Genomic DNA, 60,948 nt, shown 5'->3' with positions numbered 1-60,948 from the left:
TCGAACCCTTCTTCAAAACTGAAAAGAAAATAGATCGAAGGCAGGGCTGCGATCGGACAAAAGTAGTAGAAGAGACAATAAAAGGTATTCGAAGCCAGACGAGATGGTAATAGGCTGAGATTAAGTGTGAAGTGTACTGGCAGGGCAAGAGATAGCTGCCAGGTGGGAGAGCTATCCTGAATAAGGTTGCCAATCAGGAACAGTTTTCTGCTGTGGGCCCCTAGATTGAAACCATCAAACCTATTCCTTATAGGATGTTTCCAGGCAACAGACACTGCAGATTGTTGCTGTTCACACACACACTCTAAATAAGGTGCTGTACAAAGCATTTGTCTAGTGTTTCCATCACTAAGGAGCATATGCCAGAAAAACAGCTATCCACACTGCTCCTCTGTATAGGCAAAGAAACTCCCTTAAGAAGTTGCACGAACATGACCGCTACTCTTTGGACCTGCTGACTAGGTTTACCTGCAGCCATTACAGTAGGAGTTGAGACAAAAGATAGGATCTGTCAAAAATATTAAGGACAACTTGCAGTTATGTAGTGCCTTTAATATAGAAAACATCCCAAGGTGTTTATTCATTATTGGTTGTAAATGTCACAAACACATCTGGCAGCATTATCCATATATACTCTACGAGTAAAGCTTGGAGGCCGAAAGGTGAGTGAGTAGATAGATGGATTCCAATGTTGTCTATTTTTATCAACTCTAGTATTGTAAGTTGTTGGGGGCTGTTGTGAGCATTCCACTCTTATTCTATCCAAGCTGGAGCTCTGTAGTCTAATACACTTTGTTCTCCTTGTCTTAATGTTGAAATCAAGATTTATCACACTGTCTCCAGCTCAAATGCAGTCTTTCTCAGGACCTCAAAGCTGCAACTCCTTACCTACCTGCCTTCTTGCCCTTCTACAAGCTGCAGACTTTTGAAACCCAGGTTTTTTTTGTTGTTTGACTGTGGCTTCCTGATTTACCCTTGGTATCCTGTAGTGTGAGAAAATTATGAATAATATAAAATGTACACCTGTATTTATGTAGTACCTTAGGTTGAAATATCTCAAAAGCCTGCCATACACTGAATTACTTTTTCCAAATGCACTGACATACGTAGGCAAACATAGAACCCATTCTGGGAGGGTAATATCCTACACATACTAGACTCGATGAGCCGAATGGCCTCTTTTTGTGCTGTAATGACTATGACTCTGAGATGAATGACCGATCATTCTGTTCACAATGGTATTGGTTGAGCAAGGAATATTGGCCAGGACAGCGGGAAAACACACTGCTCTTTTTAAATACTGCTCTGGGAATGTGATTGAAGCTTTATAGGAGAAATATGGAGTGATTGGTCAAATAATGCTTGGAATATAATCGTTCTGTAGTGGTGGGACAATGAAAATGTCAACTTCAAAAAGACCGTCACCAGAAATGTCCCAATCTTCCACCATAACTTCAGCAGAATTTGCAGTTTACACCATTTCTTGGGTTTCTGCCAAAGTACAGTGAGAGATTGGAGAATCCCCTTGGTAATGTGGTGACCAGAACTGCACGCAGTACTCCAGCTGAGGCCTAACTAGTGTTTTATACAGTTGAAGCATAACCCCCACTGCTCTTGTACTCTATGCCACGGCTAATAAAGGCAAGCATTCCGTATGCCTTCTTAACCACCTTATCTACCTGGCCTGCTACCTTCAGGGATCTGTGGACATGCACTCCAAGGTCCCTTTGTTCCTCTACACTACTCAGTGTCCTACCATTTAATGTGTATTCCCTTTCCTTGTTAGCCCTCTCCAACCCGTATTCTGTTCTGAGTAATGGTGAGGGCGATGGTTCCTCTGGGGAGTGCAGCAAGAGTCAAGTCCACGGCACCACGAGTGGCTCAGCTGCACTGAGTGGGGGGGGGGGGGGGGGCCAGTGGAGGTAAAAGAGTGGAAGAGCAATAGTGGTAGGGGATTCGATAGGGGTGCAGACAGGCGTTTCTGTGGCTGTAGACGTGACTCCAGGATGGTATGTTGCCTCCCTGGTGCCAGGGTCAAGGATGTCAGAGTGGCTGCAGGACACTCTTGAGGTGGGAGGATGAAGAGCCAGGGGTCATTGTCCATATCGGTACCAATGACATAGGCAGAAAGAGGGATGAGGTCCTGCAGGCAGAATTTAGGGAGCTAGGAGAGAGATTAAAAAGCAGGACCTCAAAGGTAGTAACCTCCGGATTACTCCCGGTGCCACGTGCTCGTGAATACAGGAATAGGAGGATAGAACAGATGAATGCGTGGCTGGAAAGATGGTGCAGGAGGGAGGGATTTAGATTCTTGAGGCATTGGGACCATTTCTGGGGAAGGTGGGACCTGTACAAGCCGGGTCACACCTCAACAGAGCCAGGACCAATATTCTCGCGGGGAGGTTTGTTAGTGCTGTTGGGGCAGGTTTAAACTAACTTGGCAGGGGGATAGGCACCAGCATATAGGAGTAGAAAAGAGGAATAAGGTGCAGAAAAGAGTGAGTGTGTTGGATAGTACTAGAGAAGATAGTACTAGAGGCGGTATTAGTACCATATTAGATAGGAGCAGATGAAGAAAAATTCAAAAATGGGTTTAGAATGCATGTACATAAACGCACAAAGTGTGGTTAATAAGGTTGGTGAGCTACAAGCACAACTAGCTGTGTGGCAATATGATGTGGCAATAATGGAAACGTGGCTTAAAAACAGTAAGGACTGGGCACTTAATATTCAAGGGTACAAGGTGTTCAGAAAAAAGGGAGGTGGGTGGCAGTGCTGATTAAGGAAGTTGTAGTATTAGAAAGGGAGGATGTTCTTGAGGGGACAAGGACAGAATCCATTTGGTTAGAGTTGAGGAGCAAAAAGGGTCTGATCACACTATTGGGGTATTCTACAGGCCTCCAAATAGTGAGAGGGAGGTAGAGGAGCAAATCTGCAGGGAAATCGCAGAGAGATGCAAGAGCTATAGAGTGGTGATATTGGGGGACTTTAATTACCCAAATATCGATTGGGATAATGCTAAGGTAAAGGGAAAGGAGGGGGAGGAATTTCTGAAATGTGTTCAGGAGAATTTCCTTGACCAGTATGTTCTTGGCCCAACTAGGAAGGAGGCATTGCTGGATCTGGCGCTGGGGAATGAGGTGGGCCAGGTCGACCAAGTGTCTGGGAGAACACTTGGGTACGAGTGATCATCATATCATAAGATTTAGATTAGCAATGGAGAGGAGCAAGGAACAATCTAAAGTGGAACTTCTAAACTGGAATAGGGCTAACTTCAATGGGATGCGAAAGGATCTAACCAGGGTAAAATGGAACCAAAGACTGACAGGAAAAACTGTAACAGAACAATGGGTGATCTTTAAGGAGGAGATGTTCCAAGTACGGGCTAGGTACATTCCAACAAGAGGGAAGGGTAAGGGAACCAAAGCAAGGGCTCCTTGGACGACGAGGGAGATAGAGAAGATGATGAAACAAAAAAGAGGGTGTATGATGCATGTCAGGTGAATTCTTCAAGGGAGAACCAGACCAGATACAATAAGTTGAGAGGGGATGTGAAGATGAAAATAAGACTGGCAAAGAGAGAATATGAGAGTAGAATGGCAGTTAACATAAACGGGAACCCAAAAATCATCTTCTGGCATGTAAACAGTAAGCGGGTAGTAAGAGGCGGGGTGGGGCCTATTAGCGACAAAAGGTGATATATGCTTAGAGTTGCAGGGCAAGGCTAGAATACTCAATAAGTACTTTGTATCGGTGTTTACTAAGGAGGTGGATGCTGACAAAATATTGGTAGAAGTGGAAAAGGTAGAAGCAATGGAAGGGATGAAAATTGATAGACAGGATGTACTAGAAATGCTGGGTAGGCTTAGAGTGGACAAGTCGCCTGGTCCAGATGGCTTGCATTCCAGGTTGCTAAGGGAATAGGGGGCGGAGATAGTGAAAGTGCTTGCCATAATTTTCCAATCTTCCCTAGATGCGGGGGAGGTGCCTGAGGATTGGAAAGTGGCAAATGTGACACCATTGTTCAAGAAAGGGTGCAAGGACAATCCTAGTAACTACAGGCCGGTCAGTTTAACATCAGTGGTGGGTAAAGTTTTAGAAACAATAATCAAGGAAAAAATTAACGGGCATTTGGAGAGGTTTAAGCTAATTAAGGAGAGCCAACACTGGTTTGTAAAAGGAAGATCGTGTTTGACTAATCTAATTAAATTTTTTGATGAAGTAACAGAGGATTGATGAAGGGAATGCAATGGATGTTGTCTACATGGATTTTAGGAAGGTGTTTGACAAAGTACCATATAGAAGGCTGGTTAACAAAATTGAGGCTCATGGAATAGGTGGGTCAGTGGCAGCTTGGATAAGGAATTGGCTTAAGGACAGAAAACAGCGAGTTGTGGTAAATGGTGGTTTTTCAGACTGGAGGATGGTAGACAGTGGTGTTCCCCAAGGGTCAGTGCTGGGGCCACTGCTTTTTCTGAAATGACCTGGATATTGGAATACAGAGTAGAATTTCTAAATTTGCCAATGACACCAAACTTGGGGGTGTGGCAAACAGTGATGATATCAATCGACTGCAACAGGACATAGAAAGGCTGGCAGAATGGGCAGACAAGTGGCAGATGGAATTTAATACAGAGAAGTGTGAGGTGATGCATTTTGGCAGAAGGAACAGGGAGAGGCAATATACACTTAATGGCACAGTTTTAAAGAATGTGCATAGGTCCCTGAAGGTGGCAGGACATATTGAGAGAGTGGTTAACAAAGCATATGGGATCTTGGGCTTCATAAATAGAGATATTGAGTACAAAAGTAGAGAAGTTATGCTGAACCTTTATAAAGTGCTGGTTAGGCCACAACTGGAGTATTGCGTCCAGTTCTGGTCACCACACTTTAGGAAGGATGTGAAGGCCCTTGAAAGGGTGCAGAGGAGATTTACCAGAATGGTTCCGGGGATGGGGGATCTTAGCTACAAGGACAGGTTGGAGAAGCTGGATTTGTTTTCATTAGAGCAAAGGAGATTGAGGGGTGATTTGATAGAGGTGTACAAGATTATGACGGGTGTGGATAGGCTAGATGGGGAGAGGCTGTTCCCACTAGTTGATGGTACAAGGACTAGGGGACACAGATTTAAGGTTTTTGACAAGAGATAGAGGGGGGATGTGAGGAAAAACTTTTTTACACAGCGAATGGTGAGGACCTGGAACTCGCTGCCGACGGAAGTGGTGGAAGCGGAGACACCAATGTTTTCAAGGGGAGACTGGATCGGCACTAGAGGGAAATAAACTTGCAGGGCTCCGGGGATAGAGCGGGGGAATGGGACTGACTGGATTACTCAACAGAGAGCCGGCACGGACTCGATGGGCCGAATGGTCTCCTTCTGTGCTGTTATGACGCTATGACTCGTTTTCCCTCCATGTAGTGCCTAAAGCACAATTTCTGACTTGTTCTACTCTTCTCTTGTTTGTTTTTGAACTATTTTACTACAATTTCCACCTTCCCCCCTCCCCCCCTCATTTACTAGTTTAAAGTCCATGTGACTGCCCTATTTATCCTTTCTGCTCGGACCCTGGTCCCAGACCAGTTCAGGCGTATCCCGTACCAACGGTGGTTCCTTCCTGTCCCAATACTGGTGCCAGTGCCCCATGAAATGGAACCCCTCTTTTCCACATTACTCCTTTAGCTTAGTTCACTCCCCTAATCAGCTTATCTCTACGCCAATTTGCACGTGGCTTAGGTAATAACCCAGATTATAACCCTCGAGGTCCTGTTCCTTAATTTAGCTCTTAGTTCCTGGTACTCCCCAAACAGGACCTCTTGCCTAATCTTCCCTATGTTGTTGGTCCCAACATGGACCGCAATGACTGGATCCGCCCCCCTCCCTCTCCAGTATCCTTTCAAGCCAGTTCGAGATGTCCCTTACCCTGACACCAGGTAGGCAATAGACTCTTGATCCTGCTTACAAAGGATGCTATCTGCCCCCCAATTATAGAATCCCCTACAACTACTACATTCCACTTCCTCTCCTCGTCCTCCTCCCCCCCTTTGGAGAAGGAGGCTGTCCAAAGTGCCATGGTCCGCATTCTGGCTGTCCTTCCGACAGTCTTTATCCTTATCCTCACAGATAGCAAGTACATTGCACCCATTGGATAGGATCAGTTTCTGCAGATCCTCATTCCCTTTCTTACCTAGGTTCCCCCTACTCTGCACACTATCGGGCACACCAACCTCGTTCTGATCCTGCACCTCTCTACAAGGTGTGACTGAGGTCTGGAGCAAACTGTCAAGGTACTCTTCACCCTCCCTTATGTGTTGGAGTGTCTCCAACTCACACTCCAGCTCAATGACGTTGAGCCGGAGAGATTAGAGATGGAGACTTCTACTGCAGATGTGTTTGCTCAGGACAGTCTTGCTGTCCACAAACCCCCACATACTGCAGTCCAGACACACAACCTGCTCTGCCATATCTTAGTCTAACCTTTTATTTATTTAAAGTTTATAATTTAATAACGTACATTATAGTTTCCCGCTCCTAGTTTAAACCACTGTCCTAGCTTAGAGAGAAAAAAAAATATTCACCCACCAATCACCTACCTGCTCTCCTGTGACACCACTCCTTGTTGTTATAGAATTCGCCGGATTTGTACTGCCGCCTCCGCTGCTCAGATCCGCCGCGCCTCTCCTCCCGCTCTGTTTATGGTCTGCCGCCTCCTCCGCTGCTGCCGCCGCCGCTCAGGTCCGCACTGCATCTCCTCCTGCTCTGTTCATACTCTGCTGATGTAGAGAGGCGGCCCCTTTAAGGTCCGTACACAATACTCCAGCCGAGGCCTAACCAGAAATTTGTAAAGGTTAAGCATGACTTCCTTGTTTTTTGTATTCAATGCCCCTTTTTACAAAGACAAGTATTACATACGGTTTCATAACCACCTTATCACCGTGCCCTATATTAAAACAATGATTATACTTCAGAAGTAATTCATTGTGAAGCACTTTCAGATGTTCTGAAGTTGTGCCAAGTTCAATCTTTCTTTACTCATTGTTTAGTGGCTCCTTCATAATGCTAGACTCTTTCAGTACTCTGGTCCATCTATCCCTGGGATTTTATCTATTGTGTGCTTATAGAATCATAGAATGATGCAGCGCAAAAGGAGGCCATTTGACCCACTATGCCTGTCGACTGTTCATAGATTTGTGAATATGCACCCCTCTGCTCTTGCACCCCCCTCAAAATACCATTTACATCATACTGCCTCTCCATGTTGTTTCTGCTAAAGTGCACCACTTCACACTGATTTGCATCTGTCATGTGTCCAACCATTTCACCAGTCTGTCTTCCTGAAGTCTGCTCACTATTTACTATGTTACTAAGTTTTATATCATCCACAGACTTTGAAATTGTGCTCCCTATACCCAAGTCCAGGTTATTTATATATATATAACAAGAAAAGCAATGGTTCTAATACCGACCCCTGGGGGACCTTACTGCATACTTCTCTCCAGTCAGAAAAACATCTGTTCGCCACTACTCTCTGCCTCCTATCCCTTAGCCAATTATGTACCCAAGTTACCACCGCCCATATCCAAGAAGGATTGAAAGATTGTGGTCAGAGCTTCTGCAATCTCCACCCTAGCTTCCCTCAGCAACCTAGGATGCATCCTATCTGGACTGGGTGACTCGTTAACTTTGAGTGATGCCAACCTATTTAACACCTCCTTTCTATCTATTTTTATCCTATCCAATATATCTCTACTCCCCCCTCCTCTAATACGACATTAACTTTCTCCTCTTTTGTGAAGACTGATGCAAAGTACTCATTCAGTACCTCAGTCATGCCCTCTGCCTCCACAGGAACATTTCCTTTTTGGTCCCTAATCGTCCCCACCCTTCTTTTGACTACCCTTTTACTATTTATGTGTTTATAAAAGACTTTTGGGTTCCCTTTTATGTTAGCCGCTAATCTATTCTCATACTCTCCTTGCCCCTCTTATTCCTGTTTTTAGATTCCCTTCTGTACTTTCTATATTCAGCTTGGTTCTCTACAGTATTATGAACCTTACAATTGTCATAAGCCTCCTTTTTCTGTCTCATTTTAACCTCTATACATGTAATCATCCAGGGAGCTTTGCTTTGGACGCCCTAACTTTCCCCCTCATGGGAATGTTTCTGCTCTGTACCCGAATCATCTCCTCTTTGAAGGCCTCCCATTGTTCAATTACTGTTTAGCCGACCAAATTTTGATTCCAATCCACCTGGGCCAGATCCCTTTTCAACTCACTGAATTTAGCCCTCCTCCAGTTAAGTTTTTTTATGCTTGATTATACCATGTACATCATTACATAAATTTAAAACAGAAATAGAGAGTTTCCTAGAAGTAAAAGGAATTAAGGGTTACGGGGAGCGGGCAGGAATTTGGACATGAGTCTAGGTTCGGATCGGTCATGGCCCTGTGAGTAGCGGAGCGGGCCCAGGGGCCGTGTAGCCTGATCCTGCTCCTATTTCGTGCGTCTAATTCTGTTAGATTCAGGAGATGGTTCTGTGATAGTGGATTGGTGGTTAGGATCAGATCAGCCATGATCTTATTGAATGGCGGAGCAGGCTCGAGGGGCCGATTGGCCTACTCCTGCTCCTATTTCTTATGTTCTTATGTTTCCAAAACTATTCTAAACCTAAATGATATTATAATTACTGTTCCTAAATGCTCTCCCACTGAAACATGCTCCACTTGCCCCACTTCATTCCCCAGAACTAGATCCAGCACTGCTTCCTTCCTCATTGGGTTGGAAACACACTGATCAAAAAGTTCTCTTGTACACATTTCAGGAATTCCTTCCCCTCTTTGCCCTTTACACTGATACTATCCCAGTCTATATTTGATTAAGTGAAGTCCTCCATTATCACTACTCTAGTTCTTGCATCTTTCTGTAATTTGCCTGCAAATTTGCTCTTCTACCCCCTTCCCACTATTTCTTGGCCTACAGTAATAGCTCCTCTATTGTTCCTTAATTCCAACCAAATAGACTCTGTCATTGGCCCTTCAACTACATCATCCCTTTCCAATGCTATAATAGTTTCTTTGATCAATACTGTCACCCTACCTTGTTTTCCTTCCCTATCTTTCCTGAATATTTTGTAGCCAGGAATATAAGAAATAGGAGCAGGAAACATAAACATAGAAGATAGGAGCAGGAGTAGGCCATTCAGCCCCTCGAGCCTGCTCCGCCATTTAATGAGATCATGGCTGATCATCCAAATTCAGTACCCTGTCCCTGCTTTCTCCCCATATCCCTTGATCCCTTTAGCCTTAAGAAATATATCTAACTCGTTCTTGAATATATTTAATGAATTGGCCTCAACTGCCTTTTGTGGTAGAGAATTCCACAGGTTCACCACTCTCTGGGTGAAGAAATTCCTCCTCTGTCCTAAATGGCTTACCCCTTATCTTTAGACTGGTTCTGGACTCCCCCGCCATCGGGAACATCCTTCCTGCATCTAGTCTGTCTAGTCCTGTTAGAATTTTATAAGTTTCAATGAGATCCCCTCTCATTCTTCTAAACTCTAGCGAGTATAAGCCTAATCGACCCAATCTCTCTTCATAAGTCATTTGATTGTACCATGTCCTTTTCCAAAACTATTCTAAACCTAAATGATATTACTACCTTTGAGGTTCTGTTCTTTAATTTTTTTTTTCTAGCTCCTGAAACTCTGCCTGTAGGACCTCAAGCCTATGTCATTGGTTCCAACGTGGACCACAGACTCTGGCTGATCCCCTTCCCCTCGCAGAATGCCCTGCACCCATTCAGTGATATCCTTTACCCTGGCACCAGGGAGACAACACACCTTTCGGGACTCGCGTCTGCGGTTGCAGAAACGACCGTCTATACCCCTGACTATCGAAGCCCCTACAACAACTTCATTTCTGCACTTTATTGTGCCCCATTGTGCAGTGGAGTCTTCAGCAGTGGTGTGGATTTGCTTCTGACTGCAATCCTCCAAGGTGTCATCACCCTCACCAATATTCAGCTGGTGCCATACTCCCAGGGGATACCTGCACTGCCTGTCTGTTCTCCCTAGTCTGCCTGGTGGTCACCCACTCCCTCTCCTCCTGAACTCACTGTAGCTGTGGGGTGACTAGCTCCTGAAACGTGCTGTCCACGAATCTCTCAGCTTCCCGTATACACTGTTGTGATACCAGTCGCCCCTCAAGCTCAGAAACTCTCAGCTTGAGCAGTTGGTGGCACCTCCTGCAAAAGCGGTTTTCCAGGACACATGAAGTGTTCAGAATTCCCATATGGCACAGGATGTGCATGTGACAGGCCCCAGCTGTCGTGTCATGTTAGCTAACCGTTACTTCAAATTGTTTGTTTAGTTTCAAGGCTATTTAACTGTTTAGCTAATACTAAAACACTAACCAATAAACCAAATACTTAAACTAATGTAACACTTACCACCAAAAAGACTCAACAATAAACTAAATACTTATCTGTAACTTACCCACTCCGCTCCTCCTTGTGCTGCGATGCCACTTTTTAATTTTTTTTTGTCTGTTTGAGACTCCCCTCTCTTGGTCCTTCATACGGGGCCAGGTCTCCTCTCCCTCGCTCCTTTATACTGGGCCTTGGACCCCAGCTATTCACAATATATATTAATGATCTGGACGAGGGAACTAGATGTAATATCTCCAAGTTTGCAGATGACACAAAGCTGGGTGGGAGTGTGTGCTGTGAGGAGGATGCTGAGAAACTCCAGTATGATTGGGTGATTGGGCAGAAGCATGGCAGGTGCAATATAATGTGGATAAAAGCGAGGTTATCCACTTTGGTGTCAAAAACAGGAAGGCAGATTATGGCAATAGATTGGGAGAAGGGGAAGTGCAACGAGACCTGGGTGTCCTTGTGCACCAGTCGCTGAAGGTAAGCATGCAGGTGCAGCAGGCGGTTAAGAAGGCAAATGGTATGTTGGCCTTCGTAGCGAGAGGGTTTGAGTACAGGAACAAGGATGTCTTGCTGCAGTTGTACAGGGCCTTGGTGAGACCACATCTGGAGTATTGTGTGCAGTTTTGGTTGCCTTATCTGAGGAAGGATGTTCTTGCCATGGAAGGCACAAATAATGACATATGGGTATGATCTTGTGGCCATTACAGAAACATGGCTGCAGGGTGACCATGACTGGGAATTAAACATACCAGGTTATTTAACAATCAGGAAGGACAGGCAGGAAGGGAGAGGAGGTGGGGTGGCTATGTTAATAAAGGAAGGAATCACTATAATAGAGAAATGATATTGGGTCAAAGGAGCAGGATAGTGAAACAGTTTGGGTGGAGGTAAGGAATAATAAGGGGAAAAAAACACTAGTGGGTGTAGTTTATAGGCCTCCGAACAGTTGCAACTCTGTTGGACGGAGTATTAATCAGGAAATAGTTGAGGCTTGTAATAAGGGAACAGCTATAATTATGGGGGATTTTAATTATCATATTAACTGGACAAATCAAATTGGGCAGAGCAGCCTTGAGGATGAGTTCATTGAGTGTATTAGGGATGGGTTTCTTGAGCAGTATGTAACTGAACCGACCAGGGGGCAAGCAACCTTAGATTTGGTCCTGTGTAATGAGACAGGATTAATTAAAAATGTCCTAGTAAAGGATCCCCTTGGAATGAGTGACCATAACATGGTTGAATTCCATATTCAATTAGAGGGTGAGAAGGTTGGATCTCAAACAAGCGTGCTGAGCTTGAATAAAGGAGACTATGAAGGTATGAGAGCGGAATTAATTAGAGTGGACTGGGAAAATAGATTAAAGGGTAAGACGGTACATGACCAGTGGTGTACATTTAAGGAGTTATTTTACAACTTCCAAAAAAAATATATTCCACTGAGGAAAAAAGGGTGTAAAAGAAAAGATAGCCATCCGTGGCTAAGTAAAGTAATTAAGGATAGTATCCGACTAAAAACAAGGGCATATAAGGTAGCCAAATCTAGTGGGAGGATGGAAGATTGGGAAGTCTTTAAAAGACAGCAAAAAATAACAAAAAGATTGATTAAGAAAGGGAAGATAGATTATGAAAGTAAATTAGCAAAAAATATAAAAACAGACAGTAAAAGTTTCTATAGTTATATAAAAAGAAAAAGGGTGGCTAAAGTAAATGTTGGTCCCTTAGAGGATGAGACCGGGAAATTAATGGTGGGAAACATGGAGATGGCAAAAACACTGAACAATTATTTTGTATCAGTCTTTACAGTAGAGGACACTAAGAATATCCCAACACTGGACAAACAGGGGGCTCTAGGGGGGAAGGAACTAAATACAATTAAAATCACTAAGGAAGTGGTACTTGGTAAAATAATGGGACTCAAGGCGGATAAATCCCCTGGACCTGATGGCTTGCATCCCAGGGTCTTGAGGGAAGTAGCGGTAGGGATTGTGGATGCATTGGTAATAATTTTCCAAAACTCACTGGACTCAGCAAAGGTCCCGGCAGATTGGAAAACTGCTAATGTAACACCCTTATTTAAAAAGGGTAGTAGGCAGAAGGCTGGAAACTATAGACCTGTTAGCCTAACATCTGTGGTTGGTAAAATGTTAGAGTCCATTATTAAGGAGACAGTAACGGGACATTTGGATAAACATAATTTAATAGGGCAAACTCAGCATGGTTTCATGAAGGGGAAGTCATGTTTAACAAATTTGCTTGAGTTTTTTTGAGGAAGTAACATACAGGGTGGATAAAGGGGAACCAGTGGACATAGTGTATTTAGACTTCCAAAAGGCATTTGACAAGGTGCCACACAAAAGATTATTGCTCAAGATAAAAAATCACGGGATTGGGGGTAATATTCTGGCGTGGGTGGAGGATTGGCTCTCTAACAGAAAGCAGAGAGTTGGGATAAATGGTTCGTTCTCAGATTGGCAACCAGTAACTAGTGGTGTTCCGCAGGGGTCAGTGCTGGGTCCCCAACTCTTTACAATCTATATTAACGATTTGGAGGAGGGGACCGAGTGTAACATATCAAAGTTTGCAGATGATACAAAGATGGGACGGAAAGTAGTGAGTGAGGAGGACATAAAAAACCTGCAAAGGGACATAGACAGGCTAAGTAAGTGGGCAGAGATTTGGCAGATGGAATACAATACTGGAAAGTGTGAGGTTATGCACTTTGGCAGGAAAAATCATAGAGCAAGTTATTATCTTAATGGCAAGAAACTGGAAAGTACTGTAGTACAAAGGGATCTGGGGGTCCTGGTGCACGAAACTCAAAAAAGTTAGTATGCAGGTGCAGCAAGTGATTAAGAAGGCCAATGGAATGTTGGCTTTTATTGCTAGGGGGTTGGAATATAAAAACAGGGAGGTATTGCTGCAGTTGTACAAGGTATTGGTGAGGCCGCACCTGGAATACTGCATACAGTTTTGGTGTCCATACTTAAGAAAAGACATACTTGCTCTCGAGTCAGTACAAAGAAGGTTCACTCGGTTAATCCCGGGGATGAGGGGGTGGTCATATGAGGAGAGGTTGAGTAGATTGGGACTCTACTCATTGGAGTTCAGAAGAATGAGAGGCGATCTTATTGAAACATATAAGATTGTGAAGGGGCTTGATCGGGTGGATGCGGTGAGGATGTTCCCAATGATGGGTGAAACTAGAACTAGGGGGCATAATCTTAAAATAAGGGGCTGCTCATTCAAAACTGAGATGAGGAGAAACTTCTTCACTCAGAGGGTGGTAGGTTTGTGGAATTTGCTGCACCAGAAAGCTGTGGAAGCTACATCATTAAATAAATTTAAAACAGAAATAGATAGTTTCCTAGAAGTAAAGGGAATTAAGGGTTACGGGGAGCGGGCAGGAAATTGGACATGAGTCTGGGTTCGGAATGGTCATGGCCCTGTGGGTAGTGGAGTGGGCCCAGGGGCCGTGTAGCCTTGTTCTGCTCCTACTGTGTTCTAATTCTGTTAGATTTCAGGAGATGGTTTTATTTCTGTTCCTGGCTGGGGTGGAGATCGCCTTTACAGAAGGTAAGTACTGTAGAAAATATAGGGACAGAGTGATCTCCTGGAAGAATTTCGATCGCCTAGATGGGTCGGAGAGGAATTTCCCAGATTTTTTTCTCCCAAATTGGCCATTGGGTCTTTATCTGGTTTTTCGCCTCTCCCGGGAGATCACATGGGTTCGGGTGGATGCAGAGTGATAGAAGATTTGAGGTTAGGATCAGATCAGCCATGATCTTATTGAATGGTGGAGCAGGCTCGAGGGGCCGATTGGCCTACTCCTGCTCCTATTTCTTATGTTCTTATGAGTGCAGCGAAGATTCACCAGGCTGATACCTGGGATGGCAGGAATGACGTATGAGGAGCGATTGGGTCGATTAGGCTTATACTCGCTGAAATTTAGAAGAATGAGAGGGGATCTTATTGAAACTTATAAAATTCTAACAGGACTAGACAAACTAGATGCAGGAAGGATGTTCCCGATGGTCGGGGAGTCCAGAACCAGGGGTCACAGTCTAAGGTTAAGGGGTAGACCATTTAGGACAGAGATGAGGAGGAATTTCTTCACCCAGAGAGTGGTGAACCTGTGGAATTCTCTACCAAAGAAGGCAGTAGAGGCCAATTCATTAAATATATTCAAGAAGGAGTTAGATATATTTCTTAAGGCTAAAGGGATCAAGGGATATGGAGAGAAGGCAGAGACAGGGTACTGAATTTGGATGATCAGCCATGATCTCATTGAATGGCAGAGCAGGCTCGAGGGGCCGAATGGCCTACTCCCGCTCCTATCTTCTATGTTTATATGTTTCTACTCCCTCGCTCCTTTATACTGGGCCGGGTCTCCTCTCTCTCGCTCCTTTATACTGGGCCGGGTCTCCTCTCTCTCGCTCCTTTATACTGGGCCGGGTCTCCTCTGTCGCTCCTTTATACTGGGTCGGGTCTCCTCTTTCCTTGTGAATACTTGGTGCCAGCCATCATTCAGAATATCCATTATTGTGTGTTCAGCCTCTGTTTCAAGCCTGGTTACATGTTTTAATCTTTTCATCTTTTACAAATATAACAGGAGGGTAGTCAAAGAGTTTCAACTTGTGCTTTTTTGTTCTAGGTTCATCTTTGTCCTTTTCACCAACTTTTTAGCATGTTTCTGCATTTTCTTGTATTCCTAGTAAGCCCCTTCCTTTTCTCCCTGCAGGATTTGTAGAGTTGGGTTTTTACTGTTTTTTTCTCTTTAATGCGTGTGTTAATCCATTTAGAGTCACATTTGTTTCGACTGAACTTGTTGGTGTTAGAAATATATTTATCCTGCCTGTTCAGTATTATTCCTTTAAAGCTATTCCTCCTCCTCTCTGCAGAATTGTTGCTGAGCAACCTGTCCCAATCCAGTTGTTTTGTTACTCCCTAATTTCTTTGAATTTAAGAGGTATATTTTGCTGACTCATGGTCTTGGGTATTTCTAACTACCAGATCATTTTGAATTTGATCATTCGGATTGCTGTTCCCTAAGGGTGCTACAATTTCCATTTCCTGTACGTACCCAGGTCATTAACAGGTCCCACGTCAATTGGGATTTACCAGTTTTATGGCTGAAAGGATTGGAAGCTCGCCTTCCCACGGTATCAGTATTCAAGGTCTTGGTTCAAATCCAGCCAAGGTACAGATGGCTGGGGCGCTGGACCTGGATGTGAGAGAGTGTGTACAGTGGTAGCTTAGAGGGTGGCAGATTGGTGTATGGACCTCCTACGTAGCTCACTCAATAGGAGGATTTGGTCATCTGTCCTGATGGCTGCTTTTTATTAACGCTCTTGTTAAGCGCCTTTGGATGTTTTGTTACATTAAAGGCGCTCTATAAATGCAAGTTGTTGATTTTCTGCCTCCTATTGTAGCTCAAAGTACAACGGGGGATGCATGTGCTGGGGGAATGTTGTATGTCGTATGTAGTGTTATGTTCATACAGAACATTATATAAGAACTCAAACACTTTATAGAAACACTTGATAGGAAAGAGTAACTCAGCTTACATTTATATAAGCAATTGACCAAGTTCCTCTAGATGTCCCAAGGTATTTGAAAGGGCAGTCACTACTAACCATTTAATGCACAGCAAGATTCCACAAACAGCCATTGGTATCCAAGTTAGGAGAGTAAGACTGCATTAGCTATATGGAGTTACATCAAGTCTACATCACAGAAACAGGCCATTTGGGCCAAGTGGTCTTTGCCAGCATTTATGCTTCACACGCGCCTCTTCTAACCCTATAACGCTGCATACATCTCCCTAGGTATGTCCTGTCTCAATGACAGTGGTTTACAATTGGGTGAGAGTGGCCCTGAGAGTCCTCAACATTGGATCTGGCCCCCATGAGGTCTCATGGCATCAGGTTAAATAAGAAAATCTCCTGATCACTACCATGTACTCTGATATCAAAGTCCACCACCAGCTCAGTGATACTGAGCTGGCCGAGTCCTGAAAGACATAGCTGCCAGACTGAGATTGCATCAGCTGCAGAGGGAACCAACACGTGGGATTAACCTACTTGACTTTGTCCTCACTAACCTACCTGTCACAGGCACGTCTGTCCAGGATAGCATTTCTAGCAGTCCTCGTGAAGACCGTCTTGTTTCCACAGTGAGGGCATCCTCCATTGTGTAGTGCAGTACAGGAAACTTTGGTTTATCCAGAGGTTGTATGTCCGGAATACTCGATCTAACGGCAAAAATCAGGAGCTGTTTTCTATAAGTTTTTTTTAGTTCTCGTTCTTTTTTTTCCCCCCAGTCAGGCACTGCAAGGTCTGTAGCTATAGCAACAGCTTCAGCTAGAGACGCTTGCAGCTGCAGCCGACTCTTTAGAAGCTGTTGCTAAGCAACAGTGTTTGTTGTCAGATACGGAGATGAAAACCTCCGTATACTTCAACATTAACTTTGTATGTCCGGCAGTTTTGATAGATCGGCAACACGCCGGTCCCGTATATCACAAAGTTTCCTGTACTACCATCATGCTAAGTGGGACAGACTAAGGAAAGATCTAGCAGCCCAAAACTAGGCAATCATGAGGCACTGTGGACCAACAGCAGAATTGTATACCACCACAATCTGTAACCTCAGGGCCCAGTCTATCCCTCACTCCTTAATCTACATCAAGCTGGAGACCAACTTTGATTGAATAGTGTGTAGAAGGGTGTGCCAGAAGCAGCAACAGGCCATCCTGACTTAGAAATATATCGCCGATCCTTCATCGTCGCTGGGTCAAAATCCTGGAACTCCCTCCCTAACAGCACTGTGGGAGTACCTTCACCACACTGACTGCAGCGGTTCAGGAAGGCGGCTCACCACCACCTTCTCAAGGGCAATTAGGGATGGGCAATAAATGCTGGCCTTGCCAGTGACGCCCACATCCCATAAAAACAAATTTAAAAAAAAGGCATACCTTAAGCTGCACACTGAACACCAAAGGCACCAAAGCTTTGCAACACCCACCCCCACTCCTACCCCCTACTTGGTCCAGTTCATAATGGTGGTGGATAATCAGGCAACAGAAGGAGATTCCAACATAGTGATCCGGATTAAATGCACAGGATCCCCACTGACTAAATGAGACTCTCCAACAACTTGCATTTATATAGCGCATTAACATTACTACAACCCAAGGCGCTTCACACAAGCGTTATCAAACAAAATTTGGCATTGAGCCACATAAGATATTAGAACAAGTAGGTAGATTTTAAGGAGCATCTTAAAGGAGGAGAGGTGTGGAAAGGCTTCAGGAGGGAATTCCAGAGCTTAGGGCCCAGGCAGCTGAAGCCACGGCCGCCAATGGTGGAGCAATACAAATTGGGGATGTGCAAGAGGCCAGAATTGGAGGAGAGCAGAGATCTCAGAAACATAGAAAATAGGAGCAGGAGTAGGCCATTCGGCCCCTCGAGCCTGTTCCGTCATTCAATGCGATCATGGCTGATCATCCAAATTCAGTACCCGGTCCCTGCTTTCTCCCCCTATCCCTTGATCCCTTTAGCCTTAAGAAATATATCCACTCCTTCTTGAATATATTTAATGTATTGGCCTCTACTGCCTTCTGTGGTAGAGAATTCCACAGGTTCACCACTTTCTGGGTGAAGAAATTCCTCCTCATTTCTGTCCTAAATGGCCTACCCCTTATCCTTAGACTGTGACCCCTGGTTCTGGACTCCCCGACCATCGGGAACATCCTTCCTGCATCTAGTCTGTCCAGTCCTGTCAGAATTTTATAAGTTTCAATGAGATCCCCTCTCAATCTTCTAAACTCCAGCGAGTACAAGCCCAATCGACCCAATCTCTCCTCATACGTCATTCCTGTCATCCCAGGTTTCAGCCTGGTGAATCTTCACTGAACTCCTTCCATGGCAAGAACATCCTTCCTCAGATAAGGCGACCAAAACTCGGTGGGTTGTGGGGCTTGAGGAAGTTACAGAGCTAGGGAGGGGCGAGGCCATGGAGGGATTTCATAGCAAGGATGAGAATTTTAAAATTGAGGCGTTGCCGGACCAGTGACCCACATCAAATGTAGAAGGTAACAAGTTCCTTTGTACATTTTGTCTGGTTAAGTGGTAAATATTAAATGGTTCAAAAATATATTGTGATGTCATAAATAACCCTATTTGTCACTGCTCATTGTGTTTGTGACATCCAGAGTTTGAATCAACTTGGTCTCTCTCAAGTTACATTTTCTTTACTAACTTTATCCTGTGCATATGATAACCCTCATACCCATCGCAACTTTCTTCCTTAATGCAGTGTGTTGTCCACTCAAGCAGAATCAAACAGCAAGTGCCACTTTGAGCAACTTCTAAGCAAGAAATTCAATCTGGAAACTGAAGAGAGTCACTGAGCTTTGGCCCTTGCAAACCTGACCTCATTAACCTCAGCTTCATAGAGCAGAATGTTGGGCTGGGAAGAATACGTGAGAAGTTTACTCGCAGATGGGTTGTGCCAAGATGCAGCTGTATTTGCATGCTCCTGTCCCAGGCTGCTGGCTGCCAAAGAGGAAGGGCTGTTTGAGCGAATGAGCCCAAAGGAAATCAGAACCATCATGAGCAGTGACCGGAAGACCTTTCTAGTCAAGGGCCTCACCGTTGGTGGCAAGAAGTGCTTTGTCATCCGGGATAACTTCTATGTGAATGGGGATTACACCATGGACATCAGGACAAAAAGAAGGGATGGCAACAATCCATGCCACAGCATAGCCATTGCTAGGTCAAAGAAAGTCTTTATCATGATCATGGGTAAGAGAGGTGTCCATGGAGGAACACTCAATAAAAAGGCATTTCAGATGGCGAACTACATTAGAAAGTCTGGCTGTTAGAGGAGGAAAGGCATTAAACTTACTGTCGCTCCTTCTGGACAATTATGTGGACGCAACTGGATTTCCTCAAGTTGTCTCAGAATTCTTTGAAATTCCACTTCTCGCAAGCGTCCCAAACTACTCATTACGTGACCATTACCAGAGTAGGGATCGCATGCAACCCTCAAATAAAAATTCACAGAAAAGTAATTTTTTTAAATCTATAACATTTTGTTCCCTTAAACTGTAGAAATTATGAGTTTACAATACTGAATGGAACAGAAATGTTAACCGCGTTTCTCCAATAAACTTTAAAAATGTTAGACGGCTGACTGTTTCTCTTTTGCAAGGGTGAAAAAGCATTTGAAGCTCCTCAAAAGACAAACAAAAGCACAATTATATCTACAAGAAACACCTAAAATACACTATGGGAATCACTAAAATACATACGCAAATGGCCAATGACAACTTGCAGCGTAAATGAGGCACAAAAAGGATCCAATTCTTCTCCAATCACATACATAAGAAAATATCACTTCACATTACAGCCATGACCAGAGACGAGCCAAGAGTCAAAATACATGAATGGAGGAAAAGCAGATCACAGCTCAGGACACTCCGTACGTCCAAACGTGAGCCGATCGATTGATCTCCAAAAGGCGGCTCCCCGCCCAGCTGGCTGTTTTTCCTGAAACAGTAAATAATTTAACCGAGGCTGCAAGCCACGCTGGCAGGCGACCAAACAAGAAAACCTCATCCTAACTCAGCATGATCTCGGCTGGCTGAGGTTTAATATTCAGCATACTTAACAGAAAATCCACTGCCAAATTTCACCCAGAGACAGCAACTGAGCTATTTTTTTTTAATAAAAGAACCGTAACCACTTTTCTGTGAATGAGTTTGTTTCCCACCTGAAGTGTTTAAATTGCTGAATGATTAATTATAATCGGCTGTGGTACCAAAATTTGTCAAAGTGGCTATTTATAAATTGTTTTTCGCACTTCACATTCAAGCACATTTCTTGACATTCTGTTTCTGTGTACTTCCAGAACTTTGATTCTGGATAATGCATTTTGGTAGGAAGACTGAGGAGAGGCAATATAAACCAAATGGTACAATTTTAAAGGGGATGCAGAAGACACCTGGGGGTGTACATACACAAATCTTTGAAGGTGGCAGGATAATTTGATCAAACTGCTGCACAAGCATACAGGATCCATGGCTTTATAAATAGAGGCATAAAGTACAACAGCAAGGAAGTTATGCTAAACCTTTATCAATCACTGGTTAGGCTTCAGCTAGAGTATTGTGTCCAATTCTGGGTACCACACTTGAGAAAAGATGTCAAGGCCTTGGAGAGGGTGCAGAGGAGATTTACTAAAAGGTTAGGAGGTATGGTGTGCAAAATTATATGGGATTTTGATAAATAAGGAGAAACTGTTTCTACTGGCAGGTAACCAGAGGATACAGATTTAAGATAATTGGCAAAAGATCCAGGAGGGAGATGAGGACAATGGTTTCTTTACGCAGCGAGTTATGGAATCCACTGCCTGAATGGGTGGTGGAAGCAAATTCAATATAACTTTCAAAAGGGAATTGGATAAATACTTGAAAAGGAGAAAATTGCAGGGCTATGGGGAAAGAGCAGGGGAGTAGGTCTAATTGGATATTCCTTTCAAAGAGCCGGCACAGGCACGATGGGCCCAATGGCCTCATCTGTGCTGTAAGATTCTATCTTTCTATGCACCCCCAGTGACAAAAATGGTTAACCTCGTCCATCACACATAAATCATAGATTGCCTTGTAAAATTTGGCAAATAATCTGGTCCACCAATCAGATTTCTTTCCCCGGTTTTACATACAGGCATGACAGAACAAAACATAATACATGTTGGCAATGTCAATCAAAATGAAGACATATTGCCCCTGGTTGGTTACATGGAGGTTACTCACCAAGAGTAAGAGGGAAACTTATATTCTACAAACACTGCCAATCGACCAGTGTCTTCTGGTGGGAAGCAAGAGGGAAGCAAATCATAGTGCGAGTCAACGGCAGCAGAGCAAGTTCATGGATTTACAATATAGTCCTTTACAAACCGATCAGACTGCTCCAAGACAGGAGGATGGCAACCTTAAGTTTCTGGGAAGGCACCAATGCTGTGCTGTTCCAGATAGTTTACAACTTTACCTCACTTGACCTGGTTTGTAGACTGGTTTATCCCCAGGAGAAAGGCGCCGCATCTGTTGGTTGGAGAACGACTTCCCTTCTTTCTTGGACTTGCAGAAGATGCATTTTAGTCAGAAAATTACCCCCACTTTTGAATATTATTCCATTTCCCAGTTAGCCGATGAATGGCTTTCCAGCCATAGTGAATGTCAACAAAAATATGCCATTAGCTCCCATTTAAAAATCAGTCAAATGATCCCTCACTTCCAATCCTTCACTGCTTTTGGACTCTTTTTATGAACTTTTGTATTCGAGGTGAGGGATGTTAGTGGAGGGAATGGAATCCTTCCATTTCAGGCACCCACTCGGACCTGTTCTGCTACAATTGATCCCTTGATGTCTGTTGCAACTGTTCCCAACCCTAATAAGCAGCACCCATCTGTACGTGAGGTTGCACCAGGAGTCATTTCCACCCATTCCAGTATGTTTTTGGTGAGTGAAAAGTTAAGCTGGGTATATTCGACAGAGTTGCTTAGTAAATAACAAGGAGCTGCGTCAAGACAGTTTGCCAAGCCCATTGAGCCACTGGAGACCGATTCAGCAGATCAAAATGTCTCAAAATAAAATGGAGAAGTTTTATTTCCCATCATCTGCCAAACATACAGATCCAAAAATAATTACAATCCAATATAACACAGCACTGGAAATGTCACAGTAGGATTTTCCAAAATTCTTTCCTTATGATTTTAACGTACATCACGCCAAGGACACACCAAAGTCACCAGAGTGAAATACTGTATTAACCAGTTCTGATCCTGTACAGCAACAGCCAATATCAATATTCACTCTGTGCATGTCAAGTGGATCTGTGATTTACGTAATCACTTTAGGAAGGACAGGGTGCAGCTATGTAACCCTGTAGATTGTGCCCTCAGCCCCCGCTCTGCACTGTAATGTTGCTTGCCACAAACCTTGCTGGAAAGGAGGGGGAAACGTGGTATACACCAGCAGCAGAGCTTCCCTGACTAATATTGCGTATTTAAGATATTTAAGATGCAGTATTACAGTACAGGAAACTTTCGATTTACCGGCACCTAAATAACCGGAAATCTCGGTTAACCGGCAAAATTCAGGAGTAGGTTTTACTTCATATTCTACTTGCGTTCCTCCATCTGTTGCTGTGCAAGGGTGTGGCTGCAGCTGTTGCTAAGCTACAGAGACGCTTGCAACTTGTGGCCATTGTTCTGCTAACAGGGTTTGTTGCTTTATACGGAGCTCTCAGCCCTCCGTATCTTTTACTATAGCTTTCGGTTATCCGGAATTTTGAATGAACCGGCACCACGTCGGTCCCGTCCGTGCCGGATAAAAAAAAGTTTCCTGTACTGGGATTGCAGTACAACGTAAAGCTGAGTGTGTGAAACCTTCAGGACTGCAAAAAACACCCAACAGTACAGATAGAAATTGCGCCCTGTCTGAGGAGCACATTGAGCTGTGTAAGACCAGGGTGAAGTACTGAGAGGTCCAGTCCAGTCAGTAGGGGTGGGAGCAAGTACATCAGCGAATTACAATTGCTACAGGTAAAACGTAAAGCACGCTTTAAACTCTATTGGATTAACTGTGATTTTTGTTAATATTGCAATAATATTGCAATATATAAAAATGACATTCTATTAAGAGGTCTCAACGATAAAAGGATGCCCTGTTTCCAAGGTATAATACTGAAGTATATTCCAATTATATGGGAAACAAGTTACATCTTCTGTTGAAAACACATTTTAAATTATTCACACAATCCCAAAATAAAATATTCAGCAGGATGGGTAATACAGCACATCAGAGCAATATGGCAATGTATCTGGTGACTGCTTGGGTGGTGTCGGGCACAATCCAAGCACTTCTCCCCTCACCCAAACTAGGAGAGCCTCCGACAGTCTGTGGAGCACAGAATGGTCTTGGTCAGGGGGCAGCTCAACAAGACCAAAGTAGAGAGAGAAAGAAGAATCACATTTAGCGTTTATTCTTCCGTCCCTGGCCGCGCAGACTCTGAAACTGAAACAAAGTGTGAATGTAAACGCAGAGTTCAAACTCTGGGATCACAGCAGCACACAAACTCCACTCCTCACAGGCTAGCTTCACCCGAGCCAGGCTCCCGGCACCAGCTCTCTCTGCCGTTTGCTCTTAAATTACCTGTACTGCTGATTAATGTACAGCTGCTACCACAGCCCAGTATAACTTACATTCACATGTCTGCGGTGATAGCAGGTGTCACCTCACTGGAAGCCAGTGAGAGTCTGTAGGGGAGCCGGAACCAGAATAAACCCTCATCTCGATACAAAATATACCCCGGAGAGAATTTTTCACTCCAGTTTCCTTTGAGAACTGGCCTTTCATTACTCTGCGGAGCCCTCCTGCATTCCCCAGCTCGGAGAGATCACGTGGCGCTCACATGCCACCCGCTTCTTTTTATGCCTCTCTTGCGTTGTGGGATCTTCAGCATTCGCCCCTCAAATTCCAGCTAGTGCCTCTGCTCAAGGAGCATTTCAAAGTCAGGAGAACAGACCAACTTGTGTTTGACATGTCCCAACACCATCATTTCTCCTGTCCTGTTCTCTCCAATTCCAATAGAAACTAGCTCCTTAAAAGAAAAAGGAAACAGAGATCAATTAAGTGGAAGAGTCAGGATGGATGTCGCACTGCTTTAGGGTCATCCCCACAGGGCAAGAAAAAAAGAACTTGCATTTAAATAGCGCCTTTCACGACCCGGGTAATGTAGGAAACGCGGCAGCCAATTTGCGCACAAACCACAAACAGCAATGTGATAATGACCAGATAACCTGTTTTAGTGATGTTGGTGGAGGGATAAATGTTGGCCAGGACACCAGGGAGAAGTCCCCTGCTCCTCTTCAAATAGTGCCATGGGATCTTTTACGTCCACCCTAGAGGGCAGATGGGGCCTCGGTTTAACGTTCCATCCGAAAGAAGGCACCTCCGACAGTGCAGCACTCCCTCAGTACCACACTGGAATGTCAGCCTGGATTATGTACTCTCAAGTCTCTGGAGTGGGACTTGAACCTTCTGACATCAGAGGCGAGAGTGCTGCCCACTGGGCCACAGCTGATAGCACGGGGACAGTTTCACAGCAGTTACATAGAAACATAGAAGATAGGAGCAGGAGTAGGCCATTCGGCCCCTTGAGCCTGCTCCGCCATTCAATGAGATCATGGCTGATCATCCAAATTCAGTACCCTGTCCCTGCCTTCTCCCCATATCCCTTTAGCCTTAAGAAATATATCTAACTCCTTCTTGAATATATTTAATGAATTGGCCTCAACTGCCTTCTGTGGTAGAGAATGCCACAGGTTCACCACTCTCTGGGTGAAGAAATTGCTCCTCATCTCTGTCCTAAATGGCTTACCCCTTATCCTTAGACTGTGACCCCTGGTTCTGGACTCCCCGGCCATCGGGAACATCCTTCCTGCATCTAGTCTGTCTAGTCCTGTTAGAATTTTATAAGTTTCAATGAGATCCCCTCTCATTCTTCTAAACTCCAGCGAGTATAAGCCCAATCGACCCAATCTCTCCTCATACGTCATTCCTGCCATCCCAGGTATCAGTCTGGTGAATCTTCGCTGCACTCCTTCCATGGCAAGAACATCCTTCCTCAGTTCTCCAGCACCAAAGCCAAGTTGCCATTTTTCCCATGCGAGCCCAGGCGGCGAGTATTTGCAGACTAATCAATCACCGGGCTCTCCAGCTCAGATCAGGGATTGAACCCCAGACCTGCTGGTCTGTACAGCTCAGTACCACACCACAGAGTGCATCTATCAACAAGCCCCCATCAGATGTGTCAAAGGTAAAGAAATAAATGGAATTTCCCCTGCAAGTCAATGTACGAAGAGAGGACACATTGTTCAAAAATACAGTGAAGGATTAAACGATTCATTTTATAACAAACACATTGCTACAACAATCAGACAACGTGAGGCTCCCTGAATTAATGAAATGAGCTCCAGCGAAGCAGTTACTGAGCTAAAGAAACAAAACAACTTAGGAGACGCCTCCCAGCAAAAGTCAGAGGTCAGGACAAATGGCTGCTGCGCTTCAGAAAATGTTGTGTCGAACATACCTGGAGAAACGAACAGGTCGTTCCCATGGTAACATCCAGGGTGACTTGCCCCAGGACCAGCTGCACTCTCCCAGACTTCCTGATCAGCAGTTTCCCAATTTGACCTTCGGTTAAATTCATCAGCGAGCAGCTATTCTCAGCTTGCTGCAGTTCCTGCAGGACACACACACTGATTGGTAACACAACAACTTCATTAACGGTACAGACATAATCATCTGCACAGCTTCTAGTGGCACCAGCCCCTGTAGGTATCAGCTGTATTTCTATTCCAAGGATAATTATGGGATGGGAGGGGGTACAACTTATTGGGTTACAAAGTGATGGAATGCTCCTTTAAAATGTCCAATACCACTTATTAATTCACTTCCAGGTAACCCTTTTATATAAACCAGCCTATAACTCACTCCGAGGTATCAACTATTCTATATATAAACCACCCGAACCCTTTGATTAGATTCTAGCCTGTAATTCACTCCCGGGTATCTGTTATTCTATATATAAACCCCCCGAAACCCTCAATTAGATTCTAGCCTGTAATTCACTCCCGGGTATTCATTATTCTATATATAAACCCCCCCGAACCTGTCGATTAAATTCCAGCCTGCAACTCACTCCCAGATAGCCATTATTCTATATATAAACCACCCGAACCCCTCGATTAGATTCCAGTCTGTAAATCACTCCCAGGTATCCCAACGCTTTTTACATTTATCGCACAACTGAATTGCTATTTCCGATCCTCAGTCCAAGGTTTTATGTCTATTTTTGGAAAGGTTTGTCAGTTGGCGATAACCAGAGTGACCCTTGCAGTATAACTGATGACTCCCCAATACAGACCTGACTCTTCTCCTGTTTCAGTAACACAGTCTGCCCGTCCTCCGTCTGAACTTCAGCTTTTACAGGCTTCGCATCGCGGGTGGGAGCCTGGCCAGGCAACGTGTCAGGGAGCTGCAGAAACAGCAGCTCGTCATCTTTACACACACTGAGCTCCCGCAGCAGCTCAGCTACCGAGAGATCCTTTGGCGCAATCGGAGTTTTCTTTACCACGCTTGGTTTCTGTGGCGCCGGAGTCTTTTTGGCAGCACCTTCATCTCCAGGTTCATCCTTCACTGAAAATATGCCAACAAACCCGAGTAACTACGTAACACAGATAAATACACACAACAGATAAAGCGTGTGCAGACCTCTCCTCAGTGGTCACAGCAGTATATAGAACGATTGAACAAAAATCAGTTTTCACCCTCCTCTCCCAAACGGTGCCAGCTACTCTTCAACAGCTCGCCCAAGTGCCTATTTATCATGAGTGAGTTTAGACAGCGAGCATTGCCAGGATATTCCACTATGGGGTAGCACTCTTGTCTCCGAGTCAGAAGGTTGTGGGTTTTAGCCCCAACACCAGAGACTTGAGCACATAATCTAGGCTGACACTCCAGGGCAGTACTGAGGGAGCGCTGCACTGTCGGAGGTGCCGTCTTTCGGATGAGACGTTAAACCGAAGCCCCGTCTGCTCGCTCAGGTGGACGTAAAAGATCCCATGGCACTATTTCGAAGTGGAGCAGGAGAGTTATCCCCGGTGTCCTGGCCAGTATCTACCCCTCAATCAACATCACAAACAGATTATCCAGTCATTATCACATTGCTGTCTGTGGGAGCTTCCCGTGTGCAAATTGGCTGCCGAGTTTCCAAAATTACACCGGTGACTACACTTCAAAAGTATTTCATTGGCTGTGAAGCGCTTTGGGATGTCCGGAGGTTGTGAGAGGTGCTGTATAAATACAAGGCTTACTTTCTATGTGAGGGAGGCTCACATCACAGTTGAGCCCGACTGTGTCCACCCAATGTGTGGGGATCCCAACACAGGTAACTGCAGTGACTCAGCATGCACGCTAATTCTGATAAAACTATTTAACAACTCGTCCCCTTCCTTTCCATTCGGAATGACTCCCCACACCCCCCATTCTCATTGAACTGATACCAGCACCACTATACAAGCAAGAAAGCATCCTGTACAACACTATCTGAATGACTGCATTAAATGGGAGCAGTGTACGACAACCAGAGCAGGTGGATCAACGAGAAGATAAATAACTTGGTCGATTGCATGCACAAAATCAAACTGGTTATGCTTTACTAACGGTGCCTAACACACTGTACCAGACAGTTCTGGCCTCCAAGTGGATTTACTCTCTCAGATTGGCAGGCAAAACTGTAATCAAACAATGGGCTGCCTTTAAGAGGAGATGGTTCGGGTACAGTCGAGGTACATTCCCACAAGGAGGAAAGGTAGGGCAACCAAAGTCAGAGCTCCCTGGATCACGAAAGAGATAGAGAGTAAGATGAAGTAGAAAAAAAAGGGGCGTATGTGAGAACCAGGCTGAATATAGAAAGTTCAGGGGGAAGTGAAAAAAGGAATGAGGGGCAAAGAGTATGAGAATAGATTGGCAGCTAACATAAAAGGGAATCCAAAAGTCTTCTATAGGCATATAAATAATAAATGGGTAGTAAGAGGGGGGGTGGGGCTGATTAGGGACCAAAATGGAGGCAGAGGGCATGGCTGAGGTACTAAATGAGTACTTTGCATCTGTCTTTACCAAAGAAGAAGATTCTACCAAAGTCATAATGAAGGAGGAGGTAGTTGAGATATTGGAAGGGATAAAAATTGATAAAGAGGAGGAACTAGAAAGGCTGGCTGTACTTAAAGTAGACAAGTCACCAGGACCGGATGGGATGCATCCTAGGATGTTGAGGGAAGTAAAATGGAAATTGCAGAGGTACTGGCCATAATTTTCCAATCCTCCTTAGATACGAGGGTGGTGCCAGAGGACTGGAGAATTGCAAATGTTACAGCCTTGTTCAAAAAGGGTGTAAAGATAAACCCAGCAACTACAGGCCAGTCAGTTTAACCTCGGTAGTGGGGAAGCTTTTAGAATTGATAATCCGGGACAAAATTAACAGTTACTTGGACGAGTGTGGATTAATTAAGGAAAGCCAGCACGAATTTGTTAAAGGCAAATCGTGGTTAACTAACTTGATCGAGTTTTTTGATGAGGTAACAGAGAGGGTTGATGAGGGCAATGCGGTTGATGTGGTGAACATGGACTTCCAAAAGGCGTTTGATAAAGTGCCACATAATAGGCTTGCCAGCAAAGTGAGAGGAAACAGAGAGTAGTGGTGAACAGTTGTTTATCGGACTGGAGGGTGGTATAGAGTGGTGTTCCCCAGGGGTCAGTACTAGAACCACTACTTTTCTTGATATATATTAATGATTTGGACTTGGGTGCACAGGGCACAATTTCAAAATTTGCAGATGACAAAACTTGGAAGTATAGTGAACAGTGAGGAGGATAGTGATAGACTTCAGGAAGACATAGCCAGGCTGGTGGAATGGGCGGACACGTGGCAGATAAATTTTAACACAGAAAAATGCAAAGTGATAGGAAGAACGAAGAGAGGCAATAATAAACTAAAGGTACAATTCTAAAGAGGGTGCACGAACAGAGAGACCTGGGGGTATATGTGCACAAATCGTTGAAGGTGGCAGGGCAGGTTGAGAAAGCGGTTAAAAAGCATACAGGATCCTGGGCTTCATGAATAGAGGTATAGAGTACAAAAGCAAGGAAGTTATGATGAAACTTTATAAAACACTGGTTTGGCCTCAACTGGAGTATTGTGTCCAATTCTGGGCACCATACTTTAGGAAGGATGTGTAGGCCTTAGAGAGAGTGCAGAAAAGATTTACAAGAATGGTTCCAGGGATGAGAGACTTCAGTTATGTGGACAGACTGGAGAAGCTGGGGTTGTTCTCCTTGGAGTAGAGAAGGTTGAGAGGAGATTTGATAGAGGTGTTCAAAATCATGAGGGGTCTAGACAGAGAGAAACTGTTCCCTTTGGCTGAAGGGTCAAGAACCAAAGGACACAGATTTAAGGTGATTGGCAGAAGAACCAAAGGCGACATGAGGGAAAACTTTTTTACGCAGCGAGTGGTTAGGATCTGAAATGAACTGCCTGAAAGGGTGATGGAGGCAGATTCAATCATGGCTTTCAAAAGGGTATTGGCTAAGTACCTGAAGGAAAAAAAATTGCAGGTCTACGGGGAAAGGGCGGGGGAGTGGGGCTAGCTGAAGTGCTCTTGCAGAGAGCCAGCACAAGCCCGACAGGCCGAATGGCCTCCTTCGGTGCTGTAACCATTCTATGATTCTACATTAACCTGTCCCTGCCCCAACAGCAGCATGTGTTGTCACACGCACTCACACCTTTCACAGAAGAGAGATCCACCTCCATCTTCTCCTCCCTGGCCGGCAGCGCTGGTTTCATCTCCTCGTCCTCCATCTCCTCCTTGAAGAGCCAGCCTGACTGCGCCAGTGGAAGCTGGACAGGCATGTTCCGAGCATCATTTTTCAAACCAGGGTCATCAATAAACTACAGACACACACAAAAAGAAAAGCATTCAGTGGAATGGGCACAAATAACGTTTCATTTATATGGACAAAAAATTGAATAAATGAGCTCCGAACGACTCAAGTAGAAAAGGAATTCACAATGCACAACCGAACAGATGGTCCCAGACTCAAATCTCTGGTCTGTGCTGACCGTCACTTCGTATTGTATGTAATTTTGACCAGTTTGCATGGAGTTCCTGAATCCAAGTTATTGATGTAAATTCGAAAGAGTGATGGTCGCTGACGTAAGAAAACTACTAGGCACTTGGTCTAAGCGTTAAACAAAGCTTTAATCAACTGTTTTACAACATGGAGGTCTAGTTGTGTCCTTCACTAGTTCCTGTTAAGAATGTCCTGCGCAAGCTGGGCCCGTGCCCGAGTATTTATACTCTCCCTGGACAGTGCCACCCGTAGGCCGCTCAGTATTATTTCATAAGTCTTTCTTTCATGAATGACTGATTCATGTCAGTCCCAACACCGAACCCTATGGTGCCCCACTTTGTACTCCCCGCCAATGCTCCCTGTAATTTTTATTTTGGGGCCTCGCGGCCCCTTTAACACTGCACAATCTGCACATGCGCGTTTTTTCAATTTAAAAGCCGGCACACCGGCTGCGTGGGACCCCTGGAGCGCTGCCCTTCCCATCCCACACCGATATAACTCCAAGCCGTCCCCGCTGACAGGCACAAGCTCTTGCTGTGGTGGGGTTCCACAGGTACGCTTGCTGTGTCTCGTTTAAGCGAGGGCCTCAATGGTGAGCGTCAGCAGGGTATTCTACCAATGGGACATCAGAACTGAGCCTGATCCCAGCCCTCTGCTGATGTCCACACACGCATGTCTGGCCGGGGGGGGGGGGGGGGGGGGGGAAAAGAGATTGAGGTGGTCACTAGCAACATTCCCACTAAGCAGCACAGCGGTATGGAGGTCCTGTACGGGCCGCTCACCGACGTTTCAATGTAAATAACTGCGCATGCGCAAAAAATCAAATGGGCTGCAGCGCCGGTTAAAGGGCCCGCGCACCCAAAAAAATTACAGGGAACATTGGTCACTAGATAGCAATCACGACTCCCAAACTCAGTTAACTGTTGCTTTCTCTCTCCCAGGACACTAAGGCCAACTGCTGAGCTTCCACTGCCGCCCGAGAAGGTGATCAGCTAACAGCACCAATCCTGGACCTTCCTGGTCCCTACGGTTTAGCTGCTGCCAACGAGACACTCGCACTTACATTTTCCTTTAAATTAACCTTCCTTCCATCCCCACGTCCCACTTCAGTGTCTAAGTTAAAGACGGTTCCACAGCCCCAGTCTACGCCACTTGGAAAGCATTACACAAATCCCTCAGCCACTGCTTACATCGTCCCGGTCCAGCATGCGGAGAATCTGTTTGGTTTCCTCCTCCGACTCCCGCTTTTCTTTCTTTATGTTAATAATCGGGGACGTTCCAAACTCCTTCATGTCGACGGAAGAATCCCAACCAGCTGTGCAGCACAGGTGAATGTCAGATATATAAAGAGCAACAGGAACAAGTGGACATGGTTAACACCCTGTAACAACTTAACTGTCCTTCGCACCCGCACAGATTATTCGAGGATGGGGTTGGGTAGTGGCAGTGATGGCGAGCTCCCTTTGGTATCATCTTGCTATCTCTGGCCACGAACGCTGACAATTAATTGTTCCCAGACCTCACTAAAAGTCACCCAAAATCACAGCGGGGTGGGTGGGGGGGGAACACAAAACTCTGGGCGACACTTCCCTGGAATGTTCTGTCGCTTCCATGGGGAAACTCCTGGCTTCCCACAGCAGTGTGGATTACTGGGCAAACCCACATGCTTCCGCTGAACGGACAGCTGTTAAATCTTGAGCGCTGCTCTCCTAACGATGAATTCAAGTCAAAACCGATCAATGATGGAATCTTAACCCGAATGGTTCCTTTAACAACAATCTTTAAAGATCCAGATAACAGTCTGCAAATGTTGACTTAGGTACAAATAAACAAAATGGCGCAACTTGGTGCATTATCAGGGGAAAAATAGCAACTCTGAATGGGATGTTATAAAGATTAAAGATAAGTGAAAGGGCAAAGGGGAGAACAAAAGCGAATGCTCAGTATCGTCGAATGGGAGGGCAATTCGATTCCGCACTCCGTTACCTTAGGCATAGAATAAGAGCAGAGGGGTTAGGCTCGAACTGTATAAAACACTAGACCACAGCTAGAATACTGCGTGCAGTTCTGGTCACCACATTACAGGAAAGATGTACAGGAAACTCTTTGGTATCCGGCACCGCCGTGTTGCCGGTTGATCAAAAATTCCGGATGACGGAGAGGGTTATCTACCGAGGCTATTTTTAAACAAAGAAAAATTTTTAAAAATCAAGAAATGTGCAGTATCCAGTAATTGGGTACTCACCTACAGAATGTTGTGTTAAATGGATGGTGGAAGATGCTTGATTAAGTACAGTACTGCCAGTTGAGGGTAATGCAATGCAATGCAATGACTGCCAGCAGCGTGGGAGACACACAGTACCCCTGTAAAATGGCGGATCAGAAGAGACTACCGGCAGCGCGGGAGAGTCAGACTCCTGTTACAGGGGGATTGAGGTGTTCCGACTGCGCCAAGAAGCCGAGTAGTGGCAGTTTGGAGAACTACCCCCACTGACTAACTCGGCCACCGCGGGAGACTCGGACTCGGCAACATTGCCGGTTATTGAGGTGTTGTTTTCGGAGTGAGAATTTTGCCGGTTAATAGCGAATTCCGGATATTTAGGTGCCGTTTAAACGAGAGTTTCCTGTAATTGCACTAGAGGGGGTACAGGGTAGATTTACAGGGATGTTGCCAGGACTGGGGAATTTTAGCTGTGAGGAAAGATTGGATCGGCTGGGGTTGTTTTCTTTGGAACAGAGGAGGCTGAGGGGAGATTTAATTGAGGTGTATAAAATTATGAAGGGCTGAGATAGAGTGGATAGGAAGGACCAATTTCCTTTAGCAGAGAGGTCAATAACCAGGGGGCATAGATTTAAAGTCATTGGTAGAAGGATTAGAGGGGAGTTGAGGAGAAGTTTTTTCACCCAGAGGGTGGTGGGGGTCTGGAACTCACTGCCCGAAAGGGTGGGAGAGGCAGAAACCCTTATCACATTTAAAAAGTACTTGGATATGCACTTGAAGTGCTGTAATCTGCAAGGCTATGGACCAAGAGCTGGAAAATGGGATTAGGCTGGGTAGCTCTTCTTCGACCGGCGCAGACACGATGGGCCGAATGGCCTCCTTCTGTGGCATAAATTTCTATGATTCTAACTTCCATTCCTGAGCACCTCAGCCAGGGAGGCGCCGGGATATCGTCCCATGGATGGAGGGGAAACAAACGCGCGGCCACGTTCTGCCTGGTGCCAGCTCCTGCGTCGCACAGCAGTGGAGGCCTGGGCACAGCCCGCACAGCAGTGGAGGCCTGGGCACAGCCCGCATGGCCTTTTGGCAGCAGACTCGACAAACAATCCAGACCTACCAAAAAAAAAAATCAAACCAACATGTGAAAAGAAAATTAAATTAAAATCACAACCCTGCCTCTGGGTCCAGTCACCATTTGAGTCATTAAATACTTGCCACATTCAGTGGTGCCCAACACTCAATCTTCCCGGTTATATCCTGATGCCACGATCCACACCATACCAACCTCCATTTTTATTGTATCTACCATGACCACTCAATTTGATGCCATTCTATTTGGACTCCATGTAAAGGATCGGTCAGCTGCTTGTACATAATGCCAGATCTAGCAGAGCCCCATGCAAAACACGTATAAATAGATATGAGCTAATAGTCAGTCTCTGTACTGTATTGCAGTGTACTGTGGTACAGAAATACAAAGAAAGGAAGGCACAGGCATGGAGGGTTTAGATAGAGTAAATAAAGAGAAACTGTTTCCAATGGCTGAAGGGTCGATAACCAGAGGGCCCAGATTTAAGGTGATTGGCAAAAGAACCAGAGGCGACATGAGGAAAAACTTCCTTAGGCAAGGAGTGGTTAGGATTTGGAATGCGCTGCCTGATAGGGCGGTGGGTACAGATTCAAAAGGGGAACTGGATAAATACTTGGAGAAAAAATTGCAGGGATATGGGGAAAGAGCGGGGGAGTGGGACTAACTGGATTGCTCTTCGATAGAGCCGGCACAGACTTGATGGGCCGAATGGCCTCCTTCTGTGCTGCAAGATTCTATGAATAGAAGTGGAAAAGCCATGAGAATGTAAGACGCCACATGCATTTCTCTCCTCATTCCTCACCCCTTTTTTTCATCATTTCAGCAGGTCCCTGCTCAAAAATGGAGTGGGACTGAATTGTCTCAGGTCTGCCTCTACCCCGCCCCCGTGCATCTCTTTGCCGATCTCTGTCTCGCTCGCTCTTCTCTTTCCTCTGAGATGCATCTTCCTCCTTTGGTCTGTAATAGAAGAAAAATAAAGACCTCTTTACAAGACGCAAATCAGCTCCCCATTAGTCAGCAACTCAAAATCAAAAGCACACCGTTAGCTTGAAAATGAAATGTCAGTTAGTAGGTTGGCAAGATGTGATCGATCACACCTTTAGCATCCCACTATCCTCTGGGCTTGGGATGTGTGCCTTTCATGTAATGCCAACACATCACTGGAGGAGAAGATAGGGTTACGGTAGCATAGTGATTATGTTACTTGACTAGTAATCCAGAGGCTTGGGCTAATGATTCAAATCCCACCACGGCAGCTGTGGAGTTTAAATCCAGTTAATTAAATAAATTTGGAATTAAAAAGCTCGTATTAGTAATGGTGACTATGAAGCTACTGGATTGCCGTAAAAACCCACCCTGGTTCACTATTGGCCCAGAAATTCGGGTCGGAGGCTTCCCGCGGGTGCAAGCCCCCGACCTGCACTTACCTAGCGCGCCTGCCGTTGAGCTGTGGGTCTGTGTGGGGTTCCAATCCTGGGCCTCCTCCAGCTGCCGGCACGCAGTGCTTGCGTATCCCAGGGGCGCAGTTAGTTCGAAGCGTCCCCTGGGATCACGTGGGCCATGGAGAGCCAATGGTAGCAGGGAATGCTTCATTCATAAGTTTGACAGGAAGTGCTGTCAAACCTATAAATACTATAAGCCCCAAAACATCACTAAAACCTCAAATACATTTTTTTTAAATCACATTTTTAAAATAACTATAAATTACATAAAATAACTATTTTAAACAATAATTTAAATTTTTGAAAAAGTTAATTACATTTTCTAACAGGGCTAAAAAGAAACTTACCTTTCTTTAAAGTATTTAAAAATAATAAACCTGTGGAAAAAATGTTTTAATTTTAATTAATTCACCACTTACCTTGTTAAAAGCAGGCCTTGCGCCTGCTTTTTACATGTGTAACTGTTGGAGACTTACCCTCCCGGAGAAACCTGCAAAAAAAACGTAAGTTCCATGCGCACACGCTGCCTCTCCGGCGTACGCGTTCGACCTCTGAACCCTTTCCTTTAAGGGAACGGAAGTTCCGGTTTCCCGCGCATGCACGAAACCGGCACTTCCATTGGGCCTACGGGTGAGTACCCAGCGCGTACTCACCCGTGGAGACCCGAATTTCTGGGTCAATGTCTTTAGGGAAGGAAATCTGCCGTCCTTACCCGGTCTGGCTTATATGTGACTCCAGACCCACAGCAATGTGGTTGACTCCTAACTAGCCTCTGAAATGGCCCAGCAAGCCATTCAGTTGCACCAAACCGCACTGTGGGAGTACCTTCACAACAAGGCAGCTCACCACCACCACCTTCATGAGGGCAATTAGGGATGGGCAATAAATGCTGGCCTTGCCAGCGGCGCCCACATCCCGAGAACGTATAAATAAAAAAAGGAGTAAGCACAGGAGGAAATTCAGAAACTAGGTAAGCTAAAAGAATCCAATACATATACAAACTAGTTGGAGTGCCCGGCGGTGCCGAGGGTCTTTTGAGGGCATGTTGTTGTTGGAGGAGAGAGCGAGCGCGACTGGGGGGGGGGAAAGAGAGAGCGCGACTGGGGGGAAGAGAGAGAGCGACTGGGGGGGGGGGGGGGGGGGAAAGAGAGAGCGCGACGGGGGGGGGGGGGGGGAAGAGAGAGCGCGCCTGGGGGGGGGGGGGGGAAGAGAGCGCGCGACTGGGGGGAAAAGGGGAGGGGAGGGGGAAAAGGGAGGGGGGGGAGGGAGGGGGGGAAAGGGAGGGGGGGGAAGGGAGGGGGGGGGAAGGGAGGGGGGGGAAGGGAGGGGGGGGAAGGGAGGGGGGGGAAGGGAGGGGGGGAAGGGAGGGGGGGGAAGGGAGGGGGGGGAAGGGAGGGGGGGGAAGGGAGGGGGGGGAAGGGAGGGGGGGGAAGGGAGGGGGGGGAAGGGAGGGGGGGGAAGGGAGGGGGGGGAAGGGAGGGGGGGGAAGGGAGGGGGGGGAAGGGAGGGGGGGGAAGGGAGGGGGGGGAAGGGAGGGGGGGAGGGGAGGGGGGGAGGGGAGGGGGGGGAGAAGGGAGGGGGGGGAGAAGGGAGGGGGGGGAAGGGAGGGGGGGGAAGGGAGGGGGGGGAAGGGAGGGGGGGGAAGGGAGGGGGGGGAAGGGAGGGGGGGGAAGGGAGGGGGGGGAAGGGAGGGGGGGGAAGGGAGGGGGGGGAAGGGAGGGGGGGGAAGGGAGGGGGGGGAAGGGAGGGGGGGGAAGGGAGGGGGGGGAAGGGAGGGGGGGGAAGGGAGGGGGGGAAGGGAGGGGAGGGGAGGGGGGGGAGGGGAGGGGGGGGAGGGGAGGGGGGGGAGGGGAGGGGGGGGAGGGGAGGGGGGGAGGGGAGGGGGGGGAGGGGAGGGGGGGGAGGGGAGGGGGGGGAGGGGAGGGGGGGAGGGGAGGGGGGGGGGAAGGGAGGGGAGGGGGGGAAGGGGAGGGGAGGAGGGAAGGGGGAGGGGAGGAGGGAAGGGAGGGGGGAAGGGAGGGGGGAAGGGAGGGGGGAAGGGAGGGGGGAAGGGAGGGGGGAAGGGAGGGGGGAAGGGAGGGGGGAAGGGAGGGGGGAAGGGAGGGGGGAAGGGGAAGGGAGGGGAGGAGGGAAGGGAGGGGGGGAAAGGGAGGGGAGGAAAAAGGGGGGAATGGGGGGAGGGGGAAGGGAGGGAAGGGGGAGGGGGGAAGGGGGGAGAAGGGAGGGGGGGTGGAGGGGGGAGGAGGAGGAAGGGGAGCAGGGGCGGGGGAGAGGGGGGAGTCCCCGAGCCCCGCCCCCCGATCTCCCATCCCCCGATGTCCCGTCCCCCGATGTCCCACCCCCCCGACGTCCCGCCCCCGATCTCCCGATGTTGCGAGCCCCGCCCCCGATGTTGCGAGCCCCGCCCCCCATGTCCCGAGCCCCGCCCCCCATGTCCCGAGCCCCGCCCCCCATGTCCCGAGCCCCGCCCCCCATGTCCCGAGCCCCGCCCCCCATGTCCCGAGCCCTGCCCTCCCGCTCTCCGGAGCCCCACCCTCCCGAGCTGGCTTCAAGACCGCCGATTGCGGCTGAGAGAGACAGCTGGCGGGCCCGGTTGCCGGGGTAACCCTTCCCGCTCTCCAAGCCCCACCCGAGATCCGAACTCCCGAGAGCCCCGCCCCCCCCAAGCGGGGAACAGAGAGAGACGCCGCGTCTCAGCTGCTCCTGCTGCGCGTGCACCCTTTGTATGTCCCATGACCCTCGTGGCTGACGCCGTTGCCCCGGGTAACGTGACACCGGCGGGGGGCGGGGGGGGGAGCTTAGCAGAAGCCGTGGGACAATTACCTAGCTCGGGCGTGGCTGGGCAGGAGAGGCCCAGGCTTTGAGGCCTAGGTTCTGAGGCCTTACAAAAACGGGGAAAGGTAGGAAAAAGAATCTTCAGGTTAGAGAAAATATTTACAAATGAATTAAGTTTTTTAAAAAACAATTTAATAAAAGCAATTTTTTTTGCTGGAAATGTATATTTGAAAAGAAAGACGCAGAAAGCGGGAAAAAGAATGGAAGCAAGATGGCGGCTACTCACCTCGGTTCAGAACGATAAGGCCCGCCCACACATGCACCGATTGGTCGACCGTCAGGTCACCAAAGCGTAGGATTGGTCAATCGTCCAGTCACTCGACTGTAGGAGGGCCCGCCCGCACGCGCCAGGAACCCGGCGTACGATTGGTCGACCTCGACGTCACTCTATCGCTAATGAGATGCTAATGAGCGGAATGTTGAACCTTTTTTGGATACCGCGGGCGCAATTTTTGTCCGGCTGAAACGTAAATACGCTTACGACCGTTTTGGAATGGTAAGCTTTCTTTTGACGTAACGCACGCGTAGGTACGCTCTGTAACTTTCGAGTGCATAGCCGGACAGACGCACACCGGAGGACAGACAGACAGATGTATCCGTTTTATAGATAGATAGATAGATAGATAGAAGATAAGACTATGTGATCGAACATAATCTCACGCTGACGTTAATTTCAGCTTCCAAATACCCATGTTCTCACTGGCCTTATTTACAGTCGTGGTAGCAACAGATTATAGGAAAAGTTTAACTTAAGCGAACACGCTTCATGTTCTGATGCTCTTAATTCATCCCCTCAAACTGCTCCCACCTCCAGTGTTAGTCCTGTCCGCACCAGTGTTACCCAGCTCAAAGTGCGCTCTCTATACAGCCCAAGTTTGGAAGGGCACGGTCTAGAATGATACCGCTGGGTGTTTTTCACACTCCAAGTGGACATACAGGAAACTGTGTGTTATCCGGAGGCTAAATGTCCGGCAAGCTCGAGCCACCGGCAAAAATCAGGAGCCGTTTTGTTTCTTTTCGTTGCTTTTTTCTCTCAACAGTCAAGCTCTGCAAGGTCTGTAGCTAAGCAACAGCTTCAGCTAGAGACGCTACAGAGACGCTTGCCGACTGTTTAGCTGTTGCTAAGCAACAGGGTTTGTTGATTCACACGGAGCTGAAAATCTCCGTATGTTTCAACATTAGCGCTGGAGTGTCCGGCAGTTTTGAGGGAACGGCAGCAGCTCGGTCCAGTCGGTGCCGGATAGCACAAAGTTTCCTGTAGTTGAAAATCTCACACACCTGGCATTCCACTGTACTAGAACACAAGTTATTATATTGACTGAAATGCAGAAGTTTCATGTTTATAGATTTACAATAGAAAGATCATAGAAGCCGAGTTAGACCCGAGTATATCGAGAAATTCTCCAGTCTGCTTATACAGATGGAGTCAATACCTCATTGCTATTCATCCAGTGAATTAGAAGCCTGAACTGCACTCTCTCTCTCTCTGATCTCTAATATCCATTTCTTTCAAATCATTTCAAAATGTGGAAATGAGTCTCTTTGGGGAATCACACTGGCAATGAATGGTGCTGAAAACTTCACAAGCACTAGTCCACCAGGGAAGTCAGGCACACAAGAAGGTACCTAGCTCCTCGTAATGGATGTACGAGGATGACTCATCCTCCATCCCTGTAAGAAGCTAACAGCCTCTGATCGTAACTCCCTGGAGAAGTGTATGAGCAGGTACTCAACAAGAGGAAGGCATGTTCACTGACCCACACCCACCTTTCTGCACTTGAGTTCCCAGTTCTGGTCAATGACTCATCCAGCTGATATCTTGCAATTACCACAAAATGGAGTACCAAAACCAGAACTGTCTCACAAATTCCTCATAGCAAAAGAATACTCACTCTTCTTTAACCTTCCTGCTGATGATGTTCGGCGTGAACGTTTTCTGTAAGAGAGAATATCATTTATTACTCACAGGTCACATAATAATAATAATCAACTTTATTGTCATTGTTAGTGCACAAGTGCAGTACAACGAAATGTCGGCTTGCGGCTCCCGAGAGTGTACATTTAGATTAAGACATTTAAACATTCAACATTCATTTGGCTTGTAATACATTAGCATAACCATAATAAAGTGCATTGGCAGATGTGCAGGCTTTAAGAGTTTATTTGTGGAGTTCAGTAGGATGACAGCCCTGGGAAAGAAGCTGTTCCTAAATCTGGTCGTTCGGGTGCGAATGCATCTGTAGCGTCTCCCAGATGGCAGGGGCGCGAACAGGCTGTGGCTGGGGTGGGTAGGGTCTTTGATGATGGACCGTGACCTCCGTAAACAGCGTTTCTGGTAGATGTTCTCTATGGTCGGTAGCCGGGTGCCGGTAATGCGTTGGGCAGTTTTGACTACCCGCTGCAGGGCTTTCCGGTCATAGGAGCTACAGCTGCCGTACCATACTGTGATACAGTTCGTCAGGATGCTCTCTATTGTGCAGCGGTAAAAGTTAGAGAGGATCAGGGGTGACAGGTTACATCACTTCAGCCTCCTTAGGAAATATAGGCGCTGCTGGGCCTTCTTCACCAAGGAGGAGGTATTGAGAGACCAGGAGAGGTCTTCCGTGATGTGGACTCCGAGGAACTTAAAGCTGTCCACCCTTTCCACCACAGCCCCATGGATGTGGATGGGGGTGTGACTTCCGCCTTTAGACTTCCTGAAGTCCACAATGATTTCCTTGGTTTTCTTGATGTTAAGGGCCAGGTTGTTATCGGCGCACCACTTCACGAGATGCTGGACCTCCTCCCTGTAGGCTGACTCATCGTTGTTGGTGATCTGGCCTACCACCGTGGTATCATCCGCAAACTTGATGATGGTGTTGGAACCATGAACAGCCACACAGTCGTGGGTGAAGAGGGAGTAGAGGAGGGGGCTCAGCACACATCCTTGTGGGGCCCCCGTGTTCAGGGTCAGGGGGGGGGGGGGGGGGGGCGGGAAGGTGTGGTTACCTAATTTGATAGACTGGGGTCTGTTTGTTAGGAAGTCCAGGGTCCAGTTGCAAAGGGAAGTGTTCAGGCCAAGAGTGTGGAGTTTGGTGGCCAGCTTGTTGGGGACGAGTGTTGAATGCTGAGCTGTAGTCTATGAACAGCATTCTGATGTAGGTCTCTTTACCGTCTAAGTGATTCAATGCAGAGTGTAGAGCAGTTGTGATTGCATCCTCCATTAATCTGTTTGCACGATAGGCAAACTGGTGTTGGTCAAGAGAGGCGGGAACACTGGCTTTGATGTGAGCCAGGGCCAGTCTCTCGAAACACTTCATTATGATGGGTGTGAGTGCGACAGGTCGATAGTCGTTCAAACACGTCACAGCCGTTTGCTTTGGCACAGGAATAATGGTAGTGGTCTTGAAACATGTAGGGACTACTGCCTGGGCCAATGACAGATTGAAGATGGCGGTGAAGACATCAGCAACCAATGTCCCATTGCTTGTTTTTTTGCAGTTGTTATTCTTTGGTCATTTCGGTGGCTTTTAGAGTTAAAGAGGACTAGTTTAGTCTTAAGATGCTGGAAACCCTTGTTGGCCCAAACCTCTCTTCAATCATTCTAATTGTATGGAATTCACAGAAATCACAGAATCACAGAAACCCCACAGTGCAGATAGAGGCCATTTCAGCCCATCGAGCCTGCACCGACACATATCCCACCTGATCCCCGTAACCCCTACACCAACACACATCCCACCCCCGTAACCCCACGTATTTAATCCCCCTAACACTAAGAGTCAATTTATCATAGCCAATCAACCTAACCCGCACATCTTTGGACTGTGGGAGGAAACCGGAGCACCCGGAGGAAACCCACGCAAACACGGGGAGAATGTGCAAACTCCACACAGACAGTCGCCCGAGGCCAGATTCGAACCCGGGTCCCTGGCGCTGTGAGGCAACAGTGCTAACCACTATGCCACCGTGCTGCCCTTCCCAATCCTTCCATAAATGGTCATTCCTCATTCTAGCCAAATTCTGGACCAAACTGTTCTTATTATTCAGCACAAAAAATAAGACATTCCACTGCCTAAGCTCATTTGCAACCAGACATCGTCAGATAATTCAACTTTGTAGGGCATTACAGCCCAGCCTAATCCTGTCCTCAATAGACTTCCACAGCCATTACCGGATCGCGATCGGAAGTGGAAACCCTGACTGGTTAGTCTCCTTCCTAGCCCAGGAGTACAGAGCCATCAACCGCTGACTCAGCCAGCGCTGGACAGACGAAGGGTTAAAATTGGGACCTGCTGGTCTTGGCACTACACCTGTTGGTGCATTGACCCACTACGCCATTGGAGAAATGTATGTTTTCTTTAAAATAAGGGTAACCGGTGGACTACTAACCCAGCAGCCCCATGTCCAGTTGAGGTACAGGGTGTCACTGTACCACACACCGCCTAGACGTGGCCAGGTTGCATTTGTTCCACTAGCCACGGCAAATTATAAATGAGTCCAGATGGAGTACGGAGGAGCACCGTGTAGCGTGTCAATGCTTAGAAATTTATTTTTGTATAAATTTCACATGGCAGATTGTTACTGGCAGAGTCACAATTGCCAGCAATTCTCCTGCCAACTTAAATTGAAGTGTACCGTTCCGTTACAGAAACCGAAATAGGAGAGTTGGTGGGCCAGAGAAACGCCATCAGCAATGGTAACAAACCTTCGAAAATTCACCTTAAAAAAGAACGGATGCCCAACTCCAGAATAAAAGGAGGGGCAAACAGGCACAGCGCAGCTCACCGAACAGGTGCTCTGCAATTTCACTCTTCTCATCCTTTTTCATTATAAAACTTGATGATTCCAAGGTGAGATAAACAGCGTTCAAAAGACATCTGGGCCAATGAAGCACATAGGTTTTGCTGATATAACAGTCAACTCACTTCCTAATGCGAAACTGCCGTTTTGACAACATGATAAGGCACTACATAAATAATTTCTTTCAATGTAGATATATGTTTAAACACGGCAGCACATTTGTGCACAGCAAGCTCCCACAAACAGCAATGTGATAATGATCAGATAATCTCTTTTAGCGATGTTAAATGAGGGATAAATATTGGCCAGGACACTGGGGAGAACTCCCCTGCTCCTCTTCGAATAGTGCCATGGGATCTTTTGCGTCCACCTGAGGGGGCAGACGGGGCCCTCGGTTTAACGTCTCATCCAAAAGACGGCACCTCCGACAGTGCGGCACTCCCTCAGCACTGCACTGGAGTGTCAGCCTAGATTTTGCACTCGGGTCTCTGGAGCGGGGCTTGAACCCACGACCTTCTGATTCAGAGGCGGGAGTACTAACCGCTGATAAAAAATTTACTGCACTTTATAAAGAGGTGCAGTTTGCACAAGTCTCCGCAGTGTCTCCCAATCCAGCTTTTGGGGTGTTGCAGTGCGGCACTTCATCAGTCACAGTCCAGCTCTCACTGAAACCTTGCTGCATGTTTCAGTCTCAGCCCAGTGATTTCCAACAATGGAAACTGACTGCGAGTGCTGGAAGCCTGAAATAAAAACAGACAATGCAGCAAATGCATAATACAGGAAACTTTGGTTTATCCGGAGGTTAACTGTCCGGAATGCTCGAGCCACCGGCAAAAATCAGCAGCCGTTTCGTTAGGTTTTTTTTCTTTTCGTTGCTTTTTTTTTTTCACCAGTCAGGCTCTGCAAGGTCTCGCTGAAGCTGTTGCTAAGCTACAGAGACGCTTGCAAGGTATGGCCGACTGTTTAGAAGCTGTTGCTAAGCAACAGGGTTTGTTGCCAGATACAGAGCTTAAAATCTCCGTATGTTTTAACATTAGCGCTGGTTTGTCCGGCAGTTTTGATGGGACGGCAACAGCTCGGTCCCGTCGGTGCCGGATAGCACAAAGTTTCCTGAAGATCAGTCAGTGTCTGAAAGAGAAAAATGCGCAACAGCCAGAACGCAAATCTCTTTTCTCTCTACAGATGCTGACTGGCCCGCTTTGTAATCCCGTTTTTATTCCAGATTTCCAGAAATCGGTGTCTTTCTTTTTTACCTCCGCCAAAGTCCTGCAACGGGGGGACCCACTTTAACACCGGAAAAACGGGCGGACCAGCGCCCGACCCAAACACTCATTCAACGCAACTGACCTTTTTCATTCCTCCCAGAGTTAGATCCCGCGAGCGGATGGAAGGCAGGCGGCCTGGAGTAACGGCGGCAGAACTCCGTCGGCCTGGCAGACCCCTGCCCACCGTAACGACAGGTCTAATCCCGCTGGGGTTGCCAGCGGCTCCACTGGGACCTTTCTCAGACATCGCAGCTCTGCAAACTGAATAAAAAGGAACAAATCAGTTCCAAAAACCACATCAATCAGGAAACCGAATGGATGAAGTCATGACCGTAGAAACATAGAAGATAGGAGCAGGAGTAGGCCATTCGGCCCCTCGAGCCTGCTCCGCCATTCAATGAGATCATGGCTGATCATCCAAATTCAGTACCCTGTCCCTGCCTTCTCCCCATATCCCTTGATCCCTTTAGCCTCAAGAAATATATTTAACCCCTTCTTGAATATATTTAATGACTTGGCCTCAACTGCCTTCTGTGGTAGAGAATTCCACAGGTTCACCACTCTCTGGGTGAAGAAATTCCTCCTCATCTCTGTGAATTCTATGAATATATAAACTATCAACCATAGAAAACTGTCTGCAGTTTGATACCGCAGTGGAGTCACATTCCATGCATTATCAAACCAAGTGGTGCTGGACGAGCTCTTTCAGGGAGTCTGATCCTAAAGCCAGGTCAGGACACTGTAGCTCCAGCGCAGCCATGGAGCGGAAAGCAAAGACCCTAAAGTTGCAGGGTAAACGCACCCTAAATTACATGCTTCAAAAAGGCTAGCAGGGAATGTAAAATACAGTCCACAGCGTGAAGCTGAACCATGCCGGTACTGACCACAGTTGGCACATTCCAGAACATTTCTGGCACCTCTCTGAAGCACCTTGGGGTGTTTTTCTAAGCGCCATATTTCACAGCCTCCCAGACACCAGCAGGATCATGACAGCGTCAGAGGTTACAGCACGATGGGAAACAGATTCTATCCCACTGGGGGAAGGGGGGGTTCAGAAAGACCTCTTGATGCAAACTTTCCATTTTAGAAGTCTCAGCCATACAGATCTGGGTGACAGATCCAAGATCTGGGACTCTACACTTTAGAGAAGCGTTGACTTAGGGGTGATTTGATCGAGATTTATAAGATGTTGGAGGGAATAGATTGTGTTTGTGTAGACAGTTTGTTCCAATTAAATAGGTTAGGGAGGATCAGGGTCACATGTTTAAGTTATACAAGGCCAGATCGAGGTTAGATGGTCAGGAGGTGGTTCTTTTCCCAGAGAATAGTGGACCTGTGGAACAGGGTGCCGTCTTGTGCGGTTGACGCCGGTTCGCTGAATTCCTTCAAGCGAGAGCTGGACCTGTTTCTGGCTGGGGCGGAGATCACCTCTTACAGAAGGGGGAGTACTGCAGGGAAATCAGGGCCAGAGTGATCTCCTGGACTAGTTTCGATCGCCGAGATGGGTTGGAGAGGAATTTCTCTGATTTTATTTTCCCAAATTGGCCTGGGTTTAAATTCGTTTTTGCGTCTCTCCCAGGTCACATGGTCTTGGGTGGGGTGGAGTGTGTATATATTGTGAGGCACAAGGCATTGCATTTGTGGGGGACAAGCTGGGTTTGGCAGCTTTCCCTGTCCATCATTGTTCGTATGGACGTAGATACCCCCAAAAATTCAGCTTGTTACAAAAAGGGAACACTGAAAAAAGGGGAGTGTGAAAAAAGGGTAATGAAAAGGGGTTGAAAGAAAGATATGCTTTTAGATAGCGCCTTTTACAACATCAGGACGTCCCAAAGCACTATACAACCAATGAAGTACTTTTGAAGTGTAGTCATTGTTGTAATGTAGGAAACACGACAGCCAATTTGCACACAGCAAGCTCCCACAAACAGCAATGTGATAATGACCAGATAATCTGTTTCTGTTCTGTTGATTGAGGGATAAATATTGGCCAGGACTCCAGGGATAACTCCCCTGCTCTTCTTCAAAATAGTGCCATGGGATCTTTTACATCCACGAGGGGGCAGACGGGGCCTCAGTTTAACGTCTCATCCAAAAGACGGCGCCTCCGACAGTACGGCTCTCCCTCATTACTGCACTGGAGTGTCAGCCTAGCTTTATGTGTTCAAGTCTCTGGAGTGGGCTAATGAAAAGTGGGTGAGCGAGACTGGGGTAATGAAAAGAGGGATGAGTGAGTGAGACTGGGGTAATGGAAAGGGGGGGGCGAGTGAGTGAGACTGGGGTAATGGAAAGGGGGGCGAGTGAGTGAGACTGGGGTAATGGAAAGGGGGGGCGAGTGAGAGACTGGGGTAATGGAAAGGGGGGCGAGTGAGTGAGACTGGGGTAATGGAAAGGGGGGCGAGTGAGTGAGACTGGGGTAATGGAAAGGGGGGTGAGTGAGTGAGACTGGGGCAATGGAAAGGGGGGGGTGAGTGAGTGAGACTGGGGCAATGGAAAGGGGGGGGTGAGTGAGTGAGACTGGGGCAATGGAAAGGGGGGGGGATGAGTGAGTGAGACGGGGCAATGGAAAGGGGAGGGGTGAGTGAGTGAGACTGGGGCAATGGAAAGGGGGGGGTGAGTGAGTGAGACGGGGCAATGGAAAGGGGAGGGGTGAGTGAGTGAGACTGGGGCAATGGAAAGAGGGTGAGTGAGTGAGACTGGGGCAATGGAAAGGGAGGGGGTGAGTGAGACTGGGGTAATGGAAAGGGGGTGTGAGTGAGACTGGGGTAATGGAAAGGGGGTGTGAGTGAGACTGGGGCAATGGAAAGGGGGGTGAGTGAGTGAGACTGGGGCAATGGAAAGGGGGGGGGGAGTGAGACTGGGGCAATGGAAAGGAGGGGGGGGAGTGAGACTGGGGCAATGGAAAGGAGGGGGGGGAGTGAGACTGGGGCAATGGAAAGGAGGGGGGGAGTGAGACTGGGGCAATGGAAAGGGGGGGGGGGGGAGAGAGACTGGGGCAATGGAAAGGAGGGGGGGAGAGAGACTGGGGCAATGGAAAGGAGGGGGGGGGGGAGAGAGACTGGGGCAATGGAAAGGAGGGGGGGGGAGAGAGACTGGGGCAATGGAAAGGAGGGGGGGGGAGAGAGACTGGGGCAATGGAAAGGAGGGGGGGGGGGAGAGAGACTGGGGCAATGGAAAGGAGGGGGGGGGGGAGAGAGACTGGGGCAATGGAAAGGAGGGGGGGGGAGAGAGACTGGGGCAATGGAAAGGGGGGGTGAGTGAGTGAGACTGGGGTAATGGAAAGGGGGGGTGAGTGAGTGAGACTGGGGTAATGGAAAGGGGGGGTGAGTGAGTGAGACTGGGGTAATGGAAAGGGGGGGTGAGTGAGTGAGACTGGGGTAATGGAAAGGGGGGGGGTGAGTGAGTGAGACTGGGGTAATGGAAAGGGGGGTGAGTGAGTGAGACTGGGGTAATGGAAAGGGGGGGGTGAGTGAGTGAGACTGGGGCAATGGAAAGGGGGGTGAGTGAGTGAGACTGGGGCAATGGAAAGGGGGGGGTGAGTGAGACTGGGGCAATGGAAAGGGGGGGGTGAGTGAGACTGGGGCAATGGAAAGGGGGGGTGAGTGAGACTGGGGCAATGGAAAGGGGGGGGTGAGTGAGACTGGGGCAATGGAAAGGGGGGTGAGTGAGTGAGACTGGGGTAATGGAAAGGCGAGTGAGTGAGACTGGGGTAATGGAAAGGGGGGCGAGTGAGTGAGACTGGGGTAATGGAAAGGGGGGTGAGTGAGTGAGACTGGGGCAATGGAAAGGGGGGGGGTGAGTGAGTGAGACTGGGGCAATGGAAAGGGGGGGGTGAGTGAGTGAGACTGGGGCAATGGAAAGGGGAGGGGTGAGTGAGTGAGACTGGGGCAATGGAAAGAGGGTGAGTGAGTGAGACTGGGGCAATGGAAAGGGAGGGGGTGAGTGAGACTGGGGTAATGGAAAGGGGGTGTGAGTGAGACTGGGGTAATGGAAAGGGGGTGTGAGTGAGACTGGGGCAATGGAAAGGGGGGTGAGTGAGTGAGACTGGGGCAATGGAAAGGGGGGTGAGTGAGTGAGACTGGGGCAATGGAAAGGGGGGGGGGGGGAGTGAGACTGGGGCAATGGAAAGGAGGGGGGGGAGTGAGACTGGGGCAATGGAAAGGAGGGGGGGGGAGTGAGACTGGGGCAATGGAAAGGAGGGGGGGAGTGAGACTGGGGCAATGGAAAGGGGGGGGGGGAGAGAGACTGGGGCAATGGAAAGGAGGGGGGGGGAGAGAGACTGGGGCAATGGAAAGGAGGGGGGGGGGAGAGAGACTGGGGCAATGGAAAGGAGGGGGGGGAGAGAGACTGGGGCAATGGAAAGGAGGGGGGGGGGAGAGAGACTGGGGCAATGGAAAGGAGGGGGGGGGAGAGAGACTGGGGCAATGGAAAGGAGGGGGGGGGAGAGAGACTGGGGCAATGGAAAGGAGGGGGGGGGGAGAGAGACTGGGGCAATGGAAAGGAGGAGGGGGGGGGGGGAGAGAGACTGGGGCAATGGAAAGGAGGAGGAGGGGGGGGGGAGAGAGACTGGGGCAATGGAAAGGAGGAGGAGGGGGGGGGGGAGAGAGACTGGGGCAATGGAAAGGAGGGGGGGGGAGAGAGACTGGGGCAATGGAAAGGGGGGGGGTGTGAGACTGGGGTAATGGAAAGGGGGGGGGTGAGTGAGTGAGACTGGGGTAATGGAAAGGGGGGGTGAGTGAGTGAGACTGGGGTAATGGAAAGGGGGGGTGAGTGAGTGAGACTGGGGTAATGGAAAGGGGGGGGGGTGAGTGAGTGAGACTGGGGTAATGGAAAGGGGGGTGAGTGAGTGAGACTGGGGTAATGGAAAGGGGGGGGTGAGTGAGTGAGACTGGGGCAATGGAAAGGGGGGTGAGTGAGTGAGACTGGGGCAATGGAAAGGGGGGGGTGAGTGAGACTGGGGCAATGGAAAGGGGGGGGTGAGTGAGACTGGGGCAATGGAAAGGGGGGGTGAGTGAGACTGGGGCAATGGAAAGGGGGGGTGAGTGAGACTGGGGCAATGGAAAGGGGGGTGAGTGAGTGAGACTGGGGTAATGGAAAGGCGAGTGAGTGAGACTGGGGTAATGGAAAGGCGGGTGAGTGAGTGAGACGGGGCAATGGAAAGGGGGTGAGTGAGTGAGACTAGGGTAATGGAAAGAGGGGTGAGTGAGTGAGACTGGGGTAATGGAAAGAGGGGGGTGAGTGAGACTGGGGTAATGGAAAGAGGGGGGTGAGTGAGACTGGGGTAATGGAAAGAGGGGGGTGAGTGAGACTGGGGTAATGGAAAGGGGGGGGTGAGTGAGACTGGGGTAATGGAAAGGGGGGGGTGAGTTAGACTGGGGTAATGGAAAGGGGGGGGTGAGTGAGACTGGGGTAATGGAAAGGGGGGGGTGAGTGAGACTGGGGTAATGGAAAGGGGGTGAGAGTGAGTAAGACTGGGGCAATGGAAAGGGGGTGTGAGTGAGTGAGACTGGGGTAATGGAAAGAGGGGTGAGTGAGACTGGGGTAATGGAAAGAGGGGTGTGTGAGTGAGACTGGGGTAATGGAAAGAGGGGTGTGTGAGTGAGACTGGGGTAATGGAAAGGGGGTGTGAGTGAGACTGGGGTAATGGAAAGAGGGGAGTGAATGAGACTGGGGTAATGGAAAGGGGGGCGAGTGAGTGAGACTAGGGTAATGGAAAGAGGGGTGTGTGAGTGAGACTGGGGTAATGGAAAGGGGGGTGAGTGAGTGAGACTGGGGTAATGGAAAGAAGGGGGTGAGTGAGACTGGGGTAATGGAAAGGGGGTGTGAGTGAGACTGGGGTAATGGAAAGAGGGGTGTGAGTGAGACTGGGGTAATGGAAAGAGGGGTGAGTGAGTGAGACTGGGGTGATGGAAAGGGGGTGAGTGAGTGAGACTGGGGTAATGGAAAGGGGGGGGTGAGTGAGACTGGGGTAATGGAAAGAGGGGAGTGAGTGAGACTGGGGCAATGGAAAGAGGGGGGGTGAGTGAGACTGGGGTAATGGAAAGGGGGGCGAGTGAGTTTTAGGAATACCTGGAAACGGGCGCTAATCCTCGGGCCTGCTGCTTAGGCCCGCTGTGCCGAGCTCTCGCTTTCCTCGGGCTCTCTCCACTCGCCAGATGATTGCCTCCTTTCCCCACGGCCTCACCGCGCCGCCATCACACTCGCTCTCCGCCGACTCCGGTCGCCATCTTAGTGCGGGGCAAAACCGCCTCGCCCCCATCGGGTGCGCATGTGCGGCGGGTTTTTTTTTTTGCCCCGCACTAAGATGGCGCCTGAGAGCGGGGCGGGAGTCACGGCAGAATTGTCCAATGCATCAGAGCTGGCAGATCTCCACTCACTGACAGTGGGACTCAGTCCTGTTGCTTCAATAATGTGACCTCATTTTGATGCCTGTCACACTTTTTGGTTGCAGGTAAAGGCAGCACCGTGTGCTTGAATGGGTTTGCAAACTGTGTGGCCCTGATAGACCACTACCCTCACTCAGATCCTCATCATTCTCTGAGTGTTGAGAACACAGCCACCAATGCAAACACATCAGTCAACGAGGAGGAGTGAGTTTTAGGAACACGACTTTATGTAAAACAAAATAGGTAGGAGCCATTGTCAATCCCTTAAAACATCAAAAGCCCCTTTCTTCAGGGCTCTGCTGCCAGCATTCTGTTCTATTTCATTGATCTTATGTAATTTTTCATATCGTGAAAGAGAGAAACTGTTCCCTCTGGCGGAAGGGTCAAGAACCAGAGGACACAGATTTAAAGTGATTGGCCAAATGATTTCCCTCAAAGCGACATGAGGGAAAACTTTTTACGCAGTGAGTGGTTAGGATCTGGAATGCACTACCTGAGAGGGTGGTGGAGGCAGACTCAATCGCGGCTTTCAAAAGGGCATTGTATAAGTACCTAAAGGAAATTTTTCTGCAAGACTATGGGGAACGTGCTGAAGTGCTCTTGCAGAGAACCGGCGCGGGCTTGACGGGCCGAATGGCCTCCTTCTGTGCTGTAACCATTCTATGATTCTATATGTATTGGTAGCAATAGGTAATGGTTGTTCTGGAGGCCCCTTTAGTTACCAATGTGGACAATTACTTATGTGAGACTCTTATTCGGTGTACATATTTAGTTCCCATCATCATAAGCGGCAACTAAGCGACCGCTTAGTACTGAGCTGCAATGCACCTCTAATTTGAGATGATTGCCTTTGCTTCACTTTGTGTGCAGTTGTGACTGCTGCCAGACACTCCCGGTTAAGCAACGCCTCGATTTCAAAATTCTCATCCTTGTTTTCAAATCCCTCCATGGCCTCGGCCCTCCCTATCTCTGTAACCTCCTTCAGCCCCACAACTCCCCTGAGATATCTGCGCTCCTCTAATTCTGCCTTCTTGAGAATCCCTGATTATAATTGCTCAACCATTGGTGGCCGTGCCTTCTGTTGCATAGGCCATAAGCTCTGGAATTCCCTGCCTAAACCTCTCTACTTCTCTTTCCTTCTTTAAGACGCTCCTTAAAACCTACCTCTTTGACCAGGCGTTTGATCATCTGCCCTAATATCTCCTTATGTAGCCCGGTGTCCTGGGATGTTTTACTATGTTAAAGGTGCTATATAAATACAAGTTGTTGCTGGTGTTGTTGTTGACACTTATAACACCACTTAAAGATGGAGCGCTCCAAAACACATTTCCACAAACTTCAGGGCATGGATGGCCCAAACAAGCCCCAAGAGCTTCAAAGAAATAAGATGCAGTATCTTGACAGGCAAAGTAATGCTGTGCAGATTCAATGGAGATGGGGGAGGAGGGGAGAAGAATGAACCGTTAAAAAAAACCTGTTTCATCCATACAGGAAGAAAAGAAAGAAAGACTTGCATTTATATAGCACCTTTCACGACCACCAGACGTCTCAAAGCGCTTTACAGCCAATGAAGTAATTTTGAAGAGGTTGAGTGAACAGAGAGACGAATTCTCCGCTCCACTCCCACTCTGACCTCTCTGTCCTCGGCCTTCTACACTGTTCCAATGAAGCACGAGAACCTCATCTTTCAATTAGGCATGTTACAGCCTTCTGGACTCAACATTGAGTTTAACAATTTCAGATCATAACCAATGCCCCCATTTTTTTGGACGACAGCTGTTGATGATTCTGCTATTCCCATTTACACCTCTTCTAGACCCATCTTTTGTTTCTTTACTTGTCCCATTATCAACCCCCCTTCTGCCTTGCACCATCATCCCTTTTGTCTCTTAATCTCTCCTGCCCTCCACCTTATCACAGACCTTCCCTTTTGTTCTTTCCTCCCCTCCCCCCTTTCACTGCCCCTGCACTTGCTTAAAACCTGTTACATCTCTAACTTTTTCCAGTTCTGACGAAAGGTAATCGACCTGAAACGTTAACTCTGTTTCTCTCTCCACAAATGCTGCCTGACCTGCTGGGTATTTCCAGTGTTTTCTGTTTTTATTTATAGAGACAATAGGATCAGAATCCAGTTTTGATTTCCCATATCCTGCAAGGAGGGACTGGATAAGCTGAGGAGTGAAAAGATGGATGAATGGATGGATAAGTGAATGGCTGTTCATTTTATTGCGGTTGTGGGACATTGCTGTGTGCAACATGGCTGCTGTGTTCACCTGCGTAATATGACTGGACTCCAAAGCAATTACTTGTATGTGAAGTGCTTTGGGAGGTTTCTAAGGCACAATAAAAGTGATAAACTTCTCTCTCTTATTCTTCCTTTAGTTTGCTTTTGCAGCTATCATTTTTTACTCCTGGAGTTGTGAGCAAGACTTAAAGTGGGATTCGAGAAATGAGTTTCACATTTTAAGTACTGTACATTGTAATGGAGGCGCCCAGAGATTTGCAGTAGCAGCAAGACTCTCCTACACACATGCACGTAGCCTGGGGACAGCAGCAGGTGAGGACTCATTTCTCTGAATATTATTCTGGAATGGTTCCGATCCCAAGGCCAGAAATGATTTGTGTTTTTTTAACGTAAATTACCAACATCCATCCAAAAAGAACAGAATGCGAATAATTATAGAGTCAATGCACCTTTAAAAACAAATGCACGTAATTTATAGACACCGGATTATCTTAGTAATAAATTACTTCCAAAAAGAAGCCTACAATGCAGGTGCCACTGTAATAGGGCTTCCACATCAGGATACCGTTAACAAGTACAGGAAACTCTTTATTATCCGGCACCAACGGGACCGGCGTGGTGCCGGTTTATCAAAAAGTCCGGATTACAGAGAGGTATAGTTAAAAGGCACGAGAGCTCCGTACACAGCAACAAATCCAGGCTTCCCTGTTGCTTAGCAACATGTGCAGGAACTCCGGCCAGAGACCAAGCGTCCCTGTTGCTTAGCAACAAGTGCACGAACCCCGGTTACACAGCCACAGATCCAGGAACTGCCACTAATATGAAGTAAAACTTACCTGAACCTACTCCTGAATTTTGCCGGTTAACAGAGATTTCCGGTTATTTAGGTAAATCAAGAGTTTCCTGTATGAGGTGGTATTTGTTTTGGGGTTTTGTTGATTCCAGATGTAGCGTGATTTGTAGTTTGTGTACTCTTTTGTGCTGACAAATAAACTGTAACTTAACTTAAAACATTAAAGGAAGCTTAACAAATTAAATTAAAATTGTATTCCAAGGGTGATAATGCACTCCAGTCCCTGCGGTGCCCAGCGGTCGCTGAAGGCCTCGAGCGTACCGGCGGACACCGCGTGCTCCATCTCCAGGGTCACCCAGGCGCGAACGTGGCTGTGGAAGAGAGGCAGGCAGTCGGGCCGAACGACCCCCTCGACCGCCCGCTGCCTGGACCAGTTGATAGCCACTTTGGCCAGGCCCAGAAGCAGTCCTACGAGGAGGCCTCCCGACCTGCCCGCTCCCCTCCGCACCGGGTGACCAAAGATCAGGAGCGTGGGACTGAAGTGCAGCCAAAAATCGAGGAGCAGCCCCTTCAAATAATGGAAGAGGGGCTGCAAGCTCTCACACGCCATGTAGACGTGGAACACGGACTCCTCCATTGCAGAGTGTGTAATGTTAATATGGTTGGAGAAAGTTTAGACACCGTGGCTGACCATCAGCTGGCTCAGGCCTGACTGCACGTGATGATTGTCGTTGTCTGCTGCCCCTCAGTCCGCTTCCCCAAGGTTATACACGAGGCACCCCCTTTGCCCACTACTGCCAGTCTCCTCCAGTACTTCACCCCAGTGCTATCCAGCTCAAAATACACTCGCCGGGTACAGTCCAAGTTTGGAAGGGCAGAATCTAAAATTGTACCGCTGGGCGCTTTCCACACATCAAGGTTTCACAGGCACGATGGGCTGAATGGCCTCCTTTGGTGCTGCGTCTTTCTATGATTCTATAAGTGGACACAGTGTGAAAATTTCACCCACCAACATCACATCTTATTGAACTCCTGATGACTGCGATGCATTTGTTACATATGTGGAGTGATTCACAGACCTGTCGTATTATTTTCTACCAATTTTCTCTCATAAAGGCATCAGTTCTTTGCTCGGGAGGGTTTCATAGACACTGGGTGCCCTCCAGTACATCACCCAGGTGGCGATTCTTCACCTGCGAGCCTAAACAGCGAGTGCAATTCTTCTGCTGACACCACACACTGAAATATTTCTAGACTAGAGCCACAGCAAATAGCTACATAGTTTATGGCCGTAGTTTCATCATTGCCTGATACAATCTGTTACTCCTCACTATCACTTTTTGAATCATATTGTATTCATCAATGAGATTGTTTGCTCAGTATTGTGTTGGCTCCACTGGCTGCCACAATCCATCTTCAGCTCCTGACAATATTCTCTTAACGCGGCCCCTTAATCACTGGACTGTTTGGTGAGTAGTTCTCATTTACTCAGTGCCTGCCACAATCTATAAATCAGAAGCTCCTGGTCCAAGCTGTTGCTCAGTTGCTGTTCCATTCTCCTGTTGGCCAGCTCCAGAATCACTGCCCGAGTATTGCCCAGAGCAGTCAACATCAGACAGATCCATGGAGTGAGATTTTCAGCCCGGAGCAGTAAACCAGGGACCCGCACTCAACAGAAACATAAATGTGGTTAAAGGTGGCGAGTTGCATCCATCACAATGACAGGGGACCTTTGATGGCAATGGATTCTTCTTCGCTCCTCTCAGCTCAGTCTTCGATTCACTGTCTTTCTCCTTTTCTCTTTCCATCCACCTGGCTGCGTCATTGTAAGTACTGTCTCTTCCTTTCCGATAATCTGGGAATTACCAGCATGATCTAAATGTGCATGAGATCATGATCCCGAGGCAGGAAAGCAAGAGATTGCAAGTTTGAGCGTGAGTATCCCATGGAAGGGAGCTTTGGTAGGGCATCCTGGTGTTCCATTCACTGCCCCTCTCTGTATTAATTACATTTCCTCAACAGCCTCTACTTTGCAGAAGTACAAGTTTCTGCTACTTTCATTTCATATCTCACCATCATTGCTGAGTTGCAGCCTCAGAGCAGTAGCTGTGGTCCATGCCCACTGGGAGTTGGACTGAGACTGCCCAAGCTCATTTCACAAAGGACTCTTACAGCCAGCAGGCAGAGAAGAATGTCATCTCATCAGTGTGGACTGGATCTAAAGCCAGGTCCCAGAGGTGAAAGGCCAGGGGCTGACCAACCAAGCCACAAGTTGTGTCAGCCGTGGCTCAGTGGGTAGCACCCTCGCCTCTGAGTCAGAAGGTTGTGGGTTCAAGCCCCGCTCCAGAGACCTGAGCACAAAAATCTAGGCTGACACTCCAGTGCAGTACTGAGGGAGTGCTGCACTGTCGGAGGTGCCGTCTTTCGATGAGATGTTAAACCGAGGCCCTGTCTGCTCTCTTGGGTGGATGTTAAAGATCCCACGGCACTGTTCGAAGAAGAGGAGGGAAGTTATCCCTGGTGCCCATGCCAATATTTATCCCTCAATCAACATCACTAACAAAAGATTATCTGGTCATTATCACATTGCTGTTTGTGAGGCCTTGCTGTGTGAAAATTGGAAGCCGCGTTGCCAACATTACAACAGTGACTACACTTCAAAAAGTACTTCATTGGCTGTAAAGCGCTTTGGGACGTCCGGTGGTCGTGAAAGGCGCTGGAGAAATGCAAGTCTTTCTTTTTTCTCCCCCTATAGCTAGATGTTTCAACAGATTTATCCATATATTTTATACCTGATATGGTCCCGGGGGAGGCATCAGATTCCCAGTAGTCTATTAGGAGACATTTGAACCCTGGCACATGGGAAAGGGGGTGAATTGATTATCTGTGGTTATCCATGCATGCTAGTTTAATGTTAGCTCTATCTAGGATCATTAGGTCTAGGTAGGGCAGCCAAGGAGTGCAGGAATGCATCCATGAACCCTGACTGTCGAGGACGGCCTGTGTACCTGTGTTTATTATTAGAATCACACTTCTGTTTCACAGATACCTCGAGTTCAGGGACTTCAAGGCTGAGACTCCCGAGTGCAAGTGTTGCCTCAGATCTCTAAAAGAAAGAACTTGCATTTCGATAGCGCCTTTCAGGACCTCAGAATGTCCCAAAGCGCTTTACAGCCAATGAATTGCTTTTTGAAATGTAGTCACTGGTGTAATGTAGGGAAATGGAAACTTTTTATATAAATATTTTTAGAATGCAATATAGCTTATGTCATGCAAATCAGAGCAATTAATGGAACATATATTACACATTAGCAACAAGTTCTCAATGGTGACAATCACAGAACATCCAGAACTGCCAATACACGTGAGCTATGAAATCCGATAAAGGCACAAAATCATTCTGAAATGAGTAAGATTCATAGATCCATCGGCACTGAGCACACGAAAGAAGCAGGACCAAAGTAGGCCAGGCTGGGCTGGGCTGAAACATACCGAGCTGCTCCTGGGAACACAATGCACGATTCAGACTAGAACCAAATGTTCAAACTATAGCACTGATGGTATTTTATTTTAATCGTCACATGCTGTGTGTAACAAGGATGTTTACCTGTTTATAAAGAACAAGATTATTATTTTGTTACACTTAACGCACCATAGGAACCTTCCCTACAAGTTACAACATTGTAAAGATAGAATGCAGGTTTCCCCATATCAATATTTCTACCGAGGTCCTGAACTCATCTTTTAGAATGTTCGTACAATGCCATCAAAAATTGCCTTTCAATTCCTCTGATCTTTTTGCTTTGCAGTGTGCTGCCAGAGGGGTTGGATTTTGCTGGGGTGTAGTTCTCTGTGCTGAAGGTGTTCTTCAGCTCCTCCGCCAAGTGGCCATTGTTAATGTGCGAACCTGTGGGCTATTTGACTATATGAGGAGGGGAGGACAACCGTTCTTGGCTTGGGGGGGGGAAGGAAATGTAGCCAGATCTCCCGCTCGCTGCCCATGGACCCCGGCTGGAGACAGCAGTGTCTGTGACTGTAGCTCCCCAGCACTTCTGCCATACAACAGTAGGCTGTGCCCTATTCCATTAGCTCTCAATTGTTAGCTTGCAAAATAGCACCTGTCCTTTAAATAGTTGACTACCCCTTCACATTCTGGGCTTTTCAACCATGTTATTCTTTCACATGACATGTGTTCCAAATGACTCAAAATTTTCGACTAATAGAGGAAAAAAGGGAGAAATACAAATGAAGAGAGACGACCATCTGTTTCAAGGAGGCAGAAATTCTCAGAGTGCGAGCGGTGCAACACAGGCAGAATACTAAAATAAGCAGAGGCAACAGTGGAAGCTGGAAGCTAAGATAATAATGCAGCAAAATATACTTTAAACGAGGAGAGGTGGAGATGCATGCATTACCTGTACCTGTAATTGCAGGGCAGGAGCATTTAACTATAAGCCACTGAGTGTAACCCAGGCATGTGTGCATTTGATCTGTCAGCACTGCTGTCACTAGCAGCTTGCAATCATCCTGTGTACTGCCGAGCGATTCAGGTTGGGAAGAGCCCAGGTTCCATTCCTGCAATCAGCTGGGGGAGGAGTATAGGAACAGGAGTAGGCCATTCATCCCTCGCGCCTGTTCCATCATTCAGTGAGATCATGACATACATAAGAAATAGGAGCAGGAGTAGGCCATACGGCCCCTCGGGCCTGCTCCGCCATTCAATAGGATCATGGCTGATCTGAATCTAGACTCACGTCCACTTCCCTGCCCTCTCCCCGTAACCCCTAATTCCCTTATCTTCTAGGACAATGTCTATCTCCATTTTAAATTTATTTAATGTTGCAGCTTCCACAGCTCTCTGGGGTAGCAAATTCCATAGATTTACTACCCTCTGAGTGAAGAAGTTTCTCCTCATCTCAGTTTTGAAAGGGCAGCCCCTTATTCTAAGATTATGCCCCCTAGTTCTAGTCTCACCCATCAGTGGAAACATCCTCACCGCATCCACCCGATCAAGCCCCCTCACAATCTTATATGTTTCGATAAGATCGCCTCTCATTCTTCTGAACTCCAATGAGTAGAGTCCCAACCTATTCAACCTTTCCTCATACGTCAACCCCCTCATCTCTGGAATCAACCGAGTGAACCTTCTCTGAACCGCCTCGAGAGCAAGTATATCTTTTCTTAAATATGGAAACCAAAACTGCACGCAGTATTCCAGGTGTGGCCTCACCAATACCCTGTATAACTGCAGCAAGACTTCCCTGTTTTTATACTCCATCCCCCTTGCAATAAAAGCCAAGATTCCATTGGCCTTCCTGATCACCTGCTGTACCTGCATACTAACCTTCTGTGTTTCATGCACCAGGACCCCCAGATCCCTTTGTACTGTAGCACTTTGCAGTTTCTCTCCATTTAGATAATAACTTGCTTTTTGATTTTTTCTGCCAAAGTGCATAACCTCACACTTTCCAACATTATATTGCATCTGCCAAATCTCTGCCCACTCACTTAGCCTGTCTATGTCCTTTTGCAGGTTTTTTATGTCCTCCTCACTCACTGCTTTCCCTCCCATCTTTGTATCATCGGCAAACTTGGATATGTTGCACTCGGCCCCTTCCTCCAAATCGTTAATATAGATTGTAAAGAGTTGGGGTCCCAGCACTGATCCCTGTGGGACACCACTAGTTACTGATTGCCAGCCCGAGAACGAACCATTTATCCCAACTTATCTCCATCCACCCGCTTTGGCTCCATATCCTTTTATACCCTTGTTTAGCAAAAATCTATCAATCCCAAATTTATATTTATTAATTGAGCTAGTATCTACTGCTTGTTGTGGGAGAGTGTTCCACACTTCTACTACCCTTTGCATGAAGAAGTGTTTCCTAACTTCTCTCCTGAATGGCCTGGCTCTGATTTTAATGTTATGTCCCATTGTCCTAGCAGTGGAAAATGTTTCTCTCTACCCTATCAATCCTAAAAACCTCAATCAAATCATCCCTTAACCACCTATATTCCAGGGATTACAAGCCTGGTTTATCTAATCTCGCCTCATAATCTGACCCTAGGAGTCCTGGTAACATTCTGGTGAATCTGGACTGCACTCATTCCAAGGCCAATATATCCTTTCTAAGGTGTGGTGCCCAGAACTGTACACAGGGCTCCAGATGTGGTCTAACTAGGGCTTTACACTAAACATCCGTAAGACAAAGGTCCTCTACCAACCTGCCCCCGCCACACAGTACTGCCCCCCGATTATCAAAATCCACGACAAGGCCTTGGACAACGTGGACCACTTTCCATACCTTGGGAGCCTACTGTCAACAAGGGCAGACGTCGACGACGAAGTCCAACACTGCCTTCAGTGTGTCAGTGCAGCCTTCGGTCGCCTGAGGAAGAGAGTGTTTGAAGACCAGGACCTCAAACCCTGCACTAAGCTCATGGTCTACAGAGCAGCAGTGATACCCGCCCTGCTGTATGCCTCAGAGACATGGACCATTTACAGCAGGCACCTCAAAGCACTGGAGAGGTACCACCAATGCTGCCTCCGCAAGATCCTGCAAATCCATTGGCAGGATAGGCACACCAACGTCAGTGTTCTTGCTCAGGCCAACATCCACAGCATTGAAGCTTTGACCACGCTCAATCAGCTCCGATGGACGGGTCACACTGTCCGCATGCCCGATACGAGACTCCCAAAACAAGTGCTCTACTTGGAGCTCTGGCACGGCAAGAGAGCCTCAGGTTCGGCAGAGGAAACGCTTCAAGGACACCCTCAAAGCCTCCTTGAAAAAGTGTAACATCCCCACCGACACCTGGGAATCCCTGGCCCAAGACTGCACAAAGTGGAGGAGAAGCATTCGGGAAGGCGCCGAACACCTCGAGCCTCTTCGCCGGGAGCAAGCGGAAGCCAAGCGCAAACAGCGGAAGGAGCACACATCAACCCAAGCACCCCACCCACCCACCCCTTCAACCACCGTCTGCCCCACCTGTGACTGAGACTGTGGGTCCCGCATTGGACTCATCAGTCACCTGAGAACTCATTTTTAATGTGGAAGCAAGTCATCCTCGGTTCTGAGGGACTGCCTAAGAAGAAGAAGTATAGCTGTAGCAAAGCTTCCTCCCCTTTATATTCTAACCCTCTAGATATAAAGACTATCATTCCATTAGCCTTTTGGATAATGTTTGTACCTGAAGGAGAGTGTGTGGTCTGGGACTCTACAATTGTGGAGAGGAAAAGTCAGCCTGCATTCCCAATGCTCACTGCTTTTTCTTTAATGTTTTTATTCGTTTTTATGGGATGTGGGCATCGCTGGCAAGGCCAGCATTTATTGCCCATCCCTAATTGCCCTCGAGAAGGTGGTGGTGAGCCTCCTTCTTGAACCGCTGCAGTCCGTGTGGTGAAGGTACTCCCACAGGGCTGTTAGGGAGGGAGTTCCAGGATTTTGACCCAGTGACGATGAAGGATCGGCCGATATACTTCTAAGTCAGGATGATGTGTGACTTGGAGGGGAACTTGGAGGTGGTGGTGTTCCCATGCGTCTGCTGCCCTTGTCCTTCTCGGTGGAAGAGGTTGCGGGGTTGGGAGGTGCTGCCGAAGAAGCCTTTGGCGAGTTGCTGCAGTGCATCTTGTAGATGGTACACACTGCAGCCACGGTGCGCCGGTGGTGGAGGGAGTGAATGTTTAAGGTGGTGGATGGGGTG

At 47.5% G+C, this 60,948-nt stretch overlaps 1 protein-coding gene, 1 long non-coding RNA gene and 1 pseudogene across 2 annotated transcripts; 1 reads left to right on the top strand and 2 right to left on the bottom strand.

The window, feature by feature from the left end:
• Positions 1-535: 535 nt before the first annotated feature.
• On the bottom strand, positions 536-7,891 carry LOC147098061 (uncharacterized). Its single transcript, XR_015074263.1, has 2 exons — positions 6,592-7,891; positions 536-983 (listed from the first exon to the last, which is right to left on the bottom strand). It is a non-coding gene; the product is annotated as an uncharacterized LOC147098061 (long non-coding RNA).
• A 10,096-nt stretch (positions 7,892-17,987) lies between these two features.
• Positions 17,988-19,614, top strand: LOC147098060 (profilin-2 pseudogene; annotated as a pseudogene).
• A 2,459-nt stretch (positions 19,615-22,073) lies between these two features.
• polr3d (polymerase (RNA) III (DNA directed) polypeptide D) lies at positions 22,074-50,080 on the bottom strand. Its single transcript, XM_085971290.1, has 9 exons — positions 49,890-50,080; positions 43,903-44,081; positions 39,666-39,709; positions 34,299-34,453; positions 31,376-31,500; positions 29,838-30,003; positions 26,422-26,693; positions 25,585-25,737; positions 22,074-24,093 (listed from the first exon to the last, which is right to left on the bottom strand). Exons 2-9 carry the CDS (start codon positions 44,065-44,067, stop codon positions 23,974-23,976), a joined length of 1,200 nt encoding a protein of 399 aa, XP_085827416.1. The 5' UTR covers positions 44,068-44,081; positions 49,890-50,080; the 3' UTR covers positions 22,074-23,973.
• Between the last annotated feature and the right edge of the window lie 10,868 nt (positions 50,081-60,948).

The sequence above is a fragment of the Somniosus microcephalus genome, chromosome 30, assembly GCF_052327205.1.
Source record: "Somniosus microcephalus isolate GS21.2 chromosome 30, FLI_Smic_1.0, whole genome shotgun sequence".
Lineage (NCBI taxonomy): Eukaryota > Metazoa > Chordata > Chondrichthyes > Squaliformes > Somniosidae > Somniosus > Somniosus microcephalus.
The sequence above is the reverse complement of the archived record's forward strand: the minus strand, read 5'-3'. Positions and strand labels throughout refer to the sequence as shown.

Bases quoted from the DNA above. Each gene is read 5' to 3' on its own strand.
- polr3d (XM_085971290.1), bottom strand. From the start codon at position 44,067: ATGTCTGAGAAAGGTCCCAGTGGAGCCGCTGGCAACCCCAGCGGGATT. The intron at 25,738-26,421 runs GTCTGTATTGGG...TGTGTCCTGCAG, and splicing joins TGAAACAGGAGAAGAGTCAG to GAACTGCAGCAAGCTGAGAA. The intron at 24,094-25,584 runs GTATGTTCGACA...TTTTCTTTTAAG, and splicing joins CGACCTGTTCGTTTCTCCAG to GAGCTAGTTTCTATTGGAAT.